The 71,642-nt window shown below is 40.0% G+C and overlaps 1 protein-coding gene across 4 annotated transcripts; it reads left to right on the top strand.

The window, feature by feature from the left end:
• Nucleotides 1-14,355: 14,355 nt before the first annotated feature.
• Gpbp1 (GC-rich promoter binding protein 1) lies at nt 14,356-70,501 on the top strand. Of its 4 annotated transcripts, none has more exons than XM_090331921.1 (13): nt 14,356-14,439; nt 15,961-16,901; nt 30,078-30,197; nt 40,191-40,314; nt 40,779-41,002; nt 45,149-45,215; nt 46,157-46,216; nt 53,804-53,988; nt 56,004-56,144; nt 58,704-58,871; nt 60,227-60,414; nt 65,371-65,473; nt 70,010-70,501. In XM_090331921.1, exons 3-13 carry the CDS (start codon nt 30,135-30,137, stop codon nt 70,166-70,168), a joined length of 1,482 nt encoding a protein of 493 aa, XP_090188047.1. In that variant the 5' UTR covers nt 14,356-14,439; nt 15,961-16,901; nt 30,078-30,134; the 3' UTR covers nt 70,169-70,501. The 4 variants fall into 4 exon arrangements, with proteins under 4 accessions (XP_090188047.1, XP_090188045.1, XP_090188048.1 ...); XM_090331919.1 differs by lacking the exon at nt 14,356-14,439 and adding an exon at nt 14,570-14,729; XM_090331920.1 differs by lacking the exon at nt 14,356-14,439 and adding an exon at nt 15,264-15,498.
• Nucleotides 70,502-71,642: the final 1,141 nt, after the last annotated feature.

Here is a 71,642-nt window from a genome sequence, read left to right as displayed (position 1 = left end):
AGGACCTGAGACTCTTATCTCCAATTAACCTCTAGAAAAGGGGAAGTGGGGCTTGGCTCAAGGGTAGGGCCGAGCCTTGAGTTGAAGAGCTCAGTGACAGCCCCCAGGCCGAGTTCAAGCCCCATGATCCATAAAAGAAAGAAAGAAAGAAAGAAAGAAAGAAAGAAAGAAAGAAAGAAAGAAAGAAAGAAAGAAAGAAAGAAAGAAAGAAAGAAAAAAAGAAAAAATAAAAACAGGCAACAACCAGGCATAGCAGTGTATATCTCTAATTTCAGCACCTGGGAGGCTGAGACAGAAGTAGTTCAGGTTCAAAGCCAGACTACAGTACATAGTGAGTTCCAATCTCAAAATACTAAAAAAAAAAAAAAAAGCAAACAAATAAAAAGCCAAGTAGAGCAAAAAATAAAAAGCAAAATAGTACATAACTTTTTACTATCTGTAAGTTATCCCATCCCATCTAGAAATGTCACAGGTAGGCTGTGGCTAAAACACTTGCCTATAGGGCACAAGGCCCTTGGTTCAATCCTCAGCACTGCAGAAATAACCTTAAAAATGAAAATAATCACTAAGGAGCTCAAGTAGTAGAGCACCTACTTAGAAAGTTTTTAAGTCCCTGAGTCTATGGGGTCGAGAGTTTGGCCTAGTGGTTAAAGTGCTTGCCTAGCATGCATGAAGACCCAGGTTCGATTCCTTGGTACCACATACATAGAAAAAAAAGCTGGAAGTGATGCTGAGGCTCAAGTGGTAGAGCTCTAGCCTTGAGAAAGTCCAAGGACAGTGCTCAGGCCCTGAGCCCAAGCCCAGGACTGGCAAAAAAAAAAAAAAAATATATATATATATATATATATATATATATATATATATATATATATATACATACTTCTGGTGCAGAGAATATAGCTTAGTGTTTGCCTAGCATGCATGTAGCCCTGGCTTGACTCCTCAGGACCACATAAACAGAAAAATCCGGAATTGGCACTGTGGCTCAAGTGGTAGAATGCTAGCCTTGAGCAAAAGAAGCTCAAGGACAATGCCCAGGCCCTGAGTTCAAGCCCCAGGACTGGGGGGGGAGGGGGAATGGAGGGGATAATATATCTTCTGCCTATAATACTATCTACTCAAGAGTCTGAGATCTGAGGATCATAGTTTGAAGCCAACCCAGGCAGGAAATCCTATCTCCAGTTAATCACAGAAAACTGTAGCTTAAATGGTAGAGTACTAGCTTTAAGTAAAAGGAGCTCAGGAGGGATAAAGCCCAGGCCCAGAGTTCAAGCCCAGGATCAACATACACATATAAGAATAATAACCCACACATTGCGTGACTCTACTTAATAATAAAGTTTTATGAAAAAGAATAGGCAAAAGTATAGTCATAAGAACAGCAACTGGGCCAGGAGTTTGGCCTAGTGGTAAGAGTACTTGCCTAGCATGCATGAAAGCAGGGTTCGATTCTTCATTACCACATACATAGAAAAAGCCGGAAGTGGTGCTGTGGCTCCAGTGGTAGAGCTCTAGCCTTGAGAAAGCCCAAGGACAGTGCTCAGGCCCTGAGTTCAAGCCCCAGAAAATAAACAACAACAACAAAACCCAGCAACTCATGATAGAAGGTCAATGGATCCTATTAGAACCAAAAGAACTTTCTGAGTGGATGGAAATATTCTAACATATGGGCAAAGGCTCTTTCAGAACTTCACAGTTGGCAACAAACAAACATACAAACAAAAAACCCACCATACTTTACAGCTATCTGGTATTTCAATTGATGCAGAAAAAAAGCTTCCTTTGATCTTGTTTTGCCTCAGTGCAGAAACTTCTTAGAAATGAGGACTGTTTCATTTTCCTTTTCAGAATGTCTTTTACTAGAAGGGATGGGGGAGAGAAATGGGGACAAAAACATGAGAAGGGGGTATCAATGTGCAATAAGTAATGTATACACTATCTAATGAATATAACTGTAACTCCTCTATACATTACTCTGACAATAAAATAAAATAAAGAATGTGTTCTACTAATAAGAGAGAGACCAAGAGTAAAACTATCATAAATCCCCTTTCTAAGGGGGTTTCATGGCTCCAGAAAACACAGAAAAAAATCCCATATAGTTGTATGTTGTCACTTAAATTCTCTGAGTTTTGGCATAGTTTCTTATGAGGAAACATAACTGATGTGAAAGACAAACAAGTGGGGTTAGGTTGTCAATGTTTTTCCATGGGAGGTCAGTAGAGTGCAGTGGATAAACTCAGAGCCACGTCAGACTGTTCTGGTTCATACTCCCGTCCCATCACCTTGCCAGTAAAATTACAACAAATTCACTCCAAAGATCTAAGTTAATCTAGAATCAGGTAACACTCTGTTCTCTAAAAGAGAACAAGTTTTCCACTGAGCCAAGGAGAAAAAGTTGGTGGTGTAGGCAGAAGAGTGCCAAGCAGAGAAAAGGAGAAAAGAAAGAAAAGTATGTAGATCCATGAGAACTGAAAGTGGAGACTGAATTAGTAAAACCTTGAGTTGGCATGATTCTGGGATTTTTCTACAGAAAAGTCCCTAAACACAGAAAGATATTCCCCTGCCGAAAACATCTCATCAAAGAATGGTTGTGAATATTTCCCAGAGTTATGTATGTGAGTGGATGGGAGTCTAATCGTGACTTGGTTCCCTGAGATAATCAGATCTAGTGATGATCTTAATTCAGAAGCATTTATAAAAAGTATATAGTGCAAGGAGTGCTGTGGCTCAAAGTGTAGAGCACTACCAGCCTTGAGAAAAAGAGCTCAGGGTCAACATATAGGTAGGCCCAAGCCCAGAACAAAAAGATGGGAAGGGAAGGAGGAGAGGATGTTCAAGCCTCACTACTGACAATTTTTTTTAATTAAAAAAAAAAAAGTGAAGTGTAAAGCTGGGTGTGTTAGCTCATGCTAACCCTAGCTACTCAGGAGACTGGGATCTGAGGATTGAGGTTCAAAGCCAGCCTGGGCATTAAAGAATGTGAGACTCTTATCTCCAACTAGAAAACGGGAAGTAGGGCTGTGACTCAAGGGGTAAGATGGTGGCCTTGAGCTGAAGAGCTCCGGGACAGCACCAAGGCTGAGTTCAAGCCCAATGAAGGTGGGGGGAAACAAAGTTTAAAAAAAAAAATGGAGGAGGAAAAAAGTTCTTTAAAAATCACATAATCCTCAATCATTGTTGTGCTTTATCACATAATAGTAAGTTCATTCTTAAAAGGATTATTTGGGAGGTAAAATTATAACTTCATTCCTGTTTAGTCCTTTGCATTAGAAACCTCTCCCAAGAAGAGTTGTGTGTTTAACAAGGCAGGTTCTCTAATACTTTTCCTTCCCCTTTCAGGCAAGAAGGCTAGTTCCTATTTTCTGCTCTAGTTCTCCAAATTTCCAGGTTGTACTGGCTCCTCAAGGTTTATTGGCAAGAATGATTAGAGAGAAGAGAAAGGTTTATGCTGCTGTAATCTGTATTGAGACACTCCAGATTAAACAGAGGCCAAATGCTAATCCTCTCGCTCCCATACAGTGCCTCTATAGATATTTATTATACTTGGAAATTTATCATGTTAAAAAAATGTTGTTGTTGGAGGGGCTGGGAGTTTGGCCTAGTGGTAAGAGTGCTTGCCTAGCATGCACGAAGACCCGGGTTCGGTTTCTCAGCACCACACATACATAGAAAAAGCCAGAAGTGGTGCTGTGGCTCAAGTGGTAGAGTGCTAGCCTTCAGAAAGCACAAGGACAATGCTCAGGCCTTGAGCTCAAGCCATAAGACTGGAAAAAAAAATGTTGCTGTTGGATTGTTTTATTTGTTTGTTTGTTGCCAGGTATGGTAGTGCTACCTGTATTCTCAACATTCTAGAGGCAGAGATAGGAAGATTAGGAGTTTGAAACTTAGGCCACATAGGGAGATCTTGTCTCCAAATAAACAAAACTTTTTGCAGGGCAATGGCATCTCTGCCTGGTCGTGGGTGATTTTCTTTTGGCTTCTAGTTTCTCTATGCTGCAGTTATTACCTCCTTCCAAGTGGTCTTCTCAGTTCTAGGCTGTCTTCCTTCACAGTTCACCAGAAATTCATTCTTTCTCCATTCAAACAATGTCCAGGTTCATTGCACATTCCCCCAGTCTTTGGTTTGTTGCTGAAAATCAGGTCATAACAGTCTTGATAATTTCAGATGTAAATCAGGTATCTTATGTTCTCCAAGCTTCACAAGAAAATAGGAAACTAGTTGGATGCAGTGGCTCACACCTGTAATCCTAGCCACTTAGGAGACTGAGATCTGAGGATCACGGTTCAAAGCCAGCCCAGGCACTAAAAAGTCTATGAGACTCTTATCTCCAATTAACCACTAGAAAACAGGAAGTGACACTGTGGCTCAAGGGATAGGGCAGTAACCTTGAGCTGAAGAGCTCAGGGACAATGCCCAGACCCAGAGTTCAAGTCCCACAACTGACAAAAAAGAAAGAAAGAAAGAAAGAAAGAAAGAAAGAAACTAGGAAGCTTATTCATTGATTTGAGGAGACTTTGGACTCTGTATCCTTGAGCTACTACCAAAGGTATCTGAATAGAGAAAATATTATCACAAAAATTTCGTAGATATTTCATAGCTGTTCCTCTCTTCCCTTTCTAGAATCAAATCTTGTCTTTTTATAAAGATGGAGCTATACCTGCCTGTAATCCTCACTACTCAGGGGGCTGAGATCTGAGGATTGTGGTTCAAAGCCAGTCCAGGCACAAAAGTCTGTGAAACTCTTATGTCCAATTAACCATCAGAAAACTGGAAGTGGCACTGTGGCTCAAAGTGGGAGAGCACTAACTAGCTGTGAGCTGAAGAGCTCAAGGACAGCACCCAGCCCCACAATTTCTCCCTGTAGCCTTGACTCATGCTTGTAATTCTGGCTACTCAGGAAGCTGAGCTCTGAGGATGATGGTTTGAAGCCAGTCTAAGAGGAAAGTTCATAAAGCTCTGATCTCCAGTTAATCAGCCAAGAGCTGGAAGTGGAGTTGTGGCTCAAATGGTAAAGTTCTAACCTTGAGTGAAAAAAGACTCAGTAACAGCTCCTAGGCCTTGAGTTCCTGCTCCAGGACTGCTACAAGAGAAGAGAAGAGAAGAGAAAAGAGGTGTGTGTGTAGGGAGAACATTTGATCTGGTTGCTAGATCAAAAAGCTATAGAGGAATACCTGCTTAAGGGATAAATAAATTTTCTGCAGGAGCATTTAAGAAACATCCTGGTAAGGTCATTTTATGGTTTCAGTTTCATTTCTTTCTAATAATCCATTTTTTTTTTGCCAGTCCTGGGCTTGAGCTCAGGGCCTGAGCACTGTCCTTGGACTTTCTCAAGGCTAGAGCTCTACCACTTGAGCCTCAGCACCACTTCCGGCTTTTTTCTATGTATGTGGTACCGAGGAATCGAACCCGGGTCTTCATGCATGCTAGGCAAGCACTTTAACCACTAGGCCAAACTCCCGGCCCCTAATAATCCATTTTTATTCTTTTGTTTCAATTCTATTTTTCTCTCAGCCTTTCATTCAGCAACAGTTTTTCCTCAGTGCAATTGCCTTTTTCACTGGTTCATTTTACCCTTCTAGAAGTTTTTCTGAATTCATCCTTTGCAGTAGAAAGAAGGCAAACTACAAGGAGACTTCTTAAAACCTTTCTCACATCCCCTTTCATTCTGCTAAAGCAAAAAGAGCTTCTCTTGCCCTGGGTGACAGAGAAGAATTGGATAGGATAAATTGCTTCCTTTTCAAGGTACTTCCCACAAAGGGGATTCTACTTTAAAGGGATAAGTTACTTATACATAGAATAAATGAATTTGTTGCTTCTTTCAGGGAGCCAAGTCTCTGACACAGAACGGGAGGAAAACACCTGTATTGTTATACTTCCTCATGGGTTATTTCAGTTCATTCCTCAACTGACTTTGGATATTATGGATGAAATGCAGCATTGCATAGTATCAGTCACCGTACAGAATAGTGTTGGTGTTCATGAGTATTCCTTAGAATGAAAGTACCAGAAATGAAACAAATAGTAAAATGGTAAATGGAATTTACTTGTTTGCAGCACTGGGAAGTTCAGAAATGGTGAATGCTTCAGAAAAGAACTAGATCTGATTATACTAGTGTCTGGGGCTGGATATATGATAGGAAGAATGGAAACTCTAAGTTTACATTCTATTTTAGTAACTCCCCCAATAGAAAAAAAAAGGACTCCTGATGGTCTATGTGACAAATTTATACAGAAATTTCTTGCTTCCATATTAACATTATGGCTATGGAGTGTGTTTTTCTACTAGGCAGATGTAGCATTCACATCTACACCTGGAACTGGAGCAGGCATGAGGGAAACAGGTAGGTGCAGTCAGTCCCAAGATACTACCCAAAATGAGTTCCCTCAAGTAATAGCCAAAGCAATTCTAGGTAAAAAGAGCAATGCAGGTGGTATTACAATATCAGACTTCAGACTCTACTATAGAGCCATAATAACAAAAACGGCATGGTGTTGGCACAAAAATAGACCAGAAGATCAATGGGACAGAGTAGAAGATCCAGTTGACTTAGGGTCAACTTATATTCAACAAAGGAGTCAGAGATATACAGTGGAATAAAGACAGCCTGTTCAATTATTGGTGCTGGGAAAACTGGGCAGCTACATGAAGAAAACTAAAAATTGATCCTACCCTGTTGCCATGCATGAACATTAACTCAACATGGATCAAAGGCCTCAATATGAGACCTAGAAATCTGAAACTGCTACACAATATAGCAGTAGAGACATTGGAACTCAAAGGCACAGGTAGAAACTTCCCAAACAGAGTCCCAGAGTCACAACAGATTGGAGAGAGACTTGACAAATGGGACTACCTAAAAATAAAAAGTATCTGCACAGATAAAGACATAGCTACTAGACTAGAAAGACAGCCAACCAACTGGGAAAAGACATTTACCAATAATACATCAGACAAATGCTTAATATCCAATATCTACAGGGAGTTCAAGAAACTAATTCCCTTCAAACCCAACTAACCACTCACTAAATGGGCAAGGGAAGTAAAGGGAGACTTATCAGAGGAAGAAGTAAAAATGGCAAAGAAACATATGAGGAGATGCTAATTATCTATGGGCATAAAGGAAATGCAAATAAAAACAACCCTAAGACACCTTACCCCAATCAGAATGGCCAGTATTCTGAATTCAGGCAACAACAAATGCTGTGGTACATATACACAATGGAATTCTACATAGCCAGCAGACAAGAAAAAATAATGGCATTCTTTGGGAAGTGGATGGAACTAGAGCAAATCATATTGAGTGAGATAAGCCAAGACAGAAGGAACAAAAGACATATGGACTCCTTGATATCTTGAGTATTAGATGGAAACAATACAAGAGCAATGACTCATTACTCAGGTACTCCAGCTCATTGACATGAGTTTGGAGATATAAATATATCTATGTTGACATATAAGTCTATGATGGGAAATATATTCTATCGACATATTGATATATAGATACATATATATCTATGACATACAAAGACTCTAATTTTAATTACGTTCTTAAATTTATGTGCCAGTGATTGCATATAGAGATTCCCTTCCTGAATACTTGTTTGTTAAACATGAGATTTGAGGGTCAGGAGTTTGGCCTAGTGGTAGAGTGCTTGCCTAGCATGCATGAAGACTCAAGTTTGATTCTTAGGTACTGCATACACAGAAAAAAGCCAGAAGTGGTGCTGTAGCTCAAGTGGTAGAGCTTTAGCCTTGTGAAAACCAAAGGACAGTGCTTAGGCCCTGAGTTCAAGGCCTAGTTCTGGCAATAAAAACAAACAAAGAAAAACAACAACAAAAAAACTCATATTTGAAATATGATTTTAAAACTCTATGTTAAAATTTTTTAATAAAAAAAGAAATCTGTATTCTAGGGCTGGGAATGAATATGGTAGTGTGCTTGCCGTGCATGCATGAAACCCTGGGTCCTCAGTACCACATAAAGAAAGCTGGGAAGTGGTGCTGTGGTTCAAGAGATAGGGTGCTAGCCTTGAGCAAAAAGAAGCTCAGGGACAGAGCCCATGCTCTGAGTTCAAGCCCCAGGACTGGCAAAGAGAGAGCGAGAGAGACAGAGACAGAGAGAAAGACAGAAGGAAAGAAGGAAGGAAGGAACTTAGTATTCTAGTTGTCCTTGAGATCAACATGTTGCAAATGGGTCCCCGATATTTTCAGAAAATAGCTCACAGTAGACACACATGAGTCTTTTTTTTTTTAAGTATAATTACAAGGCTAGTAGGTATTTCTATAATTCATTTAGGTCTCAGGAATGGAGGAACAAAAGCTTCAACCCTATTTCTTTTCTTTCTTTTTTTTGGGGGGGGGCATGGGGCTTGATCTCCACCTGGGTGTTGTCCCTGAGCTCTTTAGCTCAAGGATACCGCTCTGCCCTTGAGCCAAGCCCCGTTTCTCATTTTCTAGAGATTAGTTGGAGACAAGAATTTCAGTTCCTTGGTTAGGCGTAGTGGCTCCTGTCTGCAATCCCAGCTACTCAGGAGGCTGAGATCTGAGGATCAAGGTTTAGAGCCAGCCCGGGCACAAAAAAGACCTGAGACTCTTATCTCTAATTAACCTCTAGAAAACAGGAAGTGGGGCTTAACTGCAGAGTAGGGCAGTAGCCTTGAGCTGAAGAGCTTAGGGACAGTTCCCAAGCCAAGAGATCAAGCCCCCATGACCTACAAAAGAGTCAGCTTTTAGAAAAAAAAGAAAGAGGGGAAAGCAAGCAAGCAAACAAGCAAGCACTGGTGGCTCAAGCTTGTCATCCTACCTACTCATAATTCAAAGATTCAAAGCCAGCAAGGGCAGAAAAGTCTGTGAGATTCTTATCTCCAATTAATCACTGATAAACTAGAAGTGGCAGTGTGGCTTAAATGGTAGGTGCCTGCCTTGACAGGGAAAAAAGCTAAAGGAGAGTTCCCTGACCTCAAGTTCATCCCTTAATACACACACACACACACACACACACACACACACACACACACACACACACGTCACACACGTCTAACCTGGGCTACATGATAAGACCTTATCCAAAGAAATCACTTTTAGGGCTTAAGAGCATAGGTCAAAGGAGAGCTTGCTTGCCTAACGTGTGTGGGGTACTAGATATAGTCCCCATCACCATTTTAGAAGGCCTGACCAAGAAAAATGCAAACCCTATTTGAAAATAATTAAAGCAAAAAGGACTGGGAGCATGGCTCAAGTGGTAAAGTGTTTGATTGCAAGTGTGAGTTCAAATACCAGTATACACACACACACACACACACACACACACACACACATGTACACAGGGATAAACACTTTATGGTTTTGAAAAAAGATAAAACTAGAAAGAAAAAGAAAATGAAAAAAACAAAACAAGAGGGAAATGACACAAATAAATTAGATCAAATAGGTGTAAAAGTGATATGTAGGTCTGACTGGAATAATCATTCATCTTAATTATCATTTAGAAAGCAGAGAATGTGGAACAGACTTCCACGGTAACACTGCGTCATACTAATGAGCAAGTGAAGCAATCTTTAATTACTTGTTGAAACAAGAAATCAAGTATTGGAAATCCTCAGATAATCCAAGCATTTCATTCTCATCAAACTTCTAGTTCCTTTCCAAAGTGTTTAATCAACATTGTTGCTAAGGACTAAAAACTATTTGGCTTCAATTTCAATTGTCATTATTTTGGCTATCAATTTGGAAGAGATGAGCTGATAAAAATGGGCATGGCTGGGGATGTGGCCTAGTGGTAAAGTGCTTGCCTAGTATTATTCCTTGGTACCACATATGCCACCTCACCCAGCATCTATTTTCCTCTCTTTCTTTCTTTCTTTTTCTTTCTTTCTTTCTTTCTTTCTTTCTTTCTTTCTTTCTTTCTTTCTTTCTTTCTTTCTTCCTGTCTTTCTTTCTTTCTTCCCTCTCTCTGTCTCTGTCTCTGTCGCTCTCTGTGGGTCATAGGCTTGAATCCAGCCTGGGCACTGTCCCTGAGTTCTTCAATGCTACCGCCCTACCTTTGAGCCAAGCCCCACTTCCCATTTTCTAGAGGTTAATTGGAAGATAAGAGTCTCAGTTCCTTTTGTGCCGCGCTGGCTTTGAACCTTGATACTCAGATCTCAGCCTCCTGAGTAGCTAGGATTATAGGCATGAGCCATGGTGCCTGGCTCTTTCTTTCTTTTTGTTGTTGTTCTGGTGCTAGTGCTTTTTAGCTCAAGGCTATGCTCTAGCTCTTAAATTAGAACTCCACTTCTAGCTTTTTTGGTAGTTAATTGGCGAGAAGAGTCTCATAGCCTTTTTTGCCCTGGATGGCTGTGAACTGTGATCTCCAGATTTCAATCACTTGAGTAGCTATAATTATAGCTATGAATCATTGAGATCAGGACTTCTTATTTCTTATAGATCAGAGGTTTTTTTGAAACATTTTTCTCTGTTACTTTATCTTCAATAATCTTGCACTCATTCTCCCAGGTAGTCTTTGTGTGTGTGTTGTGGGGCTTAAACTCTGGGCCTGAGTGCCATCCCTGAGCTCTTCAACTCTATCACTTTGAGGCACAGTGCCACTTCCTGTTTCGTGATGGTTAGTTGGAGATAAAAGTTCCAAGGACTCTTGAGACAGAGCTGGCTTTGAATTGCAATCTTCAGATCACAGCCTCTGGAATAGGGAGGATTACAGTGAGCCATCTGTGCCTGGCTCTCCAGGTAGTCTTTATGGAGTGTCTACTGTGGGCTTGCTAGGGTACTGTGGGCTTGCTAGTGGTGAAAATATAGCAGAGTACCAAAGGGGCGTATTTTGAAGCTTGTTGAGAAGGCAGACACATCAACAGTACAAAACTGCAGAGTACCAGGGGCTCATGCCTGTAATCCTTAGCTACTCAGGAGGCTGAGATCTGAGGATCCTGGATCAAAGCCAGACCAGCATGAAAGTCCATGAGACATTCTGATCCAATTAACCACCAGAAAACACTGTTGCTCAAAGTGGTAGAGCAGTAGCCTTGAGCTGAAGAGCTCAGGGACAGTGTGCCCAGGCCTAGTTCAACCAACACACACAGGCACACACACACAGGCACACACACACAGGCACACACACACACACACACACACACACACGTGCGCATGTGTGCGCGAAACTTATCAGAAAACAAGAGTCACATGCAAATATTTTAGAGAATATCAAAGAGAAATTCTCTGTGTTTCTGGTTTTTCTTCAAGTAAGACATTCAGGACTCAACTCGGATTATCTATGGAGTGCCACAACTATCACAGTGAAATAGATCATCAAGAGACACTCGATAACTTAGCAGTGACCTTAGAGACTGTTTGGATGTGTTGGTGTATAGGATAGGAAAAGGAACTGAGTGGATTTTAGATGATTCCATAACTATTACTAGTAGTAGTATGAGCCTTAATAAAACTCAATTTATTAGCCAGATCTGGGGGTGCATGGCTGTAGTTGCAGAATTTGTCAAGAAGAAGCAGGAGAATGGTGATTTCCCGGCTAGATAGGGCTACCTAATCCTGTCTGGAAAAAGCAGATTTTAACGTGTTGGGGCCTACTTTGGATTGAGCTTCAGTTTGGGCTGAAGTATAAAGAGAATAATGTTCTGAACCTGAGTCTCCCTATCTGAAAGGAAGATACAAAAGAGAACAAACAGATAAAACAGCTGTACAAGTTGGAGTAAATCCATGTGAAAGTACAGAAAATACAGGTCTTATCAGATAGAATGTTACTTGAAGAGGATCTTTAGAGATAAGAAGTTAGAATCTGCCAAGTAAAAAGAATGACAATGTTGTTAAAGGAAACAATACTTGCACAGAGTATTCAAAAACAAGGGAAATTCTGAGAAACAGAGTGCTTGGTTAAAAAGACAAAAGGAAGGAAAGGCAAGCAAGCAATTTATTAACAAATATTAGAGAAGCTATACTATGGCTGAAATTAAGGGGTAGTAGAAATAAGAGTCACTGCTTTTGAGATGTTTTAAAACATTATTTTTATTTTTTTTATTTTTTGAGGTTCTGGGGTCATAGAGCTTGAAGTCAGGACCTGGGTTTAGGATTTGTTTTGTTTCATTTTTTAAAGTTTTTAATTTTTTTGTTTTAATTATTTGTGGGTCATGGGACTTGGAACTCTGGGCCTGGGCGCTGTCCCTGAGCTCTTCAGCTCAAGCCTACCACCCTACTCCTGGAGCCACAGCTCCACTTCCCATTTTCTAGTGATTGGAGAGAAGAGTCTTTGAGCTTCCTGCCTGGATTGACTCTGCACCTCCATCATCAGATCCCAGCCTCCTGAGTAGGAACATAATGTAGCAGGAAAATTTCTTAGGAAAAGAATACACTCAGGCTGGGAACAGTAGCTTAGTGCTAGAGTGCTTGCCTAACATACATGAAGCCCTGGGTTCAATTCCTCAGTACATTAAACAGAAAAAGCCAGTAGTAGGGTTGTGGCTCACGTGGTAGAGTGCTAGCCTTGAGCAAAAAAAGTTCAAGTACAGAGTCAAGACCTGACCTCAAGCCCCAGGGCTATCAAAACAAACAACAAAAACAAAAACCGCACCACATCTAATAGTCTGAAATCTGTTCTGTGAGAATGGCTATGACTTTCACAGAGGTATGTTAACTTAAGTATGAGGGGACTTTGAGCATTTAGTCCCTTCCCTAAACCACTCATGGATCTTAAGGGTGTGAAGGTTTACTTGGTTGATTAGACTTCTATCTAGGGCATGGATTACTGATTTCTGAAGTTTTGGACTTATTCCTTGACCTAACTTAGTTTGGAATGATGCTTATTACTAATGAGAAGGTACTCAAAACCCTGGCCTTATGATACTCCTTGACTTCAGTGGGTTAGTCTGGCTGAAAAACCTAATTACAGCGTTCTCCTATGCAGTCCTTCTGATCCCACCCTCCACTTTAGGTTTCCTTTGTATTTCCTCTGGGCTGCTAAGTATCATATTTCCATACTTGACATGATTAATTTAGAGCCTATCACTTATAACTTCATCTAGGCTTTTAATTTCTTTTGGTGGTTGGGGAGGTAATGGGATTTGAACTTAGGACTTCAAGTTTGGTTAGGTTGATTTTACACCACTTGAGAAGTGTGTGTAAGCATGTATAACAAAAGTTTATTGTACATAAGTTTTCTCCATTTCATTATTATTTTTTCAATTTTGTAATGGCTTTGGTCATATGAAAGGCTCAAATTTGTTTTGATCAAATTATCTTCCTCCCCCCCCCCCCCGTGCTTCCTGGTTTGACATTATGCTTAGGAATAACACAAATTCTCTTCTAGTGTGTTGCTTGTATAGATGCAAAGTGATGTGGAAGGATGCATGTTACAACTTTGTACCTGGTACAGCTAGATAGAGTGGTTAACTTCCACGCTGGGCAGCATTAAAAACTGCAATTGGAACCAGTTTTCCTATGTGCAAGAAGCAGAGAGCCGAATAATTTTTAATTTTTCTTCGCTAATCTCCTCCCCTTCCCTCTCCCTGAATACCTGGCTATTTTTTCTTCTTCCCAGAACGCCAGATTCCTAACAGGGTTCAAACTGAGTTTCAAGGGCTCACAACGAAGAGGAACTGAATACCGTGACTTTTTTTTAAACGATAATAAATCTTTTGGGTTGCGGGGAGCGCGAGACCGCTGCTGAAACAGTTCGCCTTGGCTCGTAGCGCTGGGAAGTGCAGGGGCCGGGCTGATCTGCAGCCGCCGCGGGGACTCGGGGCTCAGCCCCGGCGCGCCCCGCGCCGTCGCCCCCCGGCCCGGGTCCGTGCGGCCGCGGCCTGACACGTTCCGGGTTTGCATACGTTGCTGCCTGTACCGCTCCCCGGCGCCCAATGGTGCTGGGCCGCTGCCCAGCCGGCTCTCCGCCCGCCTGTGCACAGGCGACGGGCGCGGGTCTCCGATTCCTCAGGAGCCGGAGCTGCGGCCGGGCTGTGCGGAGCTTCGCGCCCGGGAGGACGCCGCGGCACGCGCCGCACCCCGCGACGGTCGCCCGCACCCCGCGACGGTCGCCCGCACCGCGCTCCCCGGCGCCCAACCGGAGGCCCCCACCGTCCGGGGCTCCGAGCGGAACCCGGCGGGGGAGGGGCGGGAGGAGTGGCTTCTCTGGGAGCGGCGGGGAATTCCCCCTTCCACCGAACGTTCCCGATTGTTCACCAGCTTCACGTCAGCAGCAGGGGGTAATCCCCGACTCCAGCTGCTCCTGACGTCACCACGTGGAGCCACCGCCCCCCGCGCGTCCTCGGCTTCCGAGCTTCCCAGAGGCCCCGCCTCCAGGCGTGGCCACGCCCCTTTCCTCGTCCCCCGCCGCCGACGTAGAAGGCGGAGCTTCTCTGACCGGGGCGTGAGCAGTTGCTTGGGCCAGAAGGTTCTCCGGTGGAGGCGCTCCTCCTGCTGCCCCGCCCAGTAGGTTCGTTCTCACTGTTTTTTCCACACCCGTTCTCCCTCCTCGGTCTCCTCGCCCCGCCTTCCCTCCTCTACTCAACCCCTCTAGTTTCTTCCCCGCCTCACCACTTTCCCACGATCTCGCGAGACTTGGCCCAGAACATTGCGGATCGGGTCGGCGCCATTTTGGGACTGAGACTGGTTGTGGGGGAGGGAAAAGCGGCAAAAGGGGATTATTCAAAGTACCGAAAACCTCCTCCCGGGATCGCGCGCAACGGCACCCCCAGGCCAGGGGCACCTCTGGTGGGGCGGAAGGTAACGACGGCCTCCGAGCTCCTCGCCGGAGTCCGGGAGCGGGCGGTGGGGGGGCTCCCGTGTCGGCGTTGGGGCTTGAGGGGTCGGGAGCGGCGTTGGCGGCGCGAGGTGCGAGGCTGTCGGCCGGCGGGGGGGGGGGGCGTCGGGGCGCTCGGAGCGGCGGGGCGGGAGGCGCGGGGAGGCCGCCCCTCGGCTTGGACTCGGCCCGGCGCGGCGGAGGTGGCGGTTGCGGGGAGGGCGCGGGCGGCTGCGCCCCGGCGGCCGTGGGGGGGTGGTGTCTGGCGGAGGCCGGGAGCGGGCCGGGCGCCCTCCGGGGCTCGGGCTGGTCTCACAGGCCTCTCGCACGCGCCCGCCGCCTGGGCCGCCGCCCCCCCCTCCCCGCCCGGGCTGAGGGGAGTCGAGGCCGACTCGGGGCCTTCGGTTGCTAGCTCGGCGGCCGACGCTCCCGCTCTCCCCGCCTGCGCCGCGCGTCGCGGCCGGTGCCTCCTAGCCCCTCAGTGCCGGGCGGGGGGGTCTGAGGGGACTCGCTCCTTCCTTTCGGGGAGCCAGCCATTCTTCCCGTGTGGTTTCCGAGGAGGGCCCGGTTCCTCCCACACCCTCCGTTTTGGAGAAACCTGTTTTCTTCAAGGAAATGGGAACCTGCACCTTGTCTCTCCCCTCGCTGCCTTCGGGGGCGGGGAAGTGTGGCCCTCGGGTGATTTTCACAGATGTTCCGGCCCCGCTCCTCGCCCCCCACCTCTCCGGTCTTAATTCGGACGGAGCGTCTCTGGTATTTTCTCTCGTTCTCGCTCTCTTTAAGTTGTGTGCTCCGTACCCAGCACACCTGTCCTGTTTGTTTTCCTTCGGAACGTTGGACCGAGTTAGGGGCGATCTTTTCGAAAGATCGCGTGCCAGCTTCAGTCATTTACTCAGAAAAGTTCAGTTTTGCTCGTGTAATCTTTCTGTGGTAGGTCCACCTCCTGTTCCCAGTTGAAAGCAGTGTTTGTCCTGCACGTTAGCATCGCCCAGCTGTTTTCCGCCCCTCCACTCCGAGGTCTTCATTTAGCAGACTTGTGATCGAATGCTTGTTTGGACACAAACAAACTCTTTTCTAGGCTCAGTAAGCTTGATAATTCAGAAGAGAATTTCCAGAGGTTGACCTTCCAAGGTGGGGGGGTTGATATTTTAGCTTAAAATCAAAACTCTCTGTAATACAAGTTTTGTTTTGTTCTGTTTTCTGTAACTTTTACAGGTGATTGAATTATTCAGATAAGAAGATCATCTTCTAGGTTTTGTGTAAAAGGCCCCGGATATTTCAAGTGGCCATTTTGGAATTACAATGTTTTTGGATAATTTTGCCCCAGAAGTTTAATAAAAATTGGCAAGAACCATCTCTGAAGTGAAATTGATAGTAGTGAACAAATTCAACAAGCTACTTAAAGAAACCCAGTCATTTCTTCATTATTTTGGTTCACATGGATTATATAACTGGTTAAAGTTTTTCAGCTGGTGGTATTTTTTTTGTCCCTCCCCCTCCCCTTTAACTGTTCTTCAGCCCAGACTGTGAGATGTTTGATGTGTGTATTGAGTAGATTCAGCATTTTCAAATTACTTGTTTATTGCTGAAGTTTCATGGCAGTTTATTTTTACCTTTATTGAAAGTTTTAGGAATTTTTGACTTTAGCCCTTTTTATGTCACAATGGGACAACTTTTCTAAATGAAGACATTGAAAGAATACAGAGTTTTTTTCTTTCTAACTTTTATTTACATGGAAATTTAAGATGTTACAGTTTTGCACCAGCATGGTAGTGTTGAGATAGCTATTTGTATATGCTGGTGTTGAGAAATATTCCTCAGATGTGAAATTTTCTTTTTTATTTCTGCTTCTTGGCTCATAAATTGGATATTTTCATCTGGAGTGGATAAGTACAACAGTGAAAAGTACATGGAATAATAAAAGAAGACTTTGTTCTAAAACCCAAGGAACTTGGCTAATTCTGGAGATAGCCATATGAAAACTTTAAAACAGAAGTATGGGTAGCTGACTTGAAAAACTCTTATGTCAAATAGTCATAGGTTAAGTATCTTCAAAGAACTTGGATATTTCAGAGGATACAAAATCAAAAAACAAACTGGAAAACATAAAGATAATAGAGAAAACAACACCTTCCTGTGCAGTCCTGTTGGAATTTGTAAGTACTGTATGGTGAGCAAATCAAATCTTCATTTGTAACCAATGAGAATCAGATTTAACCCATTATTCTTGGAAACCTTTCAGTTTCTTGCAGTAGTATTGCTTGGCTTTAGTTTCCTGGAAAGTCTGAAAATAATCATTAACCATAGTTTGAGTAAACTGCAATGCAGAAAAAAGAATTTTAAGGCTTAAGAATATTTCAAATTTGGAACAGTTCTAAGTTGCAAGTTTTTTTTTTACTTTTAAAGGAAAAAGCTCAGTATCTTGTAGTGTTACTTTAGGCTTTATAGGTTCATATGATGGTTAAATATTTCACTTTTTTTTTTAACTTTAAAAACTTTTTTGGGGGGCTGGGAGTTTGGCCTAGTGGTAGAGTGCCTAGCATTAGCATGCATGAAGTTCCGGGTTTGATTTCCCTGTACCACATACACAGAAAAAGCCAGAAATGGTGCTGTGGCTCAAGTGGTAGAGTGCTAGCCTTGAGAAAGCCCAAGGACAGTGTTCAGGCCCTGAGTTCAAGCCCCAGGACTGGTAAAACAAACAAAATAAAGTAAAACAAAACAAACAAAAAACCCCCCCTTTTTTTTTATAATAAAAGTGGTGTAGAGAAGGATTACGGTTACATGAGTCAAGTAAAGAGTAATTTTTTTACTCCTAGTTTGATTTACATTTTAAATGTATGCACCTTGATTGCAGTTTGTCTTCTAAAATGTGTGTGTAGAATGTGTTGCACATACAGGATTCAGGTTTGGATTATGCAGTTCTTTACAGGACTTTATTTTTAAACTGATTGTTTTTTGAAAAAAGTTTAAAATCACAGCCTACTCTAACCTAGAAATTAAGTTTTGAAACAGAAGTGGTTTTGCATTTCAAGTTGTTTTTTTTTTTTTTTGCCTGCCCTGGGGCTTGAACTCGGGGACTAGGCACTGCCCTTGGACACTTTTTGCTCAAGGCTAGCACTCTGCCACTTGAGCCACAGTACCACTACTGGCTTTTCTATGTATGTGGTACCTAGGAATTGAACCCTGGTCTTCGTGCATGCTAGGCAAACACTACCTCTAGGCCAAACTCCTGGCCCACTTTTTTTTTCTTCTGTCAGGCATGTTATGCTGACAAGTTTATAAGCTATGTGTTCTTTGTTAATGTATGAACTGTTGTAGTAGAAATCTATTTGACAAATGGGAAACTTACCTCATAATGATACTTGTGTATTTGCAGGATTGAATGTTTTAGTTGCCATTAGTTACGTACGTAGGTACGTGTGTATGTATGTATGTCTGTCTGTATGTATGTATGTATTTTCTGCCAGTCCTGGGTCTGGAACTCAGGGCCTGAGCACTGTCTTTGGGCTTTCTCAAGGCTAGAGCTCTACCACTTGAGCCTCAGCACCATTTCCGGCTTTTTGTTCCCCTGTGTATATGGTATCAAATCGAACCCAGGTCTTCATGCATGCTAGGCAAGCACTCTGCCACTAGGCCAGGAGTCTTATTTTTAGAATACACTAATAATACACTAATTTTAAATAATACACTAATATTTTAAGCAGTACGTAGACAAATGTACCAATGTGGCTAAATTTAGATTTTATTTCATCTAATTATCTTTTTAAGATATGTTTTGACCGCTTTTTGCAAGATGACTTATTAGTCAGTTCATTGATTGTAGACAGCTTTTTTACTCACCTGTTGAATTCTGTTTATTTACTTAGAGCAAAAGAAGTATTAAAAGAATCTTAAGTAATCATGTAGTCATATTTAGACTTATTTTCTGCTCTAAAATTGAGATGAGAGCATTTAGCATATTCTCTGGTGTAACAAGCTAAAGTTATATTTTCTGTGTTAGATTAGTTTGTAGTATTTTTATTTTTTGTTCATTACTGAGACAGGCTACCCTTAAAGCAGCTATGCTGGCCTTTGGTACAACTCAACCATATAATGTAGGTTGGCCTCAGTCTCTTTAAGTGCTGGGATGAATAGGATTATACTAATAATTCATTTGTAGAGTATACAAATTGGTGAGAACATTCTATTCTCCTCCACTTGGGAGAGCCTATATTTTATGCATTTCATTTTATTGATTTACTGACTTTTCAAGCTACTTGTGTAAGTATTCTTTAATGTGACTAAGAAATGAGTCTGGAATTGCATGACTTTTATTCATAAAGAAGCACATAGCATTTATCCTATTGCTGTTTTTCCAAATAGTTGGAGGTTAAATTACTCCAGAAACCACAGTTTTTAATACTTTACTGATTTTAATGTTTGTGAACTTTCCTTACAGCAACAGTGCAAGGACAGATTTACTTCACCTGAATGTTTTGAGTTTTTTTTTTTCATATTTTACTTTCTGGACATTAAAGTACCCCTTATTACTTTTATACTTAGAGTAGTTTAGGACTGCTTCTCTTCCTATCTTTTCCTGATTATTTTCCCCCTTGTCTAAATTCTAGGCATAAAAATAATCATCATGGCTAACATTTATAGATGATGGTACTGTCATATGTTTTGTGTATTTTACATGATTTACTTTGTGTGTGTTCCTGTCATGCTGTCCTCTGTGTGTGTGTGTTTGTGTGTGTCCATCCGTGGGCGTGTGTCTGCTTGCCTGCATGCTTGTGTGCATGCCTTCTGGTACCCAGGCTTAAACTCATGGCCTCAAACCCTGGAAATTAACTTCTTCACTCAACAGTGATCCTGTACAACTCAAGCCACACCTACACTTCCTTCACTTTGCCTGCTAATTGTGGATAAATGTCTTTGGGATTGTCTGTGCAGTTGTCTTCCTGGGCCAGCTTCTATCCTTGTTCCTTAAATCTCAGTTCCCAGTTCTCTGAGTAGCTAGGATTAAAGGTGTAAATCAGTAGCATCTGGTTTACATGGAATATCTTTTTTTTTGGAGCAGGGGTCTTGAGGCTTGAACTCTGGGCCTGGGGCACTGTCCCTGAGCTCTTCAGCTCTAGGCTGCCGCCCTACCCTTGAGCCACAGCCCCACTTCCAGTTTTTTGGTGGTTAATTGGAGATAATCTCACTGCCTTTAGTGCCTGGGCTGGCTTTGAACCTCAGATCTCAGCCTCCTGAGTAGCTAGGATTACAGGCATGAGCCACTGTGCCTGCTGGCTTACACAGACTATCTTAATAGTATATATAATTGTGCATAATATTTTATATATTACTAATACAAGTAATACTGTACCACATTGTTATCAATACTAATGGTATTAAATGTTAATCTTAATTTTATTAATACTACTAATACCTTAATTAACATAGGTAAAGGAAACAAGATTGGGGGAAGCTGTGACTGGGAAAGTTACTCAGAATTGGAATCTTCACTGAATCCCTTAGCAGTCTGAACCTATAAAGTTGATGCATATTGGTCTCCCACACTCTGCTTTTTGTGGGTGTCTGTGAGTGATACTAGGGATGAGCCTCGCTCATCATAGTAGGCAAGCTCTTACCTACTCAACAGTACCACAGTTCAGTTTACTCTTAGTGACAAATATCATGCTGTCTCTGCCTTAAAATTTTTTAAAAAAAAATTGGTCTTATAAGGATGCACAGAGGGAGGGGCCAGGAGTTTTACCTAGTGGTAGATTGCTTACCTAGCATGCGCAAAGACCAGGGCTCGATTCTTCAGTACCACATAAATAACTGGAAGTAGTGCTGTGGCTCAAGTGGTAGAGCTCTAGCCTTGAGAAAGCCCAAGGACAGTGCTCAGGTCTTGAGTTCAAGCCCCAGGGCTGGCCAAAAAAAAGAACAAAAAAAAGATCTACAATTACATAAGTCAAGTAAAAAGTACATTTCTGGGGCTGGGAGTTTGGCCTAGTGGTAGAGTACTTGCCTAGCGTGCATGAGGGCCCTGGATTCCAATTCCTTATCAGTACCACATACATAGAAAAAAGCTGCAAGTGGTGCTGGGGCTCAAATGGTAGAGCTCTAACTTTGAGAAAAGTCTAAGGACAGTGCTCAGGCCCTGAGTTCAAGCCCCATGACTGGCAAAAAAAAACAAAAACAACCCCAAAACCCCCCCCAAAAAACAAAAAATATTTCTTTTTGGACAGTTGTCCCAAAATTTTCCCTCTGCCTTCTTATGGATATTCATTTTATTTGAACATTATTGTTGATATTTTTGTTTTCTAATGGTTCTCTTTAGTTAATGATTACATACTATTATTCCATCTTAGAGGTGCTAACAGGAATAGAAGCTGCTCTTAGTTTTGCTATTTGCTATTAGGGTGATAATTTTGGCTGCTAAAAACTAAAATGTAGTTTTGAATTATATATGAATCTTCCTTATCTGTAGTTTCTTGTCACAGCTATGGAGCTAAATGCACATTAGTTGTACTTTTTCTCTGCTTTTCAACTGAAATTTTTACTTAATGGGTTTTTATATTTAAAGCTATTGATATATTAAAATCGAGGAAAGGAAGAATAGCAGGAAAAATAGCATAGCAAATTTGATCTCACTTTTTTTTGCCAGCCCTGGGGTTTGAACTCAGGGCCTGGGCACTGTCCTTGGGCACTTTTTGCTCAAGGCTACCACTCTGCCACTTGATCCACAGTGCCACTTCCTGCTTTTTCTGTATATGTGGTACTGAGGAATTGAACCCAGGGTTTTGTGTATGCTAGGTGAGCACTCTTAACACTAGGCCCAACTCCCAGCCCAAACATCAGTTTTTTTTTTTTTTTCTGGTCATGGGCCTTGGACTCTGGGCCTGGGTGCAGTCCCTGAGCTCTTCAGCTCAAGGCTACCTTCCTACCGCTGGGGCTGGGCATCACCTCGCCAGGCCAAACATCAATATTTTTTAAAATTTAGTTATGGAAATAATATGAAAGCTTTTGTTGTGATATATAATAAAGTCAATTTTTATTGCAAAATTAAAAATTTTGTTTGCATTTGAAATGCTAAACCATGTTTATTATAATCTCTTAAATTGTTTCTAATATTTCATTTATGGTAACCTAAAATTCTGAGACTTAGGATTCACAGCAAAAAAAGAAAGAATGTTGGGCTGGGTGAGGTGGCTCATATCTGTAAATCCTAGCTACACAGGAGGCTGAGATATGAGATGACAGTTTAAAACCAGCCTGTGCACTAAAGAACAGGAGACTCTTATCTCCAGTTAATCACTAGAAAACTGGAAGTAGGTTTGTGGCTCAAGGGCTAGGACGGTAACCTTGAGCAGTAGAGCTCACGGACAGCACCCAGCCCAGAGTTGAAGCCTCATGACCCACCAAAAAAAAAAAAATTGGTTGGAAAAGGGAGATATCACCTAATACTTTCCCTCCTCACTTTGTGTCAGAGGTTCTTTTTTATCTTTAGTGCTAATGGTCCCAGTACTTGAACTCAGTCCTGGGTGCTGTCTGCTTTTTTGTTTCCTCAAGGTCAGAGCTCTTAAGTTGAGCCACAGCTTTACTTGAAGCTTTAGGAGATAGTCCTTCACAAGAAGTGGTCATCCTTATAAATAGCTAACGTCTTTAGTCCACAGGTGAGCTATTACATACACTTAATTTTTTTGTTTTTTGCCAGTCCTGGGCTTCAGTTCACGGCCTGAGCATTGTCCTTGGATTTTCTCAAGGCTAGAGCTCTACCACTTGAGCCCCAGCACCACTTCCAGCTTTTATCTATGTATGTGATACTGAGGAATTGGAACCCAGGGCCCTCATGCATGCCAGGCAAGCACTCTACCACTAGGCCAAACTCCTGGCCTACATACACTTAATTTTAAAAAAATTTTATTACAGGAATTTTTTCATCCTCCCAGATTGACTTTAGAACCATCCCCATTTTCCCTTCTAACTTATCATTGAAAATGCTTTAAGAAACTCATCCCAAGACTAAATGATTTATCTAAGTTTTTTTTTTTCCATATATTTTTATTGTAATATCTAAGGTTTTAAGTAAGTGGTAGGACTAGAATTTACATCTGTCTCCCTTTCCCTAGAACTCTCTTCCTCTGTGTGTATATGTGTATGTACAGGGGCGTGTGTGTGCATGCGTTTATGTACTAGTAGAGGAGCTTGAACTCTGAACTTCTGTCAGGTGAACTATTCCTACAGTTCTAACTTTTGCTGATTATTGGGAGATAAGTATGTCCTGACTGGATTAGAAATTTGGTTCTCAGATTGGAGCCTTCTGAATAACCAAGATTATAGGTGTGAGGTTTGAGCCACTGGTGTGCTTTCTTATTTTATTCTTTTTGTGGTGATATATGCTTGCTATGCTATTCTACTGTTTGAGCCATGCCTCCAGCTTATTTTGCTCCTGCTATCTTTTTTTTTTTTTTTTAATTTCTTTCTTTCTTTCTTTTTTTTTTTTTGCCAGTCCTGGGCTTGGGCTCAGGGCTTGAGCACTGTCCTTGGACTTTCTCAAGGCTAGCACTCTACCACTTGAGCCTCAGCACCACTCTGGCTTTTTGCTATGTATGTGGGGTACCGAGGAATCGAACCCAGGCAAGCACTCTACCACTAGGCCAAACTCCCAGCCCCCCTCCTGCTATCTTTTGAGATAGGATTTCCCTTTTTGCCTGTTCTAACCCAGGCTGTGATTCTCCTATTTATGCTTCCTGCTCTAGTTCTCATGACATAGTTGGGTCTTTTCAGTTGAGATTGAAGAAAGATTTTTATTATTATTAGAGAGGTGATGTACAGATGGGTTACAGTAATATAAATCAGATAATTGGTACATTTCTTTTTGGATATTCTATAATTCATTTTCAGCATAGGATATATTATCTAGGGAGTAGCACTACTGCACACCCTTGGTTTCCATTTTTCTGTGCTTTTCCTTGAGATGGTTTTTATGAACTGTTCAATATAATTTTGAAATGGCATAAGTTTTGTAGATCTGTCAACAGGGTAATCAGTACATTTATCTCATTATTCAGTATTTGAAATGGGGGTTGAGGGGAGATTAAGTGGAAGAAAACACGGGAAGGGGTAGCCATGTCCAACAAGAAATGTACTCACTACCTGACAATAAAATTTAAAAAGTGAGAAGTGCACAGGAACTGAATTTTAAATTATAAATAGTTAAAAAAATATTTTAGGGCTGGGAGTTTGGCCTGGTTGTGGAATGCTTGCCTAGCATGCATGGAAACCTGGGTTTGATACCTTGGTACCACATACATGGAAAAAAGCTGGAAATGGTGCTGAGGCTCAAGCGGTTAGAGCTCTAGCCTTGAGAATGCCCAAGGACAGTGCTCAGGTCCTGAGCTCAAGCCCAAAACTGAGGGGGAAAATATTTGAGCCGAGCATGGTGGCTCATGCCTGTAATCTTAGCTATTCAAGCTGCTGAGGTCTGGGGGTTTAAAGCCAGCCCAGGCACTAAAGTCCATGAGACCTTTAACCCGAGTTAATCACCAGAAAAGAGAAGTGGTGCTGTGGTTCCAGGGGTAGGGCGGTAGCCTTGAGCTGAAGAGCTCAGGGACCAGTGCCCAGGCCTAGAGTTCAAGCCCCAGGACCAACATACATACATACAGACAGACATACAGACATACATAGATGTAAATATTTGAGTCAGGGTTTCTCTACCAGCCTGGCCTTGAACTTAATGGTCCTCTTGCTTTAGCTTCTTAAAAGCAAGGAATTATATAGTTGGTTACTTAAAATTTACTATTACTTTTATTTAGTACAAGAATTTGAGTATACCAATGATCTACACTTCTCCCACTCAAGGCTGATAAGGTTGGCCTTCTACCACTTGCCATCCCTTTTGCCTTTTGGAGATATTTTCTCTTGGATTTGTCTGCCCAGGCTGGCTTCTATCCTCCATCCTCAGGTTTCAGCCTCCTGGGTAGTTAGGATTATAGGAGTGAGCCACCAGTGGCAGGGTTTTCCCTCTCCCCCTCCCCCTTCCTTTGAGATTGAGACTGTGTTGTCCAGGTTGGTATTGAACTACTGGCCTTGAATGGCCCTCCCAGTGCAACAATCTATATGCTAAGACTGCAGTGATACTGTGTGCTTAAAGTCCACTAGGGCTCGAACTAAGGGCCTAGGCACGTTCCCTGAGCTTGTTTGCTCAAGGCTAGTGATCTGCCACTTGAGCTGCAGCTCTGCTTCTGGGTTTTTGGTACTAATTGGAGTTAAGAGTCTCATTGACATTTCTGTCTTGGCTGGCTTCAAATGGTGATCTTTAGCTCTCAGCCTTCTGTGTAGCTAGGATTACAAATGTGAGCCACCTGTGGCTGGTTTATTACTTAATTCTTAGTCTATCAAAAAGTTCCTTACAAGGTTATTGCTAGAATGAGGCAAAATTTCAAATCAAAATGCTATGAAATTGTAGAGTGATGGCTACATAGATGGTAGTGGTTGACCAAATGATTGTATATTAGGGAACATAGATAAATGTGAAATGAAGGGGACAGAGTTGATCAGAAATGAGATATATTTAGATTGCATTTTATGACACTTTTAAAGTTATTAATGTATTGAAGGTGTAAAACATACTTACATAGTCTGAGATATGGCAGTACAGCTTTAAATGGTATCTTATTTAAATTTGAAGTTCAGATATCTAAAGGGAAAACTGCTCTTCTTTTCCAGCCTCATACTTATCCTAAGTGTTTTTATAGTCTACTTCATCAAGGTAAAACACCTGGAAATCATCTTTGTATTCTTTCTTCCCCCATCTAAATTTGTCATCTCCTGGGGCTTGAACTTTTGGCCTGGTTGTTGTGCCTGAGTTCCTCAGCTCAGGGCTACCACCCTACCCCTTGAGCCACCAAAAAAAGAAAAAAAAAATTGTCTCAGGGGCTTTAGTTTCGGGGCTGGTTTTGAACCTTGATCCTCAGATCTCAGCCTCCTGAGTAGCTAAAATTACAGGTTCAGTGTAAATGTACATTAATAGATGTTTCATATAATTGATTCTTTTTGTTTTTTTTGGCACTATCCTTAGAACTTTTTGCTCAAGGCTAGTGCTTTGCCATTTGAGCCGCAGCACCACTTCTGGCTTTTTCTGTGTATATGGTACTGAGCAATCAAACCCAGGGCTTCATGCATCCTAGGCGAGCACTCTACCACTAGGCCACACTCTTGGCCCATAATTGAGTCTTTATGTGATCTTTTGTTTCTCTTATACTTAGTGTGTTTTCCAGGTTTGTACTCATAATGTATGTCAGTACTTAATTACTTTTTATATTTGATATTCCATTGTATACATGTATAATACATATATGCCTAATTTTGTTTACTCATTTGCCTATTTATGAGCATTTGGAATAATTCTGTCTTCTAATATCCTTGATAGAGCTGCCACGATTATGACCATAAGTATTTTAAATGTCTGTTTTCAGTCATTCAGAGTATATTGCTAATAAAGATCTTGTTGGATCATAGGTTAATTCTATTTTCAACTTTATGAAGAGAGTTGCCAAACTAAATTGTTTACAGTAGTTGTACCTTTGATCCTCACATCAACTACACAAGGTTCTGGGTCGTCTTTTCCTGTCCCCCTGTACCTCTTATTTCTCCTGTGCTTCCCTATCCCCACCCTCTAGTCATGGGGCTTAAACTCAGAGCCTGGCACTGTCCTTGAGATCTTTTCCCTTTATTGAGCTAGTGCTAGATAGAGCTTTTTTTTTCTTTTTCCCCCCAGTGCCCTCAGGGATTGGGCACTGTCCTTGGGCTTTCCTCAAAGCTAGCACTCTACCACTTGAACCACAGCACCACTAGATAAAGCTTTGAGTCACACTGTCACTTCTGATTTTTCTGATGGCAATGGATATGGTTTTGATTTGCATTTTACTAATGTCTAATGGTATTGGATATATTTTATGTGCTTACTGGTTATTTGTAGATATGAGAGAAATACCTTGTAAGATCTTTTGTTTATTTGTAAAAGGGATTGTTTTTTGCTGATGGTGTAAGATTTTTTTATACATTTTTTTAGATCAGGCCTTATTAGATATGATATGCATGTATTTTCCATTGTTTCTGTTGTTTTCACCTCATGTATATCCCTCCTTTCTGGAAAGTAAACTCAAGACTTCACACATACTAGACAGGCACTTAGTACTGAGTCATCTTCTCTGAATCAGTTGATCTTGTTTTCATCCCTCACCCTCCTTTCCTATTTCTCCCCTACTCACTCCATCTGTCATTTTCTTTTTTTGTGATTCTGGGTTTTGAACTCAAGGTCTTGCTTGTATAAGGCTTTCTATCATTGAGTCACACATCAGTTGCCCTGGATAACGTTCTTTGTACGGAAGTTTATTGTTCACAAAATCCAATTTATGCCTCTCCCACACCTCTCCCCATCATTCCTGATTTTAATATAAATTTCTGAGAATCTCTTGCTATATCCAGGGCTATAAATTTTTTTTTTCTTTTTTGCCAGTCCTGGGGCTTGAAATCAGCCATTGATTTGATTACTCTGCTTTTTAAAAGGCTGGTGTGTTAGCTTGTACCTATAATTCTAGCATTCTGGAGGCAATGAGGGGATTGTGAATTTGAATCCAGTCTGAGCTGCATGGTAAGATTCTGCTGTGACTCCTTCCTCCCCAAATAATAAACAGACAAAAAGCTAGCTAAGGTGCTGGTGGGATCTTAGATTTGAAGCCAATCCTTATCAGAAAAGTCCAAGATACTGAAAAAAAAATAAAAGAAAAAACAAATTTGAGTCAGAGGCATAGTGCAAGTAGTAGAATATCAGGTTTTGTTGAAACTAAATCATTTGATAAGGAATCAAAAGGCCCATTCATTTTGTATTCTGTGCATTATACCAGTCATAGGAGCAGTTGAGTTTTGGAAAAATTTTGCAAAAGAAGTTTATTCATGAGGTAGCCAAATTTGAGGATATAGAAAAATATAATCTCCCTCCCTGGTGTGATGAGTTTAGGGTACTTATGGGGAAAACAAAAACAAAAACCACAATGGTCTCAGATATATGGAAAAGTGATAGGTGGTAAGGCAAAGTGAAAATAATTGGTGGAGTGTACATATATAATCAGACTTCATGGTTTTCCATAGAATTAAGTACAGAAAATGTTGGTAGTTGTAGGAGGCTCCAAGGGTGGAAATTTGGGCCTTCTGATGTCAGGATACTTGTAGGCTCAAGTGAAAGGTCAGTGATCTCAACTGGTTAGAGCTATCTCCAGGTTCCTGAAAAAGGTTTAGGCAACTGTTCCCTTCCATACTGGTATGTCAGAGGAATAATTACCTATGGAACAAAGTTAATGAGAGTGTGTTCCTTAGGTATAAGGGGACCTTAAAAATGGGTGGTAAGCTGGGCGGGGAGGCTCATGCCTTGTAATCTCAGGAGGCTGAGATCTGAAGATTGTGATTCAAAGCCAGCCTGGGGACTTTAGTGCCTATGAGCCTCCAATTAACCACCAGAAAACTGAAGTAGCGCTGTGGCTCAAGGGGTAGAGCAATAGCCTTGAGCTCAAGAGCTTAGGAATACCACCCAGGTCCAAAATTTAAGACTCACAACTGACCCCCCCCCCCCAACAAAAAAAATGGGTGGTAGACACAAATGCCAGAGGGTTTGTTTTCTGCTTGGTATCATGGCCTTAGTCATATTTCAGATTGCATTTGTGCTCTGTAGTTAAAATTGCTTCCCATGGGTAGACACTTGATTATATTTGTTTGATAAGTTATATTGCCAGGCACGGATGTCTCATGCCTGTAATTCTAGCTGCTGAGGAGCCTGAGATCTGAGGATTGAGGTTCTAAGCCAGGGTAGGAAAGTCAGTGAGGTTCTTTTTTTGCTCATAAAGGGTTTTATTTGAATGCAATCATTTTTATTACAAATACCATTTATGATAAGAGAACAGTAGAGTTTAATGCCTCAGTGGTGTATTTCATTTGCATAAAATAAAATTCTCCCTTGGATAGTCAGTTTTGTTTTTTTTTTTTTTGGTGGGTCATGGGGCCTGAACTTGGCCTGGGTGCTGTTATTGAGCTCTTCAGCTCCAGGCTACTTCCCTACCCTGGAGCCAAGCCCCACTTACCATTTTCTAGAGGTTAGTTGGAGATGAGTCTCAGGTTCTTTTGTGCCCAGGCTGGCTATGCACCTCCATTCTTAGATCTCAGCCTCCCGAGTAGTTAGGATTAGTGAGCCACCTTGCCCAGCTCAGTGAGATTCTTATTTCCTGTTAACTTATCAACAAGCTGCAAGTAGAGGTGTGGCTCAAGTGGTAGTGTTAGCCTTGAGCAAAAGCTCAAGCGAAAGCATCAAGACGCTGAATTCAAGCCTCAGTTCAAGCCTTGGGACCAGCATCTCCCCCACAAAATCTTTATTGAAGTGTACTTTTCAAAAGAAACCTAAGTTCTAAGCTGATAAACTTTGTAAAATGTCACCAAGTGAGATATTGCCCCATTACTCCCCTTACCCCAAATTCCTTCTCTTACAATCAGTCATTTATTCCTGTACCCTCTATAGCTGACCTTTTAAATTATTGCCTCTTGTAGATCTTTATTCTGTGAAAAGACAAATTTTACAAACTTGAGGATTGTAATTGTATTCTAGGGTTCTGCAGCATGTCTTTATGGGCTGAGTAAGTTGGCACAAAATAATTGATAAACAGATTGGTCATTGCAAATCTTAAAGGGGATAGTGATGTTTGAAGGTGGGGTAAGGATTAAGGCAGAGGGAAGTTCATTATCTTGTTGATTTAGAAATGCTCTTGGTAAATTTTGCTAGAGGCCAAATAACAACTTAGCTACAGTTTGATAGTATGGACCTTAAGTGTAGATGGTTCCATTTTGATTTTTAATATTGTTGAGGCCTACTGTAAAAGCTTAATCTAAAGCCATGTATCTTGTATAAAGTTATTTAAATTTTTTTATGTTAATATAAAGGTGACGTACAAAGGGATTATAGTTATGTAAGTTAGGTAATGGGTGTATTTCCTTTTGGACACTGTCACCCCTTCCCTCTCTATTTTTGTGCCAGTTCTGGGTCTTGAACTCAGGGCCTGTCCCAGGGTTTTTTTTCACAAGGCTAGAGCCCTGCTTCTGGCTTTTTGGTGGGTGATTGGAGGTAAGAGTCACAGACTAAACTGTCTGGGTTGGCTTTAAATTGCAGTCTTCATATCTTAGCCTCCTGAGTAGTGGGTGTGAGCCACCAGCACCTGAGATAATCAAAGTATAAATAAGAAATCTTAGGGTAGTAGGATCATTGTAATTTAAAGGTTAGGAGCTCCAGGTCTAATTCCTTCCATTTTATGTGACAGGGACTTGCCATGAGGTGTTGAAGCCTTGTTTCATTGAGTTGGAGAGACTGGACCTAAATGGCGCAGCATGACTTTGCTCCAGCCTGGCTTAATTTTCCTACTCCACCATCATCAACAAAGGTATTCTTTTCTTCACCTGTCTTTCTGTCTGTCTCTTGATCATGTTGTATGCGTATGTAACCAGTATGTGAAGTCTTGGGCTGGAACTGTAGCTCATTGGCAAAGTACTTACCTATCAAGTACAAAGCCAGCACAGGAGGAGGTTAAACAGAGCAGACAATTGCTTTCCAGAGTATGTTTATGCCCAAGTTATTTCATACTTAAATTATAGGTTTTATTACTTAAAAAGGTTTCAGAGGGGCCTAGAGTGTGACCTAGTGGTAGAATGCTTCCCTAGCATGCACAAAGCCCTGGGTTTAATTCCTCAGAACCACACAAACAGGAAAAGCAAGATATGGTGCTGTGGCTTCAAGTGGTGATAGTTTTGAGCAAAAAAAGCCCAAGGACAGTGCATAGGACCTGAGTTTAAGCCCCGGGATTGGCGGAAAAAAAAGTTTTCAGAATACTACTAACATTTTCTTTCCAAGATTATCTTTTGTTAGTAGTCAAGGTTCCATACATTTTAATTCTAACCAGTTAGATACTTTGAACTTAAAACATCTTTTTCCTGTTCTTTAAAATTTATCTTAATAAAATACTCCCTGCCATTGTTTTATTGATTTGTCCTGCTTAGTAGTGTATGATATCAGAGCATACTGGTATTGTCTGTCTGTCTATCTATCTAGCTATATCTAATTTATCATCTTACCCCTCTGTCTATCTTATCTACCTACCTAGCACATACCTATTCTACTCTCTGTCTATTGTCATCTATCTGAGAGTACTGGGGATTGAACTCAGTACCTGGAGACTTGTTAACAGCTTGTACTCTACCATTTGAGCCACACCTCACAGGTCTACAGTGTTCTTTAAAGTTTTCTAAGTACTTTGCTAAATAATCTTTTGGGCATAATTCCATGAATGTGATTTAGAGTTCTAGTTCATGCTATGCTCATTTTAAATGTTGATCACATTTATCCATAAAGGGAAAGTGAAATAATTGCTTTCCAGAGTTTTAAAGGGCATGGGCCTCATCCAGGAATGGTGTTTTCATTTTATCTAGGTTCTCTTTATCTTTTCCTGATCTCAGTAAAGCTATCTGCCTCTTTGGTATCATAACCTGTGTGTTAGATTCCATTAATTGCAGATTGATTGTTATATTATTTTCATCTATACCCTAAGGTAAAAATTGTCCCTTGTTCTAATCCAGTTTAATTAGTGTAGTTTTTGAGACTATGTTTTGAGAAGTGGTTCTTTTTTTGGCCAGTTTGGGGCTTGAACTTAGGGACTGAGCACTGTCCTTGGTATTTCTCAAGGTTAGCACTCCAGTGCTTAAGCCACAGCACCACTTCTGGCTTTTCCTGTGTATGTGTTACCAGGAAATCGAACTCAAGGCTTTATGCACGTTAGGCAAGCACTTGTATTTCCATTTTCTATATATTGTATTGAAAGGGGCTTATTCCTTAAATTATTTTACAGAATCCTAGAATGGGTCCTGTGGATATTTCACAGAATATCATGTGCATTCTTTGCTTCTAGTCCAGATTCATACTAATTAGCTATGTGGGAAGTTGTGGGGAGAGCACAGAATCAGAGGAAAAAAGATGAAAAAGTGCAATAGGGGGGTGCACTGGCTTCAGTGGACATTGATGAAAGTAAATTATGTAACATGTGGGTGCCAGGGAATGAGAGAGAATGAGGGAATAGGTGACACCATGAAAAAGGAAATTGTACTTATTACCTGTAAAGGTAACCGTGCTGTATATCACCTCTAAAAGTAAAGGAGAAAAGGACTTACTTTGATTTTTACGGGATCCTATGATATAAAGCGCATCCCTAAAAATTATTGGACCTGGAAAGTGGAGCTGCATACCTTTAAGAACAATCGTTTAATTATTTTGTGGTTTTTCAAAATTTATAAAGGTTATAAAGGTAATGTACAGAGTAGTTACAGTTATACTTAAGTCAGATAAAGAGAGGACAGTGTTACCCCCTTTGTGCTTCTAATTAAAAAAACCTTTGCAATAATAATACTACATGAAAAACTGTAAGTATAATGAACTAGAGAATTCAAGAGTAATTATTTAAAATCGGTGTCCTTTATTTTAGTGTTAAATTGGGGCACTCTACCACTAAGCCATATTTCCAGTCCCAATCTATGAAATTTTTTTTTTTTTTTGCCAGTTCTGGGTTTTGAACTCAGGGCCTAAACACTGTCCTTGGACTTTCTCAAGGCTAGAGCTCTACCACTTGAGTCACAGCACCACTTCTGGCCTTTTTTTTTCCTATGTATCTGGTACCAAGGAATTAACCCCCCCCCCCCTTTTTTTTTTTTGAACTCAGGGCTGAGCATTGTTCTTGGGCTTTCTCAAGGCTAGAGAGCTCTACCACTTGAGCCACAACAGGCCTTTTTCTGTGTATGTGGTATTGAGGAATGGAACCCAGCACTTTACCATTGGGTCAAAGTCCTGGTCAGATTTTTTTTGGTGAGTCATGGGGCTTAAACTGTCCTGGCAGTTGTCCCTAAGCTCTTCAGATTGAGATACCAGCCTACCCCTGGGCCTGGGTGTTGTCCCTAAGCTCTTCAGCTCAGGGCTACCCCTCTACCCTTTAGCCAAGCTCCACTTCCCATTTTCTTGAGGTTAACTGGAGATAAGCGTGAGATAAGAGTCTCAGGTCTTTTTGTGCCCCTAGCTTGAACCTTGATCATATCTCAACCTCCTGAGTAGCTAGGATTACTGACAGAGCCTGGGCCAACCTGTCTGAATTTTTTTTTTTTTTGCCAGTCCTGGGCTTGAGCTCAGGGCCTGAGCGCTGTCCTTGGACTTTCTCAAGGCTAGCACTCTACCACTTGAGCCTCAGCACCATTTCCGGCTTTTGTCTATGTATGTGGTACCAAGGAATCGAACCCGGGTCTTCATGCATGCTAGGCAAGCACTTTAACCACTAGGCCAAACTCCCGGCCCTAATTTTTTTTTTTTTTAAATGAACATATTATCTCCAGAAAGTGGTTGTCAATCTAAACTGTGTGTGTGTGTGTTTTAGTGACGGTTATGTATATTTGCTGTTTGAAATTTTTAAACTAGTATTTGGAATTCCTTTTTTTCCTTGGCTCAAGTAGTTTTGACACATGCTTTTGTGGGGGTGGGGTTGATTGTGGGACTTGAACTCTATCCCTAAGCTCTTCATCTCAAGGCTAGTGCTCTACCAATCTGAGCCACAGTACCACTTCTGTTTTTTTTGGTGGTTAATTGGAAGTAAGAGTCTCAGAGTTTCTTGCCCTGGCTGGCTCTCAGTTCTCAGATTTCAGCTAGAATTACAGCCACCAGTGCACTGAGCAGAAAGTGCTTGCTTAGTGATACTTTATTGTATCTTCTCTGTACCTTACTTTATATCTTTTCAAATCACCAGTCCCATGTTCCTGTTAGTAATTAGCTGCCTGTTCTCGGCTGGAGACTTGCTTGCTTGTATCATTACTCCTTTTTTGTCTTGAATACATGAAAAAGATAATAGTTACTCTTGTCTTCTCTAGTTCAGTGTGATGATCTTTTTTCTTTTTCGGTTTGGAAACATGATATATTATACAAGATTGAAAATTTTTTCAGAACTGTGGTTCTGTGATTTTCTTAGCTGTATAGAATTTTAGCCCCATCATGTGGTGAAATTTTAAACTGCATCTGGCTGATTATGGAATAAGCAGGTTGATTTTGAACTGTTGATAACGCATGGTGAAAGTAACACTTACGTGTTTTGTATACATGTGGATATGCCTAAAGTAAAAGTTCCATCTTGGGCTGGGAGTTTGGCCTAGTGGTAGAGTGCTTGCCTAGCATGCATGAAGACCCAGGTTTGATTCCTCAGTACCACATACATAGAAAAAAAAAAAAAAGCTAGAAGTGGTGCTGTGGCTCAAGTGGTAGAGCTCTAGACTTGAGAAAGCCAAGGACAGTGCTCAGGGCTTGAGCTCAAGCCCCAGAGCTGGCGAATATATACATATATATATATATATTTTTAAAAAGCTCCATCTCCCTTTGTACATTAATATTTGGCTTTGTAGTCTCTCTTTTATCCCATCAAAAGTGGCACTTGTGACCAGTTGGGTTCATCCTCCATTAGTAGGTCTTTGGCTTGCAGCCTGAAAAGTAAAATTTTAAAATTACTGTCCCAATACTCAAATACTTACAAATACAAGACTTGTTTTAAATTTTTTTCACACCCATTGTTTTGAATTTAGGGGAGTTAAGTAGTAATCCCCATGAACAGGCGTGTTCTTTTAGTAGCATTTCATTCCCTTCAATGAAGAAAGAACATCTCAGGCATGTGATATTGCAAGGGTAGATTATGTAGCCAGTGGTAGAGTGCTTTCCTTGCCTATCATTTATATAGTCCTGGGGTTAGTCTCCAATACTGCATGAAAATATGTTAAGGTTGGACTGAAGATGTGGTTTAAGTGGTAGAGTACAAACTGTAAGCATAAAAGTGAAGCTGAGTTCAGGTCTGCGTCCAAAAGGGAAAAAAAAAGATAAAATGGGTAATGGGAAGTAAAAATAGAAGGTAGGAGGTTTTTTTTTTTTCCTTTTTAATTAAGCAAAGCAAAATAAATGGTATTGAAATTCTGCTAATGTATTTGTGTGTGTGCGTGCATGTGTGCGTGTGTGTGTATGTATGTGCCTTTGAGCCGAGTATATATGTGTACATGCATGTAAGTGTGCACAAAGTTCTGGGGTTTGAACTCAGGACCTGGTCATTGTTCCAAGGTTTTCTTTTTTTCCTCTGAGACTGGGACTAAAACTCAAAACGAGATGTTTTCCCCTCCTTGGCTGGTGCTTTACCAATTGAGGCATGCCTCAACCCTCTGAATTTTTTTTTCTTTTTTTGCTAAAGGCTAGTACTCTACCACTTGAACCACAAGTCCACATCCAGCTTTTGGGTGGTTAATCTAAGAGTTTCATAGACTATTCTGCCCTGGCTGGCTTTAAATAATGATCTTCAGACTTCAGTCTCCTTGAATAGCTAGTACTGCATGCATGAGCCACTATTGCTGAATGGACTGTGAGTGTTTTTATATTTTGTAGTTATTTCTTGGCTAGATAGGATGTATCAGCATTTCTTTGGGGAAAGATGGGGGAATACAAGGTTTCCTTATGTCCCCCAGTCTGGATTCAAACGTATATTCTTCCTTACTCAGTGTCTTAAGAGCAGAGCTGAGATTAAGGTGTATACCACAACAGACCACATTTTATTTGTCCATTCAGGGTTAGATTGTTTTTCACTTTTGACTTAAACTAGTACAGAGTACTGCATTGAATAGTTGTGCAATATCTTTTTTTTTTTTTTTTTTTTTTTTTTTGGGCCAGTCCTGGGCCTTGAGCTCAGGGCCTGAGCACTATCCTTGGGCTTTCTCAAAGCTAGCACTCTACCACTTGAGCCACAGCACTGCTTCTGGCTTTTTTCTATGTGTGTGGTACTGAGGAATTAAACCTTGGGTCTTCATGCATGTTAGGTAAGCACTCTACCACTATGCCAAACTCCCAGCGCCTAGTTTTGCGGTATCTTGTATGTATGTATAAGAATTACATTGGCCACTCCAAATTTGCAGAAACTGATTTCGTGGGTCTCTGGCAGGGCTCCAGAATCTTAACAAACTTCCAAGTGGTGTTGAATCTGTCTGTCTGTATAGACCATATATTGAATAGCAAGTTTGTAAATAAGCTATAGTTTATAAGTGAAAAAAAATTACTGAGACTTTCTTTCCTATGTGGTCTAACTTATATTCCTGTATGCTGTGTATAAATATTCTTTTCATACTATTAAAAATGTGTCAGATTATCAGAATACACACAGACATGCACATTTCTTTTTTATGTTGGTCCTGGGACTTGAACTCTGGGCCGGGGCATTGTCCTTGAGCTCTTTAGCTCAAGGCTACCACTTTGAGCCACAGCTCCACTTCCAATTTTTTCGTGGTTAATTGGAGATAAATGTCTTATAGACTTAAGTGCCCGGGCTGGCTTTGGGCTGACTTTAAACCATGATCCTCAGATTTCAGCCTCCTGAGATTAGGATTAGGATTGTAGGTATGAGCTACCAGTGCCCAGCTAGAATTGACATTTTTGCTATGAAATATATAGCTTAACTGTTTTCTTGGATATTGGGTTTACAAACTTTTTTTTTCTTTTGCCTTTTCCTAATTGGAGATAAGAGTCTCCCTGGGCTGGCTTTGAATCACAGTCCTCAGATCTCAGCCTCCTGGGTAGAATTACAGGCATGAGCCACCAGTGCCTGACTCTGTAATGCACACATGTGCGCGCGTGCGTGCGCATGCCTGCGTGCGTGTTGTGGGGCTTGAACTTTGGGCCTGGGCCACTATCCCTGAGTCACCACGCCTGGCTTCTTGGTTTTAGTTTTAGGTGCAAATGCTAGGGCTGGAACTCAGGTCTTCACTCTCAAGATTGGCTTTCTTGCTCATGGTTAGTGTTACACCACTTGAGCCACACGTTTAGTTTTACTTCAAGGCTAACCTTTCCAGACTTCAGCTTCCTGAATAGCTAGGATTGTTGTGGATTCTATTGGAAATTTTCTGTTAATCTTGACTTGGATGAATTAAGAAGCTAAATTAATGAGCAGTGTGCTACAAAAAAAACAGTTGTAACCTTGATTGCTGTAAAAGCTCCTCAAGTGTCTGAAGAAGCATGGCATTCAGAGTGAAGTTAGAGTCTTACTAGTCTACATGTTTAAATCCAGATTAAGGGACTGCTGTTGATGACAGGCATCAGTCATAGCACTGTAATATGTGGACACAGTGCTATGTCCACATATTTTTTTTCTTAATTTAAAAATGGGTAAGAGTGATAACATTTATCTCTAGCTGTTGTTTAATTCAGAAAGTAGTGTTCTAGAGTTTAATATACCAATTGTTCACCTTCCTTTCTGTAAATCAGACTAAGGCATTCTCTAGATTCTCGGCTTACAGTCTTGAAAGTAGTTTATACTAAGCAAAATAGCTATGATTTCAGTTTTGGGGGAAAAATCATCCTACTTGCACTTAGACTTTCTGTCCAGAGGAGTAGAATGTCAGACAGAGAATATTAGTAACTAGTTCACAAGGGCTCATTAAATCTTTAGCTTTGATTAACATGAATACTGTCACAGAGGGCTAGGGGATTAGATGAGATAATAAAAATGCTCAGAACCATGTCAGTTAAAGAGAATTCAGTGACCAACTCAGTAAGTTTGAGTTCCTTAGATTGCCATCCTCCTCTTCTCCCTTCCCATTCCTCTTCCCCTTCTTTTTTTGGGGGGTGGGGGGTGACAGCACTAGAGCTTGAACTCAGGGTTTTTTGAGTGCTTTACCTTGAACTTTTTTTTTCTCCAAGGCTAGTGCTCTACCACTTGAACCACAACTCTTTCTTTTTTGCTGGTTAATTGGAGATAATAGTCTCATGCCCTGGCTGACTTTGAGCCATCACCCTCAGGATTATAGACAGGAGCGCCTGTCAAAGCAGTCCTTATCATTTAAAACTTTGGAAGTACTGAAGTTCTTTAGTGGAAATAGCCATTCTGAAGTAGGGGAAGCAAAGGAAGAGAGTGGAGAGAAAGGCAGCTTGCTTGAGGGTTCTTGCTTTAATTTCTAACCCCCTTTTTGATTCATTTGCTATTTGATACCCAAATAATATTGATCATGCAGTTATCTCTTTCTGCTGTTTAATACAAAGAGGACTTCAAAATTAGATTTTTGGGTAGCTTGTTATCAGCATGAGTAATTTTTCCACTTGAGTTTGGCACTTGGGTAATTAACCACAGATTTTTTTGTTGTTTTTCTTTCAGTCCTGGAGCTTGAACTCTGGGCCCTGGGCACTGTCCTTGAGCTCTTCAGTTCAAGATTAGCACTTGCCCACTTTGAGCTACAGTACCACTTCCAGTTTTTTTGTGCCTGGTTGGTTTTGAATTAGAATCCTCAGATCTCAGCCTCCTGAGTAGCTAGGATTACAGGCATGAGCCACTGTGCCTGCCGGCTTACACGCCACTGACGCCCCACTTAATCACAGTTTTGTAGACTATCTATATGACAGATGGGATTATCACAATGTCTTCTAGGATATAATTTGATTTTTGCTATTTTTGATAATATGATAAATACTGTTCTGTTCTAATTTGTATTTTTGACTAAAGTAGGTATGTATTCTTTTGAGTTTTAACTCTTTATGTTCCTACATTGCTTTTTTTCCCCATTAATGCCTCATTAATGTCTTAATTTATATTGATTTTTTACAGTTATGTTTGTGTTCATTGCATTTTATTACTTTTTTTTTTTTTTTGGTCAGTTGTAGGGCTTGAACTCTGGGCCTGGGCATTGTCCCTAAGCTCTTTAACTCAAGGCCAGCTCTTTACCACTTTGAGCCACAGTGCAATTTCTGTTGTTTTTTTATTTTTTTGTTTTTGTTTTTTTTGTTGGTTAATTGGAGATAAATCTCATGGACTTGTGAGCCCTGGCTGGCTTTGAACCATGGTCCTCAAATATTAGCCTCTTAAGTAGCTAGGATTACAAATACGAGCCATTGGTGCCAGGCTTTCACTACTGAAATACTAAAAGTATTTCCCCAATTTGTTCAGCTTCATTTTTGTGTTGTATGGTTTTTCAGGACATGTCTCATAGTGTCTGAATTTTATATCTAGCTTAAAGCCTACAAGAATTTATTTATTTTTATTTGCCAGTCCTGGGGCTTGAACTCAGGGCCTGAGTAGTGCCCTTGGGCTTTTTCCTCAAGGCTAGCACTCTGCCACTTGAGCCATAGCACCATTTCTGGCTTTTTTTGTGTATGTGGTACCGAAGAATCGAACCTGGCTCTTTGGGCATGCTAGGCAAGCACTCTATCACTAGGCCAAACTTTCGGCCTTAAAAAAAAAAACCTCTCCTGTAGTTGAGGTTTTTTTTTTTTTTCTGTCAAAGTATTGTTTCATTCACTCATTCATTCATTCATTCGCACTATGAATTTATTCTTGGTCTCTTGAATTCTAGAGTGATGCTATCACATCATGCTCTATTTCAGTCATGTTTTAGTGCCCAGCATAACAAGTGTTCTCCTCTACCCTATCAGTACGTCTTTATCAAATGTCTCTTTTAAGGAGCAATTTTTGTGAATTATTTCTTCTTTTTGGCATGTTATCCTGGTTGCTCTTGAATGTGATACACTGATAGATGTCTGTTTCTGCTTCCAGAGTAGCTTCCTAATGATCTGAGTCCATTAATTAAAGTCATGAATTTTTGAAGTTGTAAGGAGTTTTGATTGTGATTTTCTATATTATTAAGATTATGATTGCCTCTCACTACTTAATGTAAATAGTAAAGAGTTGTGCATGTTCCTTTTTTTCTTTTTTGGCATAGTTTTTTACTAAACACTCTTCCCCATGTATGTGATTTGAGGAGTCTAGAAATATAGAGAACTTAAAACCAAAGTTCCACTTGACAATTTTGATGTAGAAGAAAATTTTGAACTAGAATGAAAATCTTTACAAGTAGTGTGTAATACAGAATATTGCACTTCGTTAAACGAGAAATGTATTATTTTAACTTTTTAACCTTTAGTTTGGAAAAGTAGATGTTCTTGAACTCTTTCAGAAAGGTATCTTCAATAGGTAGAAGACAAGGGTCATTTTTGCTCAAGGCTAGCTCTCCGCCACTTGAGCTGCAGCTCCACTTCCTGAAGTATCCTTACTTTTTTTTTTTTTTTTTTGCCAGTCCCTGGGCTTGAATTCAGGTTGTAACTACTGTCGTTGGGTTTTCCTCAAGGTTAGTGCCTTACTGCTTGAGCCATAGCACCACTTCTGGCTTCTTCAGGGTATGTGGTGACGAAGAATCGAATTTAGGGCTTCATGTATGCTAGGCAACCACTCTACCACCAGGCTATGCTCCTGGCCCATCAAATATTCTTTTTAACAATTTAAAATAATTGGAAATAAATTGGATTCTTAGTTTTTAAAGTTATCTATAACTGTATCTGCTTATAATTTCAGTCATCGTTGAATTTTGAGAAACATTCTGAAAATTTTTCATGGACAGAAAATCGTTACGATGTGAATCGTCGAAGACACAACTCTTCTGATGCTTTTGATTCTGGTATTGGACGTCCTAATGGAGGTAAATAAAGGAATGATAGCTTTTTTCTTCTCCTTCCTCTCCTCCTCCTCCTCCTCCTCCTCCTTCTCTTTCTTCTTCTTCCTCTCCTCCTCCTCTTCCTTCTCTCCTCCTCCTCCTCCTCCTCCTCCTCCTTCTCCCTCTCCTTTTCCTTCTTAAGATGTTACTGGGTTTGAACTTGGGGCTCCTTTATGTACTTGCGTGAGCCATATGTCTTGCCCTGAATTTTGCTAGTTAATTTGGAAATGGAGTCTAACCTACTTTTCTGGCCTGGCTGAACTTGACCCTCTCCTACAAATTTCTGCCTCCTGAATAGCTCGGCTTTATAGATGTGAGTCACCAATGCCCAGCATGTTAAGAGTTTATGGATAATTTTTTAATAGTCTTTTAAGGGTATTTTGCTATTCCATCTCTAAGCATATCTATTAAGCATATCTATTATTTTTTTTTTTTTACTGTTATCAAAGGCAATTTTGGAAGGAAAGAAAAAAATGGATGGCGTTCACATGGCAGAAATGGTACTGAAAACATAAATCACCGAGGGGGTTACCATGGTGGAAACTCTCGTTCTCGTAACAGTATTTTCCATTCTGGAAAAAGCCAAGGACTACATGAAAACAACATATCTGACAATGAAACTGGGAGGAAAGAAGACAAAAGAGAACGTAAACAGTTTGAGGCTGAGGATTTTGTAAGTTTTTTTTGGAATTTTAATATAATTTTCTGCAAGTTCCATTTTGCTTCAAGGCACTCTTAGGAAGTTTTACATGATTTTCTGCAGTTGACAGGTATTTCTATTATATAAATTTTCTCTTTAATTTTCAACTATTGATCTGTAATACTCCTGCAGCTTCCTGTTACTACCTTTAATTGTACAAGGGTTTCAGTTCAATATGTCAATTTAAGAGTATAGTGCATCCCCCTATCTATACCAACCCCAGTGTGTGTGTGTGTGTGTGTGTGTCTCTGTCTGTCTGTCTGTCTGTCTGTCTGTCTGTCTGTCTGTCTGTCTGTCTGTCTGTCTGTGTCTGTTTCTTTTCGCCAGTCCTGGGAGCCTGGGCCTGGGCACTGTCCTTAAGCTGCCATACATCCCCCCCCCCCCCCCCCCCATTTTAGCTAGTGATCTACAACTTGGGTTGCAGCACCATTTCTGGCTTTTTCTCTGTGCGTTTGTGTGTGTGTGTGGTACCAAAGAATCAAAACCAGGGCTTCGTGCATGCTAGGTGAGCACTTTACCACTAGGCTGCGCTCCTGGCCTATCAATACATTTTTATTGGTTGAGAGCAGAGTCTTGCAATGTTCCTCCTAGTCCTTGGGACCTGAACTAAGAGCCTGGACACTGTCCTGGGGCTTCTTTTTTCTTAGGCTAGCACTCCACCACTTGAGCCCTAGTGCCTTTTGCAGCTTTTTCTGTTTATGTAATACTTGCTAGGCAAGCACTCGACCACTAAGCCTCTTTTTCAGCCGACAGGCAATTCTTTTTTTTTTTTTTTTGGGGGGGGGGGGGGCAGTCTTGAGCTTAGGTCAGGGCCTGAGAACTGTCCATGGATTTTTCTCAAGGCTAGAACTCTACCACTTGAGCCTCAGCACCACTTCTGGCTTTTTCTAAGTATGTAGTACCAAGAAATTGAACCCAGGACTTCCTGCATGCTAGGCAAGCACTCTACCACTAGGCCAAACTCCCGGCCCCATACAGGCAATTCTTGAATTCATAGGCTCACGTGATCCCGCCACCTCGGTCTCCCAAGAACCTGAGGCTACATGTACTGGCTACTATTCTAGTTATAATACATTTATGTATATTTTCTGTAGTGTGTGTTTGCGTGTGTGTGATAATTGAGATTGAACTCAAGAAGGCTTTAGTGCTTGTTAGAGTGCTTTAGCATTCTGCCACTTGAGCCCTGTTTCCAGACCTTTTTGCCTTTTTTAACTTTTCAGACAAGTTCTCATGTATATGCTTAGGCCTAGACTGTGATCTTATTATGCTTTCTACATATCTAGGATGATAGGTACACTTCTCTGCTCAGCTATTGAGTTAAGAGTCTAGCATTTATGCCTGGGCTGGCTTCAAACCTTGATCCTCTTGATCTCCACCTCACAAGTAGCTGGGATTAGAGATTTGAGCCACTCTTCCCCTGGCTTGTGTTTATTTATGGATTCATACTTATTTTTAATTAACTGAATTTTTTGTATTATAAAGGTGATATATGGAGGGTTACAGTTACGTAAGTATAGGTAAAGAGTACATTTCTGTTTGGACAATGTCACCCCCCCCCCCCCACTTTCCCATCTGCAAATTGTATAGTTCATTTTCAACCTAGTGTTTGGCGAGTACCACTGCTGAATTGTTCATCCTGTCTTTCGTGCCTCTCCCCCCTCCACGACAGAAAAATAAACAAATATAACAAAAAGAAAACAAACAGCAACAAAAACATCCTTCTTGTTTCTGTTTTTTTTTTAACGAATTTGTTTTGTCTGTCTGATTGATGTGGTACTAGGAATTGAAACTGGACTTGATTCAGACTAGGCCAACAACCTTCCATTGAGCTATACTCATTTCTACAAAGTTAAGTTTTAAGAATACTTGATTATTCATATTCTTAAAACTAATCCCAAGACAGCTCTCCATGTGGTTTGGGAAATGAGTTTATCCTAGGTCAAATGTAATTACTAGAATGTCAGTTTTTCTACTAAAAATAAGTATGACCTTGTAGTAAACCTTTTGTAATTTTTTTTCATTCCTACATTTTTCTCTCTCCCCCTCCCCTTCCCCCTCTCTCCCCCCCCCCCTCTCCCCCCCCTCTCTCCTCTCTCCCCCTTCTCTCTCCCCTCTCTCCCCTTTCTCTCCATTCTCTACTCTCTCTCCTCTCCCCCTCCCTCCCGTCTCCCTCCCCTCCCGTCTCCCTCCCTCTCCCTCCTCTCCCTCTCCCTCTCCTCTTCATCCCTCCCTCTCCTCCCTCCCTTCCTTCCTCCCTTTCCTCCCTCCCTTCCTCCTCCCTCCCTTCCTTCTTTCTCTCAAGACTACCCGCCCTACCCTTGAGCCAAGCTCCACTTCCCATTTTCTAGAGGTTAATTGGACATAAAGAGTCTCATAGACTTTTCTTTCTGGCTTCTAACCATGATCCTCAGATCTCATCCTCCATAGTGGCTAGGATTGCAAAGCTACATAAATATTTATATGTATATTAATATTTGCATATATTTAAATGTATTTTGTGCCTGAAGGGCTAGTTGTGAGTATATTCTGGTTTTTAACAACTTGCCAAACTTCCTTGTTACTGTTTTCTTTAAACACTGCTTTTTTAAGTTGCAGAGAGGTTGATAATAGAATGCAATCCTGTATGTCCTAGTTCCTATGATTCATTGCTTTTTTTCTATTTTCTGAGGCGTGATTCGTGTTTTTTTGTTTGTTTGTTTGTTTGCCAATTCTGGGGCTTGAACTCAGGGCTTGGGCACTGTCCTTGGACAGTTTTTGCTCAAGGCTAATGCTCTGCCGCTTGAGCCACAGTGCCTTTTTCGCTTTTTCTGAATATGTGATACCAAGGAATTGAACTCAGGGCTTTATCCATGCTAGCCGAGCACTCTACCACTATGTTATGCCCTGGTCCAGGAATTGCGATACATTTTTGATTGTCCTGTTTACTGTAGGTATAGAGGCATGGTCTTTATAGCTTGGGATGGCTTCAAATTTGCAATCCCTTTTGTATCAGATTGGCAGAGTACTTGAAATTCATTTTATACAACATGGAGCTCAGGCCTGTGTAGCCAGGGTGGTATTTTTTGTTTTGTTTTTGTTTTTTGATTAGTTATGGGGCTTGGACCCTGGACCTAGGACACTGTCCCTGAGTTCTTCAGCTCAAGGCTACCATGCTTACCACTTGAGCCTTAGCGTCACTTCTGGTATTCTAGTAGGTGATTGGAGATAAGTATCTCACAGTCTTTAGTGCCTGGGCTGGCTTTGAGCCTGGATCCTCAGATTTTCAGCCTCCTGAGTAGCTGGTATTTACAGGGCATGAGCCACCCAGCCTGACTTGGTCTTGAATTTTTAGACTAAAGTTGTTATTCTGACTTGAGCTTCCCCAAAAGCAGTACTTATAGTGAGTTGTTGGCACTTAGGCTCTGGATTGGACTCAGGGCTTTGTAAGTTTGTGTAATTCCTAGAAGAATTACAATCTCTGGCTCTTGTGTTACCTTCCCTTTCTTTAAACTTTTTTCGTGAGTGAGACTAAAGACTTTTTTTTTTTTTTTTTTTTTTTTTTTGCCAGTCCTGGGGCTTGAACTCCTTGGGCTTTCTCAAGAGCTCTACCCCTTAAGTCACAGCACCACTGCCGGCATTTTATATATATGTGGCACTGAGGAATTGAACCAGGTCTTCATTCATGGTAGGCAAGCCCTCTACCACTAGACCATGCTCCTGGTCCCCTAAAGACTTTTACCATCTAGTAGTAAAATATAGAAAGTAAGAGCTTTGGAGGCCGGGAGTTTAGCCTAGTGGATAAAGTGCTTGCCTAGATGCACGAAGACCTGGGTTCGATTCCTTGGTACCACATACATAGAAAAAAGCCGGAAGTGGTGCTGAGGTTCAAGTGGTAGAGCTCTAGCTTTGAGAAAGTCCAAGGACAGTGCTCAGGCCCTGAGCTCAAGCCCAGGACTGGCAAAAAAAAGAAAGTAAGAGCTTTGAGCTTTGATGTTTAGCAAAGTAAGTTGAAAATAAATATATGAGTAATAATCATTAATAGCAGAGAGTTAAATCATCAGGTTCCTCAGTAATTTTGTGATTGTTTTGAAAAGGGATATAACTTTTAAATGTCATATACTAATTCCAACTTTCTTTCAGCCATCTTTAAATCCTGAATATGAGAGAGAACCAAATCAGAACAAATCTTTAGCTGCAGGTGTATGGGGTAAGTGATTTTTCATATATTTTTGGGGATATAAAATGTTGGTATTCTTTCGTTTTTAAAAGCAGGCTAGAATAAAGCTTTTATTTAAAAAAATTGCTTTTTTTGGTATGCTGAGCTACATTAGTTGGTATGATACGAAATAATTGACTTGCTTGTGTTAATATCATTAAGTGTACTTAGTCATTCTAGAAATGATTTTTAAGATGATGTAATTTTTAAAGCATCCTGATAGTCTGTAAATATTTAAAAATAAACGTAGTTTAAGTCTTTTGTTTTCATAGTTAAAAATTTGATAAACTGGAAAGATAAGTACTTCTGACCATAGAATAATATGAAATTAATGATTTATTAAAAATAGCTATGCATATTTTCCTATGGCTAGTCTATATCTGAAATTATTTTTCTTTTTGATTTTGAAAATGTAATGATAGTTTTGATAACTCCCTATTCTTTAAAAATGTTGAGAGTTTAATTTGATGGCATCTCATAGCAGATTAAATTGCATTCATCGTACAAGCTAGCTTATAAAAGAATCAAGTGAAGTTTAAAATAATGGAAAATTTTATACTATAAAATTTTGAAAGATTTAAGATCTGAAAAATTTGATACCAAGATCAAAGTTCTGTTAACTTTGACATTAAATACACATGTTCATTTGCATTTTTAATTGAAAATCAGTAACAAATACAAAAGGATTGTGGCTTATGATAGCATACTAGTCCTAACAATAAAGGCATTATTTTAAACTTTGCCACTTCCTATGCTGGTTGTAGTTATATTTGTGGAGTAAAACTGGGGAATTAATTTTATTTCCTTTATCTCCCTCTTTATTTAAGGGCCTTTTGAGGGTGGGGGTGGGGGTGGTCAGACACTTGTTAGAACCATGTGAATGGCATTGTTTTTTCTGTATTGCAAATTAGTATTTCTACCACTCTCCCCAGGCCTACACGCCCAGACACACACATACCCAACCAAAAAACTCTCCCAAGCTCCTCTCTTAGGTATGTTTCCTTATTATTCAGTTTTTCTGGGAACAACTGATTGCATAAGAATATAGAACCACCTGGAGGGTATAAAATAGAATCTAAGTAATTAGGAATTTGAATTTTACTAGAATGAAAGTCAGTTTTTATAATCCAGAATGTCAGCATTGTCATATAAAATTACCATAGATATTACTGGTATTGATTCTTTGTTGACTTAAAAATATTACAAATGATATAAAGGCAAAGATCTACTTTGAAAATAGGATTAAAATGTATTATGCAGAATTAGATTTTATTGTTTCAGGGTTGATTTAAGGATTTTGAGTTATAGTTGAAAAATGTTTAAATGGAAGGATGTACTCTTTATGTGTTTAGGTAAACTTAACAAATGTGTCTGCATTCAAAAAAGAACAAAGAGAAAGTGATTAATTGTGGCTTGGTTAACTGTTAAATTCCCAGTATTTCCCCTAGTAATACAATGAAACTCTCATTGTATCCCACTTATTATTCCTCTCTTACCCTGTCCCCCCTCCCTTGGGTTCCCAAGTATTGTTTTCCTCATTACAACATGTAGAATAGCTATGTTCCTGAGGAAGAGGAGAGAATTTTAGGAAAGACTTCAATAGAACTTTTCTAGTGCTACTTCTTTCCAGGTAAGTAAACATTTAATAATGAAAATGTATTATGTATGAAAAGAACAAAAATTGTCAGATTTTTTTTTTTTTTTTTTTTTTTTTTGCTGGGTCATGGGGCTTGAACTTTGGCCTGGGTGCTGTCCTTGAGCTCTTCTGCTCAAGGATACCTCTCTACCCCTGGGCCTGGGTGCCATCCCTGAGCTCTTCAGTTCCAGGTTACCCAACTTCCCATTTTCTAGAGGTTAATTGGAGATGAGTCTCATGTCCTTTTGTGCCCTGGCTGGCTTTGAACCTTGATCCTCAGATCTCAGCCTTCTGAGTAGCTAGGATTGCAGGCATGAGCCACTGCACCTGGCTAAAGATTGCTAGATTTTAAACATAATACTCAGTTTAAAATAACTTGAAAAACTCAGCCACTTAAATAGTTATATCAACGTAATTTGACTTAGAACTTTGTTGGTTTTATTGGGAACATCTCTATCCAGCTTGTGACTTCAGTGCTCTGTCTTGACAAAAGAGCTCAACATAAGATTAGTGGTTTCTAAATAACACATCTCTATGTTCTTAATAATTAAGACTTGAAAACAGGATTTCAGACACCTAAAATGTGCCAGTGAGAATTTCTAAATTGTGTTTATTCAATTAGGATGGAAGGAAGAAGTGGTCACAAACAGTATGCAGTTTGAATTCTAATTAGTTGGGTTTTTTTTGGTTGGGGGTGGCTGATTTTGGGTGCTTGAATTCAGACCTGAGTACTGTCCCTGAGTTTCTTTTGCTTATGCCTAGTACTTTACCACTTGGGCCATAGCTCCACTTCCAGCCTTTTCTATGTATGTGGTACTGAGGAATTGAACCCAGGGCTTCATGCTTGCTAGGCAAACACTCTACCACAAGGCCAAAACTTCCAGTCCTGTGGCTGTTGACTTGAAAGTTTTCAGATGTCCTTTTTGGTTGTTTTTATGTAAGTGACTCATGTCAGCAATGTAGTATTGGAAGACCTTAACATTTAATGCTTAAGATAGTAGTAAAATTTTTTTCCACTCATGGGACTTGAACTCTGGGCCTGGGCATTATCTCTGAATGCTCAAGGCTACCTCTGTACTTGAGTCCCAGTGCCACTTCTGGTTTTCTGACAGTTAATTGGGAGATGAGAGTCTCATGGACTTTAGTGCCCAGGCTAGCTTTGAACTGTGATTCTCAGGTCTCAGTCTCCTGAGTAGCTTGCATTACAGGTGTGAGCTACTGCGCCTGGCTAATAGTAAAAATTTTTAGTTTCCGATAACTTTTTAAATTTTCTTTTCCTTTCCTTCCCCTTCCCCTTCCCCTCCCTCCCTCCCTCCCTCCCTCCCTCCCTCCCTCCCTCCCTCCCTCCCTCCCTCCCTCCCTTCTTTCCTTCCTTCGCCACACTTTAACATTTATATTTGTGTATTCTTTTGATAATTTGAACTTCCTTGATTTTTTTTTTTTTAAATAAAGGGTGTCGGGGCTGGGAGTTTGGCCTAGTGGTAGAGTGCTTGCCTAGCACTCTGCTGCCACTTGAGCCATAGCACCACTCCAGGCTTTTTCTGCATATGTGTTAACGAGGAATTGAACCTAGGGCTTGGTGCATGATAGGCAAGCACTGTACCACAGCTCACACTCCCAGGCCATAGCTTTTTTTCGATAGTGGGAATTGAACTGAGCACCTTGTGTTTGCTAAGCAAGCATTCTATTACTGAGTTATATAGAGCTCTATTATTAATTTAGCAGAAAGCTTTTTAATATTAAAATTAGTGTTCATAGTGGGAATTTATTTGTACTTCCGGTTTTCTAGTGATTAATTAGAGATTAGAGACTCACAGGCTTTAGTGTTCCAGGTAGCTTTGAACCATGATCCTCAGATCTCAGCCTTCTGAGTAGCTAGGATTACAGGTATGAGCTACTGTGCCTGACTCATAATATTTCCCTTTAACTCTTTTTTTTTGGCAGTCCTGGGTTTTTGAGTTTGACATTGTCTTATGTAGCCATATTTCCTCTTCGAATTAATTTGAAAACTTAATTCAAATACTGTTTATTTTATTTTTTGCCAGTCCTGGGCTTGAGCTCAGGGCCTGAGCACTGTCCTTGGACTTTCTCAAGGCTAGAGCTCTACCACTTGAGCCTCAGCACCACTTCTGGCTTTTTTCTATGTATGTGGTACCAAGGAATGGAACCCGGGTCTTCGTGCATGCTACGCAAAGCACTCTGCCACTAGGCCAAACTCCCAGCCACTGTTTTTGTTTTTTTACTAGGCTGTATGATTTTATTTACATGCTAAATTTGCTGCTTGTGTTACAGTGGGATGTGGCATCACTGTGACCTTGACTTCATTTGGCTTTCTATATGACCAGCAATGTTGGGGATGATACACATTTTGAAAAAAATAAGGCAATTGGGCCAGCTTTATTTCCCTTTTCTCTATTATGAAGTGGTTAAGAGCAGTGGCTTTGGAAATAGCTAGATAGCACTTTTATATAATTGGTCACTTGGATTTTGGATAGATCACTATCTTGATATCCAAGTCAGTTTTGTTTTCTGTGACATGAAGATGATCACAGGAAAATAATGTAAAATAGTGCTAAATTGTTTAGTGTTTTAAAATCCTTTATCATGTCAGATATTTAGTAAATGTCAATTATTTTGCTCCGATACAGAAAGATGATTCTAGTTGTAGCTAATTAAAAGGCAGAAATAAAAATTCTCCATGGTAGACTAAAGAAGTAAAACTTTATGTAATAATTGAGTCAGAAATTGTGTGCAGTAGGTTGTTACGTGGGACTGTATGGGAAAGACAGCAAAGTGGTTGAAAAGTTAAGATGTCAACTTGAATTATTCCTGTGGCCAATTTACCTTTTCTTTATTCTTTTCTGATTATTCAGGCTTGAATTCAGGAACTGGGGCTTTCCTGGGAGGTATCTCTGAGCTTTTCTAAGACTAGGGTTCTACCACTTTGTGTGCTACAGCTCCACTTCCAGTTTTCTGGTGATTAATTATAGAGATGAGTCTCAAGGCCTTTGTGTCTGACTTTGACCCAGATTTCAGCCTCCTGAGTAGCAAGATTACAAGATTACCTGGTGCCTGGCTGAAATTAAATTTTTTTTTTTTTGCCAGTCCTGAGCCTTGAGCTCAGGGTCTGAGCATTCTCCTTGGTCTTTCTCAAGTCTAGAGCTCTACCACTTGAGCCATATCACTACTTCCAGCTTTTTCTATGTATGTGGTACTGAGGAATCGAACCCAGGTCTTCATGCATGCTAGGCAAGCACTCTACTACTAGGCCAAACTCCCAGCCCCTGAAATTAAGTTTTGATGTGAAAATAACTGCTCACCTGAGCTTGAGATAATAAACACATGAAACTTAGTGTAGAAGAACTTAAGTGAGCAGGTTAAATCTGCCTGGAAGCATTATTATAGATAACTACTTAAGAATATCTTTTTCTAGCCAGGCACAATGGCTTACACCTGTAATCCTAGCTATTCAAGAGGCTGAGATCTGAGGATCGTGGTTCAAAGCCAGCCCAGGCTCTAAAATCCATGAGACTTATCTCCCAGTAGAAAACTGGAACTGGCACTGTGGCTCAAGCTGTAGGGCAGTAACCTTGAGTTGAAGAGCTCAGGGAAAGCACTTCAGCACAGAGTTCAAGCCCCGTGCTCACCCCCCCCACCCCCCCAAAAAAATCTTTGTCTTAAACAGGCAAATTCCTGTACTTAATTTATTCAGAATAACCATAAAGAGATATACTGGTCTTTATCATGTGTCTCTTATATACATGCATGCATACATACATACATACATATATATTTTTTTGCATTTTCTTACCTCTTACGTTTTACCCTAAAATTAATGTACACTTTTAATTGTAATAACAGGTGAATTTTTTTTGGTAAACATTTTAACAGACATTTCATAGTAACTCTTGAGACTTGAACCTGTTCAATTTTATAAATGAAAGATTAACATCTGCAAAGTGGTATAATAAATCAGTCCTAGTTGGGAACTAGTATATTAGATTCTTCCGGTTTTCTGGCAGTTAATTGGAGATAAGAGTCTCATGGACTTAAGTGCCTGGACTGGCTTTGAATGCAGTTCTCAGATCTCAGCCTCTTGAGTAGCTATGATTATAGGCATGAGCTACTGCCCTGGCTACATTTTCTTTAACTTTAATTTCTTAAATAATTTCTTTAATGATACTAAAATAATGTCTAAAAAGCACAAAAAGTACTGTCTGCTTTTCTTCTTCTCATTCCTGCTCATCTTCCTTCAAGTACCTTTGTCATCTCTTTGCTACCTGTTCTTCTGTAACTGATGTCTTAGGCTTCACCTTTCTTCCTTATAGGACCTTTCATCATTCTTTGCACTGAGGACCTCATTGAAGAAACAGTGTGAATATTTCTTGCTCCAAGGAATCCAATTTAGGTGAAATTTCTAGTCAGACTCTATTTGAGGCTTAAAAGACTATATGTTGTTTACTTTTTAACTTTGCCTCCTAGTTGAAATGTATGATTACATATGTGTCCATTGTATTTCTTCTTATATCTTCACCCTTCCATACAGAATCTTTAGAATAAGATTTTCTCTTGGTAAATAATTTGATTTTGTCAGCAAAAGGTTTGTTTTCTTCCTCCCTGCCATATCTTGGCACTTTCAAGTCCCAGTGTGTGAGATTCCACAGAGTGCTTATATATATATCATTTCTCTTTTTTATGTATATTCTAAACAGATGCCTTTTCTTTTCACCCCCCTCCTTCAATTGAGACTTAATGAGATCATTCCCCTCCTGATGACATGACTCTTGAACTGTCTATTATAGCAACATTGATAGGAGTATTTATAAGGAAAGAAAGCCCAATTTGCTTGATGACTATTTTGAACTAGAAATCTGTGTCAGTCCTATTTAGTCTTGTCATATACTGATAGAGCCCTTGGGCTTTTTTTTAAAATGGTTATTATAAAGATGATGTAGAGAGGGGTTGTAATTATGTAAGTCAGGTAATGAGTGTATTTCTTTTTGGACTGCACCCCTTCCCTTGCTTTCACTGAGATTTCCCATCAAATGCTGCTTTTTTTTTTTTTTTTTTTTTTGGGCCATTCCTGGGGCTTGAACTCAGGGCCTGGGCACTGCTCTTGAACTTTCTCAAGGCTAGCATTCTAACTTGAGCCACAGCACCACTTCTGGCTTTTTCTGTGTATGTGGTGCCAAGAAATCAAACCCGGGGGTTTCATGAGTACTAGGCAAGCACTCTATCAGTAGGCCCCAAATGCTTCCGTTTACTTTTTTTTTTTTTTTTTTTTTTTTGGCCAGTCCTGGGGCTTGGACTCAGAGCCTGAGCTCTGTCCTTGGACTTCTCAAGGCTAGAGATCTACCACTTGAGCCTCAGCACCACTTCTGGCTTTTTTCTATGTATGTGATACCGAGGAATTGAACCAGGGTCTTCATGCATGCTAGGCAAGCACTTTAACCACTAGGCCAAAATCCCGGCCCTTGCTTCCATTTTTTAACACCTGGATTCTTCTGGAGATTTTATATTTCCTAACTTACCGATTATTCCTCATATTCTTGGATTATATTTAACTCATTTAAATTCCAGGCAATGATTTTCCTCATTAAAAGATTAAAGACAAGGTTTTACTGTATTTCCCATGTTGCGTGGGCAATGAGTTGGACTCAAGCAGTTTTTCTAATCCCAGCTGTTAAATTACAGGCACATGGTAGATACCACGATGGTTTCAAGAACTGTTTATTCAGTTTTTGAGACATAGTCTTCCCTTTGGAGTTCGATCTAAACTCAAACTAGTGATCCTCCTGCTTTAGTTTAGTGAGTGCTGGAATTTTATAGGCACATGCTGTTATGCTCAGTTTAGACACTTGTAATTTTTTAATACTTTATTCATCCTGGTGTCATCTATTTACTAGTGCAAACATGTGCTTAATTTTAAGATGAATCTCTTAGGTTTGATCTAAGCCATTACTTATCTGTTGACATGATAATAGCTTTATCTTTCAGAGGTTTTGAAACTGCACAAGAACATAAATTTCCCTCCAGATTGCCTTAGGAGTTGTAGTGTAGTCTAGTATTGTTTGGGGGGCAGAGTACCACCACAAACCTCTAGAAATTCATATATAACATGCAAGGTGAACTTCAATTTAGATTTTGATTTAGATTTTCTTTAAATCCTTTTAAACTTTCTGAATATGAGATGGGTGCCTTCATAATTTTTCTAAAGGAAGAAAGACATTCCTGTAATAATTTTGAGAATGTATAGTATATGTGTAATGCCTCTTTTGATTATATATTGATTACAGTCTATAAACAGTTTCAGAAATCTTCATTTAGCAACTCCTATTATCTTCAAGAAGCAGAATTGAACTCATTGCTGTGCTCTCATCTGATGCCTTGAGTTAGTAAATATTTGAATGAATTGGTATTAAATGTAGTTATTTTAATGAATTAAATAGATTCTTAGAAGTAGGGAACTTTATAGAGAGTGAAAAGGAAGAAAAGGAGTTGGAAAATGATTTTCTTTTCAAAATAGGTAAGGAAAAAACAGTACTTTATATTAAATATTTAGAATTCTAATTTGTAAGGATGAAATTTGTAATTTTTCATAATTTAGTGGAAAAATGTTAAATTGAACCTTGGTTTTTCAGTTATACCTAGATGGATTCATTTGTATTAGTAACATCGCTCAATTCTTGGTATATTTTGTGAGGTTATGTTTTGTCTTTATCTCTTTAACTGGAATATAGTCGGTATTTAGCTTTATTACCCAGGAACCAGCTGCTGTTAATATTCTTATTTAAAGAATTTATTAACATTGATTTTTACATCATTTTTCAAATGCTGTTACTATTTAAAATACAGTAAGTCTAGAATGTATTCTCCCTTTAGGTGAACTTACATTATGCCAAGATTTGAAATTGTAACTCTTCCTTGTGCTTTGTTTATGCAGAATACCCTCCGAATCCTAAGTCTAGAGCTCCGAGGATGTTGGTTATTAAGAAAGGTAATACAAAAGACTTACAGCTATCTGGATTCCCAGTAGCAGGAAATCTTCAGTCACAGCCAGTTAAGAATGGAACTGGTCCAAGTGTTTATAAAGGCTTAGTCCCCAAACCTGCTGCTCCACCTACAAAAGTAAGTTCTTAATTACTACAAAGTCATCTTTGGAATAAATGCAAATTTCAGTGTTTATTTTTTCCAGTCCTCAGGGTCTGGGCACTGTCCTTGAGCACCTTTGCTCAAGGCTAATGCTTTGACACTTGAGCTGCAGCACCACTTTCAGCTTTTTCTGTTTATGTGTTTCTGAGGAATCTAATCAGGGCTTCATGCATTCTAGGCAAGCACTCGTACCCACCGCCCTTTCATTTTCTTCATTGTAATTGTAAAAAAGTGCTTGTGAGTTATTTATGAAGTATTCCTTGTTGGTGGAAGGAGTTGGCTCATTGTATATCTTTAAGCCTGTCTTATTTGTTTTTTGGTTGTGGAGCTTGAGCTCAGGACCTGGGCTAGCACTTTCCTGCTTATAGCCACAGCCCTGCTTCTAGGTTTTGGAAATAAAAGTAATGGTGATTTTTTTTTGTCTGGGCTGGCCTTGAACTGGTCTTAATCTCCCAAGTAGTTAGGATTGGATTGCAGGTGTGGGCCACAGGTGTCCATCTTCATTATGTGCTTTTAATCCCTCCCTCCCCTCTCTTTCTCTCTCTTTACTTTTGTTAGCCAGGGGACTTGAACTCTGGGCCTGGGTGCTGTCTATAAGCTCTTCAGCTCAAGGCTACCTACCACCCTACCTTTGAGCCAAGCCTCACTTCTTTTTAGAGGTTACTTGGAGATAAGAGTCTTAGGTCCTTTTGTTCCCGTGCTGGCTTTGAACCTTGATCATTAAATCTAAGCATTCTGAGTAGCTGGGATTGCAGGTGTGAAATCACCACGCACTGTTTACTTGGCTTCTTTAACATTACACTTCTACTGCCTTTAAGTATTTAAACAAGTAGATTGCTAATCAACACTTCGGTTTATAAGTGCAATTCATCTAGATTTGCTAAAGGCTGGTGCTCTACCACTTGAGCCACAGCTCCACTTCCAACTTTTTGTTGGTTAATGGGAGATAAGCTTTACTGGACTTTTCTGCTTTGGCTGTCTTTGAACCGCAATTTATAGATCTCAGCTTCCTTAGTTGGTAGGTTTACAGGCTTGAGCCACTAGCATTCTGCTTGTGCTCTTAATTTTTGTATATTTGTGAGCATAGCTTTATATGTATTTTTTTTAGTAGCAATGTAAGTGAAACTTGGCAAATTTTGTTGTATTAGGTACATTTTTATTTACTCTTTACTTGATGTTCAGTATTAGATTTTGAAGCTCTCATAGAAAGTTTCATATGGAAACTTCCTGCCCCCTACTTCAGCCATATATATATATATATATATATCTTTAAAAAAAAATCAAAATGGGCTGGGAGTGTGGCCTAGTGGTAGGGTAGAGTGCCTGCCTAGCATGTACAAAGCCCTCAGTACCACATACACAAAAAAGCTGGGAGTGGCTCTGTGTCTCAAGTTAGAGCATTCACCGAGAGAAAGCTCAGGGACAGTGCTCAGGTCCTGTATTTAAGCCCCAGAACTGGCAAAAAACCAACAACCTCCCCCCAAAACAAACAACAAAAAAACCCCAAACCTGTTACTTAGAAAATGGTGATTTTGGGGACCGGGAGTTTGACCTAGTGGTGGAGTGCTTGCCTGGCATGCATGAAGATCTGGGTTCAATTCCTCAGTACCACATACATAGAAAAAAAGCTGGAAGCTGTGCTGAGGCTCAAGTGGTAGAGCTCTGGCCTTGAGAAAGCCCAGGATAGTACTCAGTCTCCCTGAGTTCAAGCCTGGGATTGGCAAAAAGAAAAAGGAAAAAAAATTGTGCTTATCAAGTTTTGACTTTATTTATAGACAAAGACAAAGGTATAATCATGTACAAATAATGAGTTAACAAAAAGTAATTGTTGAGCTATGTTATGTCCAGTTTTTAGTGGTACTGGGATTTAAATTGGCCTTGCACATGCTAGCAGAAACTTCGGGTACATTCATGTGACTTTTTTTTCCTTTGTCTTTGTTTTTCACTATTTTGTATCTTTTTGACAACCATTAATACTTGTTTTCGTTTAGCCTACACAATGGAAAAGCCAAACTAAAGAAAATAAAGTTGGAGCTTCTTTTCCTCATGAATCGACATACGGTGTTGGCAACTTTAATGCTTTTAAATCAACTGCAAAGAATTTTAGTCCAACAACAAATTCAGTGAAAGAGGTATATACCATTCAAGTTTACTTGAGAAATGTATTATTTTAATGTCTTTTCTGATACTGAAGCTTGATCTTTGTTCTAGAGTGCTGTTCTTTAAGGCCTGGGCTGTACCACTTGTGCCAAACCTCTATAACGTTTTTGATTCTCATTGACTTTTCTTCTCAGGCCGGTTTTGCACTATGTGAACCTCATGTTTAGATTTCAGCTTCCTGAGTAGCTAGGATTAGAGTGAGGCTTCATTGCGTTGTTCAGGCTTGAATGGAATTTCTGGGCCCAACTTATTAGCATATAGAATATATGTTCCACTATGCATGGTTGTTAAATTCTGGTGTTTTGTGAATAAAATATATAAACTCATTAACTATATTAAAATGGTTATTGTAGTTTTTTTGTAAAACTCCGGTTGACATTTCCGTGTGTGTGTGTGTGTGTGTGTGTGTATAGTACTTTGAGAAAGTTAGAATAGTTTTAATTTTTTTTTTCTTTTTGGCCAGTCCTGGCCTTGAGCTCAGGGCCTGAGCACTGTCATTGGACTTGCTCAAGGCTAGAGCTCTATCACTTGAGCTTCAGCACCACTTCTGGCTTTTTTCTATGTATGTGGTACCGAGGAATCGAACCCGGGTCTCGTGCATGCGAGGCAAGCACTCAACCACTAGGCCAAACTCCCGGCCCCTAGTTTTAAATTTTGATAAGTTTTAAAAAATTTGTATGGGAGGGGTGGGGGGGGGGAAATGGGGACCAAGACATGTGAAAGGGTATCAATGTATGGGAATTAATGCACCATCTATCTGGCAAATATCATGTAACCCTTCTATTAATTACAATAAATACATGAAAAAAAAATTTGAATGGTTTCCAACCATCCTAAACAGCAGAGAAAATAATCCAGTAAAGCATATTACCTATTCCATCAGTTAGTATAACTTTTAAGAATTGAATTTTTTTCTTGATATTTGTGGTAGTTATGCTGTATGAACTAGTAATGAGAAGTTGTCCATTTTTCCCAAAGCAAATTATGTAATACTTTTTATTAGCATAATCTTGAATCAGGGAGAGGATAAGATAGGAAGATATGTTTTTTAAGTTATTATTAGTTTTTATTGTTGCATAATGTATAGAGGGGTTACAGTTACATTTGCCAGGTAGTAGGTACATTACTTCTCACACATTGATACTTTCTCATGTTTTTTTGTCCCCATTTCCCTCACCCCACTCCCTCCTGATACATGTTATTTTTGTACTGAAAATAATTTAAGTATTTCTGTATGATTTTTTTTTGCCAGTTCTGGGACTTGAACTCATGGCCTGAACACTTATCCTTGGGCTTTATCAAGGTTAGAGCTCTACCACTTGAGCCACAGCACCACTTTGGGCTTTTTCTATGTATGTGGTACCAAGGAATCGAACCCGGGTCTTCTTGTATGCTAGGCAAGCACTCTACTACCACTAGCCAAAGTCCCGGCCATTTCTTTATGATTTTAATAACTATCGGCTAGTTAGGCATGGGTGGCCTATGCTTGTAGTCCTAGCTACCCAGGAGGCTGAGATTTGAGGATCATAGCTGAATTCCAGCCTGGGCAGAAAACTTTTCGAGAGTTAACTACTTAAATTCTGGAAATGGAGTTCTGGCTCATGGGTTGGAGCACTAGTGTTGCGCAGAAAACTCAGGGATGGTGCCTAGTCCCTGACTTCAAGTCCCAGGAATGTCACAAAACAAAAACCTCTACTAGACCAGGGAGTGTTCCTTGTTAGTATAGGATCAAAGGACAATTGACTGTATTGTTACCAGAAATTGCTTTGAGTATTGGAACATCATAATTCCATATACTGTTTATATATGTTCTCAATCATAAAAGGTTTCGGCTGTGGGCTGTGAAGGAAGGGCTAGCATTCCTATTTTCTTTGGAGTAGTTATTACATAGTATAGATATTAATGTCAGTAGTAAACCATTGTTATCTCATCAGTTGCTGAAAAACCCATTACCTGAGTCCTAATGTTCTATTTTGTTACATTCCACCAAAGAAGCAAAACAGAAGAATCTCATTTAATACCCTTTTCCCTCTTGTACTCCTTGCCTTTTCATAGAAATTTTCTCCTGTTTAATTTGATAAACAATGTGTTTAGAAATACATTTTACTGGAGGGATTATTCGAACCCTAGAACACTGAAACATGGTTTGAGAAACTGTCTCATAAAAATGTTTAATTGTAGGAGTTAGTGTCCTAACTAAGTACCACAAATCAAATAGAATCAAATAGCGTATAACTATAATGTAATAGAATGAAAGCCATTTCAGGTCAGGTAGTCCTGAAAACTAAATCTATTTTGAAGTGGACAAAATTGGCTGAGCTTTAAATTTTTGTCTCTCAGATGGAAATATGGGGAAGTTAGTGGTATTGTGTTCCAAGTAGTACTGGAAAAGAAATAAATAGTGGTAAAGAAAAGCAGAGTGTGATTTTACATTTTAAAGTCAGTTTTGCATTGTGAACAAAGTTTAAATTGGAAGCTATTGGTACTTAATTAATTGACATTAATTCTTTTGATCTCGGTATTCCTTGTAGTGTAATCGCTCAAATTCCTCTTCACCTGTTGACAAACTTAATCAGCAGCCTCGTCTAACCAAACTGACAAGAATGCGCACTGATAAGAAGAGTGAATTTTTGAAAGCATTGAAAAGAGACCGAGTGGAAGAGGAACATGAAGATGAAAGCCATGCTGGCTTAGAAAAGGTAATTGAATTTGCACTGATACTTTTTAGGCCTTAACATTACCCTGGAATATTTTATATAATGGAATTTTTATCTGCCCAAAGAGAAATCCTGATATCTATTTGAATATTATTTTTATAAATAAGGCTGTCCTTTCTAAAGTAGGTTTTTCTAACTAATTTGCATTTCCTATGCAAAAATACATGTTTATTGCCTATGCTTATTGGATTGAGGTCCTCGAGCTTGCTTGGTTTTGCTTTCCCACTGGGCAATCTACTACTTGTGCTGAGACTCCAGTCCTAGTCTTGGATTTTTAAAAAAAACATACATTAAGTAGGCATTTGTGGGTTTCATTATGTCATTTTCCTATTTTGTTTTGGCTGGTTCTGGATCTTGAACTCATGGCTTGGGCACAGTTCCTAGAGCAACAGTACTACTTTCAGTTTCTTTGGTGGTTAATTGGAGATAAGAATCTTTGGGCCTTTACTGTCCAGGCTGGCTTCAGACTCTAATCCTCAAATCTCAGCCTTTTGAGTAGCTGGAATTACAGGTATGAGCCCTGGTGCCCAGCTCATTATGACATCTTCATGTACATGTTTTGTTGGTTGTATTTTTATAGTAGTGTTTCATTATGTAGCCCAGGCTGAACTTGTAATTCAGTAATGCTCCTGCTCTAGTCTCCTAAAAGATGAAATGATAAAACATGTATCATTTGCTCTACTTTAAAAAAAAAAAAGAAAAAGAAATTTAGGAGCCAAAAGTGTGGCCTAGTAGTAGAGCGATCACCTAGCATGTGCTAATAAGCCCTGGGTTTGATTCCTTGGTACCATATATACAGAAAAAGCCCAAAGTGTTGCTGTGCCTCAAGTGTTAGAGAGTATTTGCTTTAAACAAAAAGTACCCAAGTTCCCAGGCCCCAAGTTCAAGCCACAGGACTGGCAAAAAAAGAGAAAGTTTTCCTTTTTCTCTGTCTTCATCCTCATTCTTTTGGCTTTACTAGGTTTACAAAGTTTTGAAAATCCCATCTCATTTTGGTTTTCTGTTGTTGGGAGAATGTCTTTAAATTTAATGATGATAGTAAATATATTCTTTTTTTAAACCAGTCCTGGACTTGAGCTCAGGGCCTGAGCACTGTCCTTGGACTTTCTCAAGGCTAGTGCTCTACCCCTTGAGCCTCAGCGGCACTTCTGGCTTTTTTCTATGTATGTGGTACCGAGGAATTGAGTCCCTCCCTGTCTTCGTGCATGCTAGGCAATCACTCTACCACTAGGGCAAACTCCTGGCCCCATAAATGTATTCTTAATGGGAATCAAGCCAAGATTTAAATTCTTAGCTATGTCCTTTAAATTTACTATTTTTAACTCCCTAAAAATCAGGATGAAGACTCCTTTAATTTGCATAACAGCAATAGTACTCACCAAGAAAGAGATATAAACAGAAACTTTGATGAAAATGAAATTCCACAAGAGAATGGCAATGCCTCAGTTATTTCCCAGCAAATCATTCGGTCTTCAACCTACCCACAAACTGATGTTCTTTCCAGTTCACTTGAGGCGGAACACAGGTTAGTATGCAAGGTTTCAACTATTGTACAGTTCTTTTGTGACTATTGATTTTTGTAATGCTGGCTACTGAAGCAGAGGCTTGGCATATCTGTTGAGGTATAGTTCAAGCCCCTAACTTAATATGTGTATTGAGATATTTTTTATTTACCATAAAATTTACTTGTTTTAAGTGTATTAATTGTTTTAAGTCAATTTTTAGTATACTTACAGAAATTCAGCTGCTATTACAGTCAAATATTAGAACATATCTACCACTCCATAAAGAACATGTCCACTTAAGATTTATGCTTTATTTTCATTTTTTCCTAGGTAACCTGTACTAATTTTTTTTTTGCCTTTTAGATATAGTTTATATACACAATTGTTTTATGTCTGTTTAGGCTTTTTTTTTTTTTTTTTGGCGCCAGTCCTGGGACTTGAACTCAGGGCCTGAGCATTGTCCTTGGGCTTTCCTCAAGGCTAGGGTTCTACCACTTGAGCCACAGTAACAGTTCCGGCTTTTACTATGTATGTGGTACTGAGGAATTGAACCCAGGCCTTCATGCATGCTAGGCAAGCACTCTTCTACAAGGCCAAACTCGCAGCCCTCTTACTTAGTTTTCTTGACAAAGCATATTTTCAGATTAATTGGAATTTTTAGGCCTTCAGCATTTATTTATTGATTGATTGATTGATTGATTGATTGTGAGTCATGGGGCTTGACCTCTGGGCCTGGGCGTTGTCCCTGAGCTCTTCAGCTCAAGGCTACCACCCTACCCCTTAGCCACTGCCCCACTTAGTTTTCTGGTGATTAATAAGAGTTAAGAGTCTCATTGTCTTTAGTGCTGGGACTGGCTTTGAACAGTGATCCTCAGGTCTCAACCTCCTGAGTAGTTAGGATTACAGGCATGAGCCATCATGCTCGGCTTTTTTCTTTTTTCTTTTTTTGTGTACTAAGATCAAAGTCAGGGCTACACATCTGTGAGGCCACTTGAGTCATACCTTCCACACCTTTTATTGACTTTTAGTTGGCTTTAGTTTTTACCTCCTCTCACCCCATGGTGGGATTTTAAATTCAGCCTTTTTCCTTGCTCAGTAGGCACTCTACTCATTCCAGTCCTATTTTTTTTTGCCATTCTGGGGATGGTGTCTTAATGATTGTTTTGTGTTTTTTTTTTAACTATACTGGTCTGGAACTGTAGTCTCCAACCTTTACTTTGGCTTCTCTTCTCCCCCCCCCCCCCCCCAATTAAACTTCAGACTTTGGTCCTGATTAGCTGTTTAGCTGGAATTACAGGTTTTTCATCTTGTTAGTTGGTTGAAATTGGGGGCCTTATTTCTTTTTATTTATTCTTGCCTGTGTTGGTATTATGGATGTATTTGTACCCCTGGTTTTTGTTACTTTTATAGCTATATGGTACACTGTAACACATTGTGTTTTAAAATTTGTTCATCAGCTAATAAAGCTCAGTTACTTCTACAACTGTTATGGATAATGCTGTGCTATGAGCATTCATATACACTTATTTCTGTGAACATATTATTGTTGGAGAGATATTTTTTTCTCTTTAGTTAAAAATGTTATAGCCTTTAGATTTCCAGTTTTAATTTTCTGTTAAAAACAAGTGTGATATATCTGTCTCATGGTTTTATAATTTTGGTAATGTGTGTGAGTATGTGAGTGTGAATGAGTGCATGCTTACTCATGCTTCAAAGTCTTGCTTGGCCTTTTCATCTCACAGCTGACACCGCAACACTTAAGCTCTGCCTCAATTTCTCTTTTGTTGCCATTAATTGGAGGTGGAGTCTCTTCTGGCTGGATTCAAATCTCTATCTTTCAATTGGCCTGACTACCCAACTACCATAAACTTTTAAGTGTGATTTTAGTGTCACAATGCATGTTTTCTACTCTAGTTGAATTTAACAGTGAGTTGTCAGATACCGTTCTTAACGATAATTATTTTGCTTGAATGATAAATCAGAATATTAAATACTAAATAATCAGGGGTCTATATCATTCTGAAAAAATAAGAGTAATACTACTTTGCCCCCTCCTACTCTCATTATTTTGTTACTGATAATAAAGTCCAGGGCCTAGATACATGCTAATCATATTCCTGCTGAGTCACATCCTTAGTTCAATCCTTGTTTTTATTTCCTTTGTAATGTTTAAGTGTTCTCATCTATATTGCTGTTGAGTTATTGAGTTTTAGAAGTAAAATAGTAAAGGTGTAGATCTAGCAAAAGCAGTTTAGATTTACTAGTTCTGGGTCTATTTGCTCTGTATTAGATGGCATTGAATGGTAATTGTGTGGAAATACCACTTTAATGAGAGATCATATATGTTAAAGTTTAAAAAGTACAGTTAGAAAAGATGGTAATGGGATTGAAATCACAATAATATTCACTTGTCATATTTTGGTTCAGAAATTGGAGTTTGATGTTATTAGCTTGAGAGACTGAAACTGAAAAAAATCTTGTTTCCTTCATTTGCTGTGAAATAGGCAAGTTTTCCTTATGTGACTTCGATAAGTCACTTGGAAGATAAGGAGAACAAGTTAAATTTTTAAAATTTATTTATTTATTTTTTGCCAGTCCTGGACTTGAGCTCAGGGCCTGAACCCTGTCTTTGGGCTTTCTCAAGGCTAGAGCTCTACCATTGAGTCTCAGCACCACTCCTGGCTTTTTTCTATGTATGTGGTACCGAGGAATTGAACCTGGGTCTTCGTGCATGCTAGGCAAGCACTCTACCACTCAGCCAAACTACTGGCCCCTTAAAATTTGTTTTTATTTTATTTTAGTGGGTCATGCGTCTTAAACTCTGGGCCTGGGTACTGTCCCTGATCTCTTCTGCTCAAGGCTACTGCCTTACCTCTGGAGCTGCTAATTTAGCCTAAAGGAATGCAGTTTAAAAAAAAAAATCTCAAACCTACCAGTACAGGCCTAATATGAAGCAGAAAGTATGAAGTTACTGAATAATATGCATTATAGCTTTTGGTACAGTGTTCAAACTGGTCTAACTATTTAAAATGGTGAAATTCTGTCAATCTTAAGCTCTGTTTACCTAAAAGTATTTTCATTAAAGAAAGCATATTTGTCATTTTTTACTTGCTTTAATCCTTAATTAGAGCTTTAAAATTATTTTTCTGCTAATAGAGGATATATCTCTTTCAAATTTATGTGTTGAGGATAATTGACAAGCCTTTAAAAGATGACATGAGTAGAGGAATAAGTTATACAATACAGGATAGGGTTGGGCCCTGGTGGTTCTCATGCCTGAAATCTTAGCTATTCAGGAGGCTTGCATCTGAGGATTGGAGTTGGAAATCAGCCTGGGCAGTAAAGTCCCTGAGACTCATCTCCAGAAGTGGCACTTTGGCTTAATGTGGTAGAGCACTAGCCTTGAGCAAAACAAAAAAGCTCAGAGATAGGCCCTCATTCAAGCTCCACAACCAACTTTAAAAAAAGGTTTAAGAGCTGGGTGCTGTAGCTCATGCCTGTAATCCTAGCTACTCAGGATGCTGAGATCTGAGGATCAAGGTTCAAAGCCAGCCTGGGCACAAAAGGACCTGAGACTTTTATCTCCAGTTAGCCTCTAGAAAATGGGAAGTGGGGCTTGGCTTGAGAGGTAGGGTAGTAGCCTTGAATTGAAGAACCCAGGGACAACACCCAGGCCCAGTGGTAGGGGGTGTAGCCTTGAGCTGAAGAGCTCAGGGACAGCGCCCAGGCTGAGTTCAAGCCCCATGGACGCCCCCCCCCCAAAAAAAAAAGGATAAGAAAACCCATGCAAATCTTTTCAAATTAAAAAAAACATAACACGTTGCCAAGAATTGAACAGTGGTGGCATGGAAGAAAAAAGGGAGAAATAATCTTACATTTAGTACAGTAATTGGAAAGATTTTCTTGGGCTCTGTGGCTCACACACATCACATAATCCTAACTATTGCTTAGTTCCTTGGGAGGTGGAGATTGTGGTTTGAGGCTAACCCTGGCCTGGGTCATTATTTCAAACCATAACAAGTTGAATGTAGTAGCATACGTCTATTATCTTATATATGCAGAAAGCCTGAAATGGAGGGTGGCAGTCCAGGCCTGCATAGGATATTGGGGAAAACAAAGCAGAAAGGTTGGACTATGGCTCATATGGTACGGTGTTACCTGCACCTGAGGCCTAGTTCAATTTTTAATACCGTTATTCCATCTGTCTTCTCAAATTTTTTTTTTAGGCCTTTCCTATTACAAGTTTCTAGCTTATAGAACCTATGATACCTACAAATAAGCAATTCATTATTATCAAAGGTAGCTTATTTAACTTAATCCAAAAGACTTTGTGAAGTTTACGTAATGGATCGTGTGTAATGTATTTCCAGGCAAGCACTCTACCATTAGGGCATGTTCCCAGCTCGTGTATTTTTTTTATTTTTTTTTGGTTGGTCATGGGACTTGAACTCTTCAGCTCTTGAGCTGAACTCTTCAGCTCTTGAGCTCTTCAGCTCAAGGCTACCGCCCTACCCCTGGAACCACAGCACCACTTCTCTTTTCTGGTGATTAACTCGGGCTAAAGGTCTCACTGACTTTAGTGCCTGGGCTGGCTTTAAACCCCCAGACCCCAGCAACTTGAATAGCTAGGATTATAGGCATGAGCCACCTCACCTGGCTCTTGGTATGTAAAATAAATGGACTAGAGCTGGGCATGTTGACTCACCCCTGTAATCCTAGCTACTCAGGAAGCTGAGATCTTAGGATCTTGGTTCAAAGCCAGCCTAGGCACAAAAGTCCATGTCTGTGAGACTTCTATCTCCAAGTAATGACCAGAAAAACAGAAGTGGTGTTGTGGCTCAAGGGGCAGGGCAGTAGCAGTCTTGAGCTAAGGTACAGCGCCCAGGTCCAGAGTTCAAGCCCCATCACCGACATAAAAAATGAACACACACACACACACTCTTATAAGTTAAACTTAATTCTTCACTTCTTCTCAGATTGTTGAAAGAGATGGGCTGGCAGGAAGACAGTGAAAATGATGAAACTTGTGCTCCTCTAACTGAGGATGAAATGAGAGAATTCCAAGTTATTAGTGAGCAGGTAAGAAAACCCAAGACATTTATTTAATTTCGTTGTGGTTCTGTGGTACTTGCTTGTTTTTTTTTTTTTCCTTCCACTCAAGGCTGTTGCTCTAGCACTCAGGAATGTTTTCCTCAAATGTTTTAGAATGCCCTCTCCCCTTTTTTTTCCTTTTTGGTGGCACTAGGGTTCGAACTCCGGGCCCTCTTACATGCTTGCTAGCTGATACTCTACCACCTGAGCCATGCTTTCAGTCCTAAAATGACCCTTTCTTAATTAAAATAATATAAAGGTAAGAACTGTAGTAAAAAGACAAGTTTATTGTTTTTAGAATTTGTTAGATAATCAAATTTTGGTCAGACTTGACTTTGTTTTAAACAAATCTGCAATGATGGTTTTGTATGCAGCAGTTAAATGTTGATATTAAAAAATGTATTTGATTTGTATTCAAGATATTTCTTAGTTGTTTTGGCCTGGATGATAAACCTTGATGACTTCCTAACTAACTTTGCCTTTGATCATTTTCCTTATATAAGCACATTCTTTCCTAAAGCATCTTGTTTTAGGTCCCCGTAATTTCAATCTCAATTCCCCCCCCCCCCCCCCCCCCCCAGTCCTGGGCTTGAGCTCAGGGCCTGAGTACTGTCCTTGGGCTTTTTCCTCAAGGCTAGCTTTCTACCTCTTCAGCCACGGCACCACTTCCGCTTTTTCCTATGTATGTATACTGAGGAATCGAACCCAGGTCTTCGTGCAAGCACTCTACCACTAGGCTAAACTCTCAGTTTTTATTATTATTATTACTACTACTATTATTATTATGATTATTATTATTTTACCTTTTTTTTGTGGGGAGGGGGTGCTGATCCTAGGGCTTAAAAAACTCTTGGCCTGAACTGCTGTTGCTCAAGGTTAGAGCTCTACCACTTAGCTATAGTACCACTTCCAGCTTTTTCATTACAGATAAGAATCTTAGACTTTTCTGCCTGGACTGACTTTGAAATTTGAACTATGATCCTCAGATCTCAGGCTTCTTAGTAGCTAGGATTACAAATGTGAGCCACCAATGCATGACCTTACACTTCTACATTTTTGAGATTTTATTAGGAGATTATTTGCTGAATATTATGGTATAGGCCTATTTGGAGGATAAGAAAGGTAGATCATTAGCTGAAGGCTTATATAGGTTGCAAGTTGGAATTCAGCTTGAGTTATATAATGAAACTGTCATTCACCTCCTCTCACAAAAGCAGAAGAGTTGGATTTTCCCAGATCCATTAAAGATTTACTTACTTGCTTATTTTTGATGATACAGGGTTTTAAACTCAGGACCTCATGCTTGCTGGACAAATGCTATACTGTTAAGCCAGTCTCCCAGCCATTTTTCTGTTGCACTGAATGTTTAGAGATGATGTCACTCTTTTTCTCCCAAGTATGCACCTAGGTTTCAGTCCACCTATTTCTGGCTTCCTGTTGTATGTAAGCTGGGATGACAGATGTGTTGCATCTACATGTGTTAAGATCAGTTACAGATCTTTCTACCCCAGCTGACCTAGAAACTTGTTTTTTTTTGCTCAAGCTGCTAGGATGACAGGTACATACTACTGCACTTAGCTATGAATTTGAAAGGTGCTTGCCACCTTCAATTCAGGGTTTAAACACTGTCCTTGTGCTTTCTCAAGGCTAGCACTCTACTACTTGAGCCACAGTATCACTTCAGTCTTTTCTGTGTATGTGGCCTCCACTCCCTGTCCAGCCTTCAACTTTTTTACTTCAGCCTTTTACCTTAGCAAGGATTATAAAGCATTAGTCTCTGCTGATAGGTGCATTTTTTTCCCAAAATAGTTACCTTAATATAGAGCTGCTTCCCCTCCTTCCCTCCCTCATTCATTTTTCTGGTGCTGGTACTAGGACTTAGAACTCAGGGTCTGGGTTCTGAATTTTTGTGCTCAAGATAGTATTCTACTTGAAGTATAGCTGTACTTTTTGCTGGTTAAAATGGAGATAAGAATCTCACAAATTTTCCTGCTTGGGCTGGCTTTTTAGAACTGTGATCTTCAGATATCAATCTTCTGAGTAGTTAGGATTATGAGGGTGAACGCTATTGATGCCTGGCAACAATCTCCCTTCCCCCTCTCCCCTCCCCTCCCCTCTCCTCCTCTCCCTTCCCCTTCCCTCCCCTCCCCTTCCCTCCTCTCCCCTCCCCTCCTTTCCTCTCCTCCTCTCCCCTCTCCCCTCTCCCTTCCCTCTCCCCTCCTTCCCTCTCCCCTCCTTCCCTCTCCCCTCCTTCCCTCTCCCCTCTCCCCTCCTTCCCTCTCCTCTCCCCTCCCTCTCCTTTCTCCCTTCTCCCCTCTCTCCTCTCTCCTCTCTCCTCTCTCCTCTCTCCTCTCCCCTCTCCCCTCTCCCCTCTCCCCCCCTCTCCCCTCTGCCCTCTGCCTTCTGCCCTCTCCCTTCTCCCCTCTGCCCTCTCCCTTCTGCCCTCTCCAGTGTGTGTGTTTGTGTGTGTGTGTGTGTTTTGGCTGTGTTTTCTCAAACTTTGCTTTGTTCTTAGTTTTTTTTTTTTTTTGGTCAGTAGTGGGGCTTGAACTCAGCCTTGGTGCTGTCCTTGAGATCTTTTATGTCAAGGTTACCAACCTATTCCTTGAGCCACAGTACCACTTCCTGTTTTCTGGTGGTTAGTTGTTGATAAGAGTCTCATAGACATTACTGCCTGGGCTGGCTTTGAACCATGCTCTTCAGATCTTTACCTCCTGAGTATCTAGGATTACTGGTGTGAGCCACCGTGCCCGGCTTGTGTTCTTAGTTTTACAGTGAGTTTTGGAGAATGATCATTGGGTCTCCTCTTCCTCTTTGTCATGGGGCTTGAACTGTGGGCCTGGGCGCTGTTCTTGAGGTCTTCAGCTCAAGGTAAGTGCTCTTACCACTTGAGCCACAGCATCACTTCTGGTTTTCTAGTGGTTAATTGGAAATGAGAGTCTCACGGACTTAAGTGCCTAGGCTGGCTTTGAACTTCGATTCTTAGATCTCAGCCTCCTGAGTAGCTAGGATTACAGTTGAGAGCCACCAGTGTCCAGCCTCATTGGTGTTCTCTAAACCGTGACATTTGCAAAGACAATTTTCCTTTCTTTTTGTTCTTATTACTTCCAACTAAATTTATTTTTGAGGCTGGGATTATGGCTTACTGGTCAAGTGTTTGCTAGCATGCATGAATCCCTGGCTTCAATTCCTATTCCTTGTATCACATAAAAACAGAAAAGCCAGAAGTGGCACTATGGCTCAAGGTAGAGGGCTAGCCTTAAGCAAAACGCTCAGGGGCTGGGAGTTTGGCCTAGTGGTAGAGTGCTTACCTTGCATGCACGAATACCCAGGCTGAAATGGTAGAGAATGCTAGCCCTGAGAAAGCCCAAGTACTGTGCTCAGGCCCTGAGTTCAAGTCCCAGGGCTGACAGTTAAATTTTATTTTTTCTGTGCTTCTCCCCCCCCCCCCCCTCCAATTTTACTTTTTCAATCATGGGGCTTGAACTCTGGGCCTGGGTGTTGTCCCCTGGGCTCTTCAGCTTAAAGTTATCTTTGCTACCACTTTGAGCCACAGCACCACTTCTGCTTTTTGTTGTTTTTGTTTTTCCCCTGATGATTAATTGGAATATGTGTCTCGTGGATTTTCTTCCCAGGGTTAGCTTTGAACCTCAGTCTGTAGATCTTAGCTTCCTGAGTAGTTAGGATTATAGGCATGAGCTAGAGTTTTTTTTTTTTTTTTCTTTTTTCTGCGAGTCCTGGGCTTGTGCTCAGGGCCTGAGCATTGTCCTTGGATTTTCTCAAGGCTAGAGCTCTACCACTTGAGCCTCAGCACCACTTCTGGCTTTTTTCTATATATGTGGTACCGAGGAACCGAACCTAGGTCTTCATGCATGCTAGCAAGCACTCTATCACCAAACCAAACAGCTGGCCCCCATTTTTTTTTTTTTTTTTCCTCTATCACCAAACCAAACTCCTGGCCCCTATTTTTTTTTTTTTTTCTTTAATTTGGGTTAACCATTTGTTTTCTGGTGATCTTTTTGGCTTGACATAGTTCTTGTTTTCTCTGTTTCAGAAATAGAGGTCTATTATTTTTTTTCTGTTATCTTAGTTTCTGCAGAGAAGCATTCTGTTATTGTTTGTATACCTTTATTTTACATATAAATAAAGCAGAATATGGGGGGTGCATTATATGAATAATGGTAATAGCTATAATGGTGGCTGAATATATGTTTAGGCCATATCTGAACATTTATTACTTAGTTCATACAAGGGATTGAAAATTTAGAAAGGTTTAATACACTGGTTATTATGACAATCAGGGCTCATCTTTATTCTGTCTGGTTAGAAAAATGTGTACAATATATTAATTTTATAACATTTTGTTTTGTCTATTTAAATATTGTATTTTCCAGCTAATGATTTAGTATCTAGAATATTGAAAAAAAGCACAGATTAAGTTAGTTTTTATTTGTTGGTATGTTTCACTATTGCAGTATTCCTAACAGATAACTCTTGTAAAATAATGTATATTTGAAATTTTAGTTACAGAAAAATGGTCTGAGAAAAAATGGTATTTTGAAAAATGGCCTGATCTGTGACTTCAAGTTTGGACCCTGGAAAAACAGCACTTTCAAACCTACAATTGAGAATGATGACACAGAAACAAGTAGCAGTGACACGTCAGATGATGACGATGTGTGAAGGACTTCTAACAGCTTTAGAAATTTTAGCGTGGCACATCTCTCATGCAGTTTGGGGTGAATTGTAAAAATGAAGAACTATAATTTATGTAGTGAAATGCCCCATTAGAAGATGATTTTTTGGGGGACTTCATTATGAAGAAAACCAAGAATGTTGTGTTGGGCTATGTTGAACATTATTTCTTTGTAAATGAATGTTGTAGAAATGAGGACTTTGGTTGATCCAACATTGACTTTCTTCATCACTGCAGCATTTCTCTGACTAGCAATGTGACTATGTAACAAATGAGATTTTTCTCATTTAATAATAAAAAATTGTGTAATGTTTTGCAAAGCTTCTGTCTTAAAATGTCCAGGTCTTAAGAAAAAAGGCAGCTTACAGTTTTGCTTGCGGAACCCTATTTTTTTCGTACTGTGGAAACTTTCAAGTCCGCATTGTGCGCCGTGCGCCTTTCCACTTCCCTCTGAAACAAGATGAAAACAAAAGAAAAAAAAATTTAAAAAGGAAAATGTAGCATGTTGGCTAAAACAGGAGCAAAGTGCACTAAAACCTTAATTTCCTGAACTTAGCTGTTTTACTAGTCACCTTTAAAATAGAAATTGCTCTTTAGCCATTTATAGTATAATAAATGTTACAGGAGAGACTTGCCAAACTTCCAGATTTTAAGAGGTGAGTTTCAAGAGTTTTATTTGGATATGTTGTTAGGTTAGGATTTTCAGAGTTGATGGGAAAGAATATTGTGGGAAAACTTATTTTGATAAATTATTACACATACAGAAGAACTGATCACACTAACTGGATCTGTCCACAACATGGAAAATAAAACTGGATTTTCAGAATATTGTTGTTTTCTGTACTGTTCAAGGTACTGGTCTCTAAAAACGTTATTCACTTTGGAGTTTATCTTTTGAGGTTAAAAAAAAAAGCTCTTTTTTCACTATCCATTAATATACATATTAATTTTGGAAATAATTTATTGATGAGTAGTCTTTACAGTTGTATATTTCTGTTGTTTGTTTTTAACATAATATGTAGGTAAATAATTGTAAGCATTATCTTAAGAGCAGTTTTATGTTAATATTGGTGTCTCTCTTTCTCTCTCTCCTCTCTCTCTCTCTCCTCTCTCTCTCCTCTCTTTTCTTCTATTTTTACCTCAGCACTTGGCCTCAACTCCTAGTTAACACCAGAAGCTGTATGCCTCCACTGAGACTAGTGGTGATAGGCAGTTTAAAACAGAAACAACATATACACACTTGAGGATGAATTAGTAGTAGCACAGAGTACTACATGCGTCTTTTAAAATAGGTTGATTTCTTTTTTTGAGCTAAACCGAATTAGAATGTAGCACTAGTCACAAGACCTAAAGGAATAGTTTGACAGAACTGTACCACATACTGAATGTCTTTGGAATACTCAGACCTACCATATGCAGCTGTTTGCTAATAATAAACTGGAAGGTACTTCAGAAATGTGT

This window comes from Megascapheus bottae, chromosome 4, assembly GCF_031878675.1.
Source record: "Megascapheus bottae isolate mThoBot1 chromosome 4, mThoBot2.hap1, whole genome shotgun sequence".
In the NCBI taxonomy this organism is placed as follows: domain Eukaryota; kingdom Metazoa; phylum Chordata; class Mammalia; order Rodentia; family Geomyidae; genus Megascapheus; species Megascapheus bottae.
This window is presented reverse-complemented; position numbering and strand designations above follow the sequence as displayed.

Excerpts from the sequence above, each read along its gene's own strand:
- Gpbp1 (XM_090331921.1), top strand. The coding sequence starts at position 30,135 with ATGGCGCAGCATGACTTTGCTCCAGCCTGGCTTAATTTTCCTACTCCA. Across the intron at positions 56,145-58,703 it reads CAACAAATTCAGTGAAAGAG|TGTAATCGCTCAAATTCCTC; the intron begins GTATATACCATT and ends TATTCCTTGTAG. Across the intron at positions 58,872-60,226 it reads GCCATGCTGGCTTAGAAAAG|GATGAAGACTCCTTTAATTT; the intron begins GTAATTGAATTT and ends CCTAAAAATCAG.